Source organism: Nelumbo nucifera, chromosome 2 (assembly GCF_055504915.1).
Source record: "Nelumbo nucifera cultivar China Antique chromosome 2, China Antique-T2T, whole genome shotgun sequence".
In the NCBI taxonomy this organism is placed as follows: domain Eukaryota; kingdom Viridiplantae; phylum Streptophyta; class Magnoliopsida; order Proteales; family Nelumbonaceae; genus Nelumbo; species Nelumbo nucifera.
Genome location: NC_142650.1, coordinates 709,195 through 781,283, shown reverse-complemented (window position 1 = coordinate 781,283; position 72,089 = coordinate 709,195). Strand labels below are relative to the sequence as shown.

The window sequence follows — 72,089 nt, the reverse complement described above, 5'->3', positions numbered from 1 at the left end:
GTAGAACTGAATTCCTGCACCACACCCAACCAAATGAATCATTTCTATGATTCTATTTGTCACGAGAAGTTTGATATGTAAACAAATAATCTAGAAAAGCGAATGTCCATTTCTACTTTACAATTCATGGGCATATTTTCTGAAAACTACCACATTGGAAAAGTAAATAATAAAGACCTTGACTGGACTGTAGACACTGTCCAGAGACTTTTGGATTCATCTTTATTCCTAAGACTAATAACAATATTCACCAAATATGATTTTGTTGCTGCAAAATCATATATCGTGAATACAAGTTCTTGGCTAACAGAAATTCAACAGCGACAATCATACAAACCACTAAAAAATGTTGGGATCTTTTATCTCAGTTTTATATAAATTAATAATCCTTGCTGTGGAGCTTCACTCTATAGTCTGTTCTACCAATTTTCCCAAGAAAAGGATTCCAAAATATTGATTGCTGTAAGGGGTCCACAACCTTGGGTAGTATGCTTTCTGCATCATTACCCTCACTATATAGATCATTAATTTGCTTATGACAAGGATTAGAAAAAGTTCTGTGTGAACTGCAACAGGGATTTTGAGTATCAGAGAATGTATTTTAGCCTAAATATTATCTTAAAATTGGCAGCGTCCCCTCATCCAGTAATATATTTCCCCAACTCCTAAAGATGTAATAACTAGATGCTATACAAATACAAGAATGAAAATTAGTATCCCAAAACTTGGATAAAAAAGGTTATTCTAAATAAACTAATTAGGAAAAACTTAAATCTTGCCCGGAGGCTAGGAATATGACTGGAAAGAATAGGCATTACTTACAGCTAGTTCATCAACATCCACAGATAGGAACATGAGAGAAGGGTATTTCTCAGATAGTTCACAGTAGAACGGTGCAATCGATTTGCATGGACCACACCATGATGCACTAAAATTCACCACAACCTGTTGAACATTAAAGAAAGGACTTTAAGTAATGTTGTCAATCCCCTTAAAAAGAAACTATCAATCATATTTCGAGTTAAAAATAACAGTGAAGAATTTAAGTGACTAGATTGTGGTCTGTATATGAGGAGATTGGTGGTGTAATACAGATTGATGAATCGCATTTGACCTTGGTGCTTTATTACCCATTGAAAATTTGATTAGATCCCCAAATAGATGATAGTCCAGCAGTCTCAATCACAGACTGAAAACTAATCCGGTCATCTTCTCATATGCAATTGCCATACATAATTACAAGCAAACAGATTTTTGTTTCAACCTTCAGGCCCATTCTATGACTTGTTTGAAGAGGAGAGGAAATGAAGGTAACCATCATATTGTCAACTATGTTACAGCCTAGATCATACACACCAACTCCCTCAACTGGACACTTCAATTGGTAGTTGATATAGGACCACCCCTTTAAATCACATTGATTAAATCCATAATCCCATGACATGGACTGTTTCTCAACAGTTTTGTTTATCCATGGTCTTCGTTTGAATTCTTACAGACATTCAAGCCTCATTGACACCTACATTTTGGTTTCTTTGAGATAGTTTTCATTGTAGGTTTGGGTATTCTGATAAGTAGAATTCTCCAACACAATAAGTTGGTAGGAATAACAGAAAAGACAGCTGTTTGTAAATAATTTATGATACAATGCATAGTTAGAGAGCACATCTGCTGCAACTGTGGTTGCAGCACTTCCTTGCAACTCCCCAATTTAACATGGGTATGCCAACCCTTTGTTAAAATTCAGAACATAACATGATTTGCTTTTTATTTCCATTACTAGCATGTCCATGTTAAATTGGGGGATTGCAAGGAAGTGTTGCAGCAGATTTGATCTCATGAAAAACTATAAGAAAATGCAAGGGCTTGTAGTGACTAAAAGTCTAAAACCAGTCAGGCAGTGTGCCGGGCAAGTTATCAAGTTGATGCAGGCACTGAAAGCAGAAATTGAACTATGAAGAGAAGCTGAAATTTGAGAAAAAGTTTGGAATTGGCAATCACAACCTCAGCATATGCCTAAGGAAAACTCAAACTAGCTGAGCAGATGCCCCAGGCCATTTCAGATTGTTCTGGATATGAAGATCTCAATTATGTCATAGTTTCATCAGGTTTTGTTACCAAAGTAATATTCTTGTACATGTCACATATCTTGAAAGTAACAATAAAGGATTCTTTTGCTGAATGAAATCGGTACCCTTTCTCAAAAAAAGTAATATTCTTGTAAATATCACGCTTTTTAACCAGTAACAGTAAAGGATTTTATTGAAATAAATGAACGAATGAATGAATAGTTTTAGTATAATCTTGTGCCAGGCGCCTCTATTTATTGGCCTAGGCCATGCTAATCATTCCTTCATGTATTTTTACATTGACCCTTCTTGAAGGACACCCCCCCCCCCAAATCAAATACAGCTGACTCCATCTTACTCCTTGTCTTACTAAGCCATCCACCAGTCATAAGCTCATAATGGAACCTAGTTCCAGAGCCATCTGCTTCAACTCCCTCATAAAATATCCATATTTCCAAAAAGCAGTGCTGTTTTTCCTTTTTTTTTATTGGTCTGGTGTAGTTTTCCTTTAGCAAGCCCACAACCCTTCAGGAGTCAATGTATCACTTTTTTTAATGATTGGTATCTTTTAGGAAGTTTGCATAACATTCTAAAGATACCTTCTACTTCAGTAGTTGATGAAGGTTTTAGTCAGCTTTACTAGTTTTGCTAAAAAGCAAGTATAATGTGATTTACTGATGTTAGTAAATTCTAATTCTTTTAGTTAATTTTGGGAGCAGTTTGTTAGTAATTTTAGATAGAGTTTTATGTATTTGGAATTTTTCAAGTGGGAAAAGTTTGAGAAATGAGAATTAAGTAATTATGTGGGCCTTGGCGCAACGGCTGGATTGTCCCATTGTGACCTGGACCTGGCTGACCACTTGGAAACAGCCTCACTCTATGTGCAGGGTAAGGCTGTGTACATCTGTTCCTCCCCAAACCCCACATTGGTGGGTGCCTCATACACTGGGCTGCCCTTTAGTAAATTTAACTGTTCTTTATTTATTTTGAAAAATAAGTACAAGGACTGGAAAAACCTGTGATAATCAAAATTTGAGTTTGAATATGGAATAAATTTTGGTTTGAAGTTGTTCTTGTGTGGAACATTGTTGAATATTGCTTTTGAGGAAGTTTGTTTTTCTCTTATTTTCTTTTATTCCAATATGCTTCTATTCTTTTCTTCTAATCTTACTATTGCTAATATCTGTGATCAGACAACTCATATATGTTCTTTTCTACCACATCTTTCTTTCACTCTTATAGTTTCTGCCAATATCTTCTGCCATTAAATATTCAATATTTTTTATCAACAACCAATTGGAACTTTATTGATAAAGAATAACAAATATGGAAGAGTACAAGAGAGAGGAAAAGGGCCACAAAGCTTACTATCTTCCCATTCTTGCTTGCTTCTGTTAGCTTTTCATCCCAACTTTCTTTGGTATTTATTACTGACACATTTCCACTTCCAAATCCTATCTTATGTTTCGAACAATCATCACTATAGCGTTTCTGCATGCAAAATATAAGGTTTGATTTCTTTGTTAAAATATTTTTTTGATAATTATTTCTTTGTTAAAATAATACAACAAGATAAAATTAAGAACCAGAAAACCAGTCTAATTAGACCATAATTTATGATTTGCACTTTGAAGTATAGGCAGATACTAGATAGTCAAAGATTATAACTGATGTCAAATTAACATTGTCTACCACCTAACAGGATTAAGTAGGGAACATGATGTGTAATTTTCTTCCATGTGTGGGTATGACCAATCCCAACTGTCAATCACATATAAACATACAAACACACACACACACACACACAGACTCAGAGGAATTGTATCACCATGTGGTAAACCCAATGCCTCAAACAGGTGGAAATAACAATATAACAAGGAAACTTTGAGTGGATACTGCATAATTAGAAGACTCAAAAGAATATGGTCACCCTATGTTACATACAATTATATAACCATCCAATAAAACTAGACCTGAGAATCTAATCACCAGTATGGCTAATATAGCTACATCTATTGGATTCCAGAGCAAAATGGAAGTTGCCCATAAAATGTAATGTGGAACAGATTAGACTTGTATAAAAAGGATCCTTACATCGAATATCTAGAGGGATATTTAGGGGTGCAACAAGGGCAGATTGGGTCGGGTTGAAGGTCAATGCAGGCCTAACCCTAAAGGTCCAAACCTCAAGCTTAGGCCTGGCCCAACCCAAGGTTAAGTCCGACTTTATCAACTCAGGCCTAACCCGAGCTTAACCCAACACAACTCAGGTTGGACTCAGGCTAGGCCAGGCCAGGTTAGTCGAGCTTGGGTGGGTTGGTTGGGTTTGAAAGAATATAGATAGATAGAATATAGATAGAATTGATTGATTGAATATAGATAGAATTGATTGGTTGGGTTTGAAAGAATATAGATAGAATTGATTGAAAATATGTACAAACTTCATTTACAAAATGTGCATATACATACTTTATACATATACATGTGTATGTATAATTAGAAAAATATATATATTTTATATAAATATAATACACATATGTATGTATTTTTTCAAGCAGGCAGGTTGGGTTGGGTTGGGCTCGGGCTACCTGAAACCTCAACCCAAGTTTTTTGACCCAGGCTCAGCTTTCAGCCCTAAAAATCAGGCCCAACCCATGCAAAAACTCGGATTGGGATGGGACAGGCTCGGGTTGGAGTTGGACCCGCCCAAGTTGCACCCCTAGAGATATTTATACTCATTACAATATTTCAATATTAACTTATATTTTCTATAATTTTGTAAAGCCTACTAACATTCTGATTAAACAAGCACAGAATATCATTTCATTTTATCCCAATTTGTTTTTAAATTGACCCTAATGTGCTGCCCTCCAAAATCAACATTTACTAGGACATTCTTGAACGATTTAGAGTAAGATGTTTTTGAACCAAGTAAAGAGGCAAGAACAAGATTTTACTCAGTCATGTAGAATGTAGCTTCAATCCATAGGATGAAATAGGTCTACTAAGATCTCAAGTTCTCAACATAGCTAGGATCACTTTTGGAGATTGATATTTATGGAAAAAGCTAGTTCACCAACAAAATGCAGAGAAACTGAAACCATCCATATCTTCAATTCCTATAGGATCTAGGGTAACTTAAGGTAGCAGTCCACCTTGTTTGAATTTCCCGCTTATATGGCTGATGTAGTGGGCCCATAAATGACCATGTATCCCTGTTCTCAACTGTTCCTCATAAACTTCAAATTTTCTTTGGACAGAGTTTCAAGCAAGGTCTCACCACCTGCATCACTCCTTCAATTGCCAAATTGGCAATTCACAATCACTTGGCAACTCTGGCTCCAATAAGGAGAGTAACAAACTCTGGCCCACATCTCCAATGTGAGCAATCATAGTTGTTAAAATCTTTTTTTGATAAATCATAGTTGTTAAAATCCTACGATTTACAATACAATTCACAGTTTAAATAATGAATTCCAAAGGTTTATTTTCAAATTTAATGATTGAATACTTTCTGAAAAAAAAATGTTGTATTATTTTTTGAATCTTACCATTCAATTGTGAATCTTGTAATTGTATTCATATGCTTCAAATCAAATTGATTGGCACTTAGTTTTTGTACTTCTGTTTTAAAAAACCCTTGTGACAATATGAATTATTTAAAACCTACATGAAGACTATGTTGAGTTTGTTTTCCATCACATAAAGATTAAAGGAACATTATGTGTGGGTTAATTGATTTCAATATCAAATCTTATCATATCATTTTGCAGATATAACATAAAAGTGGTAGACAAAATGTAGTAAAATCATTTCTCCAACATTCTATCCATCCTTTCTCTCTTCAATTTCTTTTTTCGGATCCAATTGTGCATCTTAAATTAGTCCAAATGGTGACATGTGGCACTATGAGAACCAAAGCAAAAAAACTCAGATATTGATGGATGTGGGTAGTCAGTGGATGGGTTGGTCTTCAACCAGCACCCAACTCAAGCCATCCATTTGCCACCCCTAAATTAATATGATTACAGCTTACATGACATTGAGACCAATAACGTGCTACCTTTCCCATTGATGCAAATCACCCAGCTCATTATATCTAGTATAGGGATGGGCATTTGTCTGTCATGTTGTCAAAATTCAAGCAAGAATATCTGAAAATAATGGTAATAATAAAGAACAGATTTGAACCCATACTGTGGCTTAACAAGATGGCAAGTTTTTATGGTAGTGTGTAGGAGAGATGGAAATTTTAAATTGAAAAAAAAAGCATTTGTGAGGTTTTTGAAGTACTAGCATAAGAAAGCAAATAAAGTGAAGCCACCACATTAAAAAGAAAAGTTACAACCTTTCTTTTGAAAGAGGATGATCTTTTCATTTAGTCAATGCAATTTGTTAGAAGAGACTCACCTTACGCCAACAATTTCCCATGAAGTATTGGCCCCTGGTGAAATGAACACAAGTGTACCCTGAAAATCAAATGAAACAAATCAATGATTAATTACATAAGATGTATCATTATACACTATCTTAGCCACAAGAAACATCAATTTTTTAGTAACTTGTAAAAACATTATTGATGATAGCAAGAATATACAGTATTTGTCTACAAGAAACCAAAGAAAATCCAAATATCCAATTAATCCAATGCTAAATTTAACTTTTTTGGATAAATAATTTTTACCATAATTTCACACATTAGATAATCAGAAAGAAAACCACATATATGTGTGCGTGTTTTTTGTGTATGTATCTTTCTGTAAATGTATGGCTCCCTTTTGTTCATTTCTATGCACATGTGGTATTTCTTTGCATGCTACACAAGTATCTTGTATGCAATGTTCATTTTCCTTCCTTTGATAGTAAAAAAGGAAACTAAACATTTCATACAAGATACTTGTGCAGCATGCACATAAGCAACTGAAAATGCTCAGTTTTACTTCTTATTGTCCAATGGTAGTGGGATCGTAGTACCCCATTGTAAGCATGAAATAGGAGTGATCTTGCTGGAGTTAATGAGTCCCTTGTAGGGACCTCGTGCAGCCACTGAGGATTGTAGTAACCTATTGGCATGACAAGAGAAATGGTATCACGTTAAACCTAGCAAGATGCCATAATAAGCGACCCAACCACTTTCTGAGTAACACGTGATCTTGCGTGAGACCCATAATTAAAAGACAATTATTTAGGGGTGTCCATGGTGAGAAGCATGACAGGGGTCAGGGAAATTGTGCTCAATTATACTTGATATCCTCTTGGACACGAGTCACATCCCGAATGGTCCCCAAGAACGTAGTTTAACCAAATCATGATCTCCAGGACATGCATCCTCGCCTGAGAGAAATGCGGGATTTGCTCCCTACTTGTTTGTTAAAGTGAGGAAGATTCTGGAAGGTTCGAAGCTATGCACATTCCATGGCAACCCTGTCCTATAAATAGGGACTAAACCCTTGAATTAGGACCTTTTTCCTTCTTCTTCAGGCCTAATTCTCATATCCAAAACTTTTCTGCTTTCATCTTGGTGTTCAAGCCCCAACTTCAAAGCTCTTAGACCATCCTTGTCCCGTCAGCTTACAACAGATAAACAAACAAAGCCAAAGATGGCTTATGTTTCCAATTAAAAAAATGGAGATTGAAGATACTGTTCTTTAGAAGATGCCAGCTAGTGGGCAAAATCTGTGGGGTTCAAACAATTGATCTGTGTTCAAATGTAGCTTTTACCTTCTAACAGGAGACAACTGGCCTGCTTACTTGCCAAAAAGGAAAACGAAAATTGTGTAAATGCCCTTCTTGTAATGACTAAAATAAATGTGGATTACCTATTTTCAATTTCCACAATATAAAGAAAAAGAAGATACGAAATCATATCGGAATATTTCCCTCTCACATTTTCTACTCTCATAAAAACAAGATAAAAAAATCAATTTCAACATTCCGGTAGGTAGGTTATTGTCGATATGTCAGTGGGTCAAAATGGATTTCAAGATACAGGGTTTTGGTATCCACGTCAACGTATCCCCCCAATTTAACAACCAACTTACTGACCCTCTTAACGTGTGCCCGGTTCCATCAGGCTCAAAAACCATGACTTCAAATTTAGAGCAACCATCAATGCTGCTAAAAGAATGTATGAAGTTAAAAAAAAAATGAATAGATTATAAAGATCTATTTCTTATTTGCTTAATATACTTAACCGCAGTGTGAACAATAAAATAAAGGAAAAGAAAATTAACATTATATGCTATTGAGAACATAACTTATGCCTTATAATCCTGGTAAATTCAGGCTTCAAGAACTCATAAACCATCATCAACAATTGAGTATTCCAGCAAGGTAATTACCTTCAAATTACAGTGATTAGACGAAATGCTACCTACACCGATATTGAGAGGCACTCCAAATTAATCCTGTACAAAAGAAATCACGCGAAATCAATTCTACCGCCGCAAATTATATAAAATTGTCCTGTAATGGCTCGAATTCCCACGCAAAACGTAGGAATGTATATGATTAAGGCGCGAAAAAGGAAGGAGAAACAACCAAAAAATATAATCGTTATTTAATAAACCCTAGAAAAAAAATAATCACATTTGACATTACATCGCCATTAAATGGCCATACAGTGCAACAGGGATTTACATTGAATTAACATGAAACTATTTTGAAGAGAAAAAAGGAAAACGAAAATTACCCTGATTTGAGCTTTTATTCGTATTGATTCTATCCTTTCAACTGTACAGTATTTCAGAATGGAAATTTCTAATTGAATTTCGTGATGAAGAAAGGGGGAGAGAGGGGGGCCCCAAAAACGAAAAAAAGGCAACGCTCCAAATTTTGAAATGGTTGTTAAATATAAATTCTTTTCTCGGAGTCACCTGTAACGACTAGCGATGTGTATTTCGAGTGGAATTTGAATTTGGCATCAGCGCCCCACAGCACATTCAAACCCTATAGGCCTATATTGGAACACTCCCAATCCGATCATCCGATGTAAAACTCTTTCGACAGTGCGGATCTCCTACAAAAAATGCCTTTATCCTTACAAGTAAAGCCTACGCTAACCAATCAAAATTTATCGAAATTCACGGAGATCAGAATGGCTGTTGGGGGTGAAAATGGATCGGATCATCATCTTATACGATCCGATCCTATATTATCGGATTTGGATATCCTTGATTCGAATTTTCGGATTGGTTCGGATCATTCCTATCCGAATCGTCCGATATATATGATGTATATTGGTAAATTATAAAGACTCCCCTATATTATGGGGTCTGTGACAAAGACCCTATGTACTATGACCGTGAGACAAAGACCCTTCCTAAAAACCGTTACAATATTTTTTAATCTCCATATTACTCTTATAATAAGTAAATGAGAAAAATACTGTTCATCTTTCCCGACCTTCCAATTTCGATTCCTTCATATTTCTCTCTCTTCTCTCTCCCCCAATCTCTCTTCTTGCCCTTCCCCTGTACTTTGTTTCTTCTTCTCTTGTCTGTTATCTTCATCAGCTCAGACTAACAACGTCTAAAGTCGGTTGTTGAAACTGTCGGGCATAATAAGTTGCAGGCAGTAGCATCGGAGAACAAGAAGAGGATGATGCCGTTTGATTCCATGGGTTAGGCCTATATCCCCATGGGACCTCGGGTTGAGGAAAACTCAAACTGGTCCTCGGGTGCGGTAAGAACAAAGGCGTACCGATGATACTGGTACCACCACTACTGTCGCCGCCACTGCCGTTGGGTGGTAATAGATCGAGCTCCACCAATCTAACTGTTGGAGTGGTTGGTTCCATTTGATTATGCTTAAACTCGGTTCTTCCCGTCACGTAATCACCGATTGCAGGACGTTCAGACCGATTGTAGGATGCATAAGGTGGTGGTTAAGGGGAAAAAGGCAGATCCGTTGAAGGTGTTGGACAGAGTTCAGAAAAAAGAGTCATAGGCATGTAGAGCTGCTTACTCCAACCCCGAAACCCCCGACGGAAGAACCTATGAAGGATGAAGAGAACAAAGAAAACGTTAAATCAGAGGAGAAGAAAGAAGGAGGTTAGTTCATCTTAACATAAAATGGTCGTAAAAGAGAAAGATCTTCAGATCTCTCTGATTAGCTTCTAAAGATTCCATTTAACATAAGTTGGTGTTTGTTTTATGCAGCCACAAGTGATTATAGTAGTTTTGAAGGTCCACATGCATTGCAAAGCCTACGCTCAGAAAATCCGAAAACGCATACAGAGAATGAAAGGTATATTGTTTCTCCGATTTTCGCTTCCATATGGCCTCCGCATTCTGGGACCTTGTTTCCATCATTTCACTGTTTTCTTCAATTCTATTTTGAATTGCAATGCGATTCCTTGGAACTGGAGCCATCTTCGTTGAGGCTACAGCCATTTGACCGACCACCAGATCGGATTCCGATCCTAAGCACGCTTGGTTACAAGGGTCATACCCTAATATTCGGCTCGTAAGACCAACACAACTCCCCGTATAACAACTTTCTCTACAACCACTCCCACATCATAACTGTCATAGTGTTGATGATTAAAAAGGTTTTGAGAAGGAATCATGGTCATATTGGAGTACCGAAGAATCAAAATAGCCAGCGTCGATTTCTTGTGTTTTGTCTTCAATCCCATCAATGGGAACTAAGGAGGAATTAATACTACATATTTTTTATCAATAATGTTTCATTGATTAGTAGACAGAATCCATTAAAGAACACTTCCACATTATATTTGGAAATTGAATATACAAGAAAAGTAGATAAAGTAAAAAGTAGGGAAAAATAAGAACACAATTAAGCATTGGGTATCTAGCAGTAGAGATCCTAAGAAATCCAGTTAAATCATGGCACATACGTACATTGGCAGGCCATAGCCATATTTATGGCTAGTTAGTAACTCCTAGACCAACACCAACCTCATAGAGGAGGCGCAGTCATTCACTCTTTCGATGTCTTCCTCTGTTTTTCTGAGGAGAGAAAATAAGAGATAGAGGAGGCATAGTTTTCCGAGTTATGAAGTGTTGAATTGAAGGGTCGTATCCATCCTTTAGTTCTCCTCATGGCCAAAGAGAGGACGGTGAGGGAGAGGAAAAAGAAAGACAAAACAATAGGTTAAATAGGTTTTAAGAGAAAAAGGGCAAAAAAATAAAATAGAAAAAGTTTGGTGGGGTATTTTGGTAATTTAACGCACTCCGTCATCTAACTTAACGGTCAATGGGGGTCTTTGTCTCATGGTCATAGTACAGGGGGCCTTTGTCACAAACCCCATAGTATAGGGGGGTCTTTGTAATTTACCCCATATATTTATGAATAGTATATATATATAGTATTCATAAATATATTATTTATATTTCGTTTGTAATTTTTTTATAAAAACATGTATATATATATATATTGATGATAATAGTTGCTTGTATTTTTTATTTTTTCTTTATTTAAATATTTGTATTTTCTTTTCCTTTTAATAATTTATTAATTTTTAAAAAATTATTTTGGACCGGATTAGGTTCAAATATCTAACATTTTGATTGGATTCGAATTCAAATTGATATTTATGAGATCCAATTGGTCTTTGGATCGATTCAAATATACCTTGATTCAAATCCAGTCCAATATGTTTGCATCCCTAATGGCCTACAACTCTATCTTCATGCTCAAGAGGAGTCCAAATTTGTTCCTAAAACAGCACTCTTTACACCAACCTCACAAGCACATCCGACCATTGGGGGTGAGCAAAAAAAAAATCGACTGAAACTGAAACGAAAAAATTGGCTAACTGAACTGGTCAATTCAGTTTTGATTCGGTGTTTTTAAAAAACCGAAAGTACTCGTTTGATTTTGGTTAACAAATATAAAAAATCGACGGTTAAGTGAACCGACCGGTATACATGTATTTCTATATATTTTGTATATATTTTATATATTATAAATTAATAAATATGCATTATATATATTAATAATATATTATTTATTATTTAAAATATAATATTACATATATTTTATAATATATATTATAAAAACTAAAAAACCAAAAAACCAGTGAATCGAACCAATGGTTAACCAAACTGGTCAACCGGTTAATCAACTATTTCGGTTCGGTTCCGAGGTTCGGTTCCGATTACCAATTTTCCAAAAATCGGTACTATCAGTTCGGTTCAAAAAAAAGCCCACGATTCGGTTACCCGAACTGTGAGCACCCCTACCGAATCAAGAACATCTCTTGTACTTTTGTGTTATTATTATTGGGAGGTGTTCCCAATGCATAGTGGAATGTGCCTATAAGGTTAGTGTGAGGTGCACTCTATGAAGAGCATATCCCAATTGGTTCAACTGTTCAAAATGGTTAAACTGTAAAATTTACACCCCCCTCACAATGGGGTTACTGACAAATACCCCTCAACTTCCACCTTTTAGAGTTTTGTCCGTTAATTTCAAATAGTATTATCATTTAGCTATTTAAATTTTTTTAAATCTACAAACTATTCTTTTCTTAACATAACATTGAAACCCTCTCCATTGCTCCAATATAAATTTGCAGATTTATGGCTAGATTCACTATTCAAATAAAAAGGTAGAGGTTTCTTTTGATGGACATAAATTTATATTTTTGTTTGGTTTTCTTGATTTAACTAGTTTTGTTTGGAGAATATGGGCATATTTTAAGTCAATTAGGTTCAAGAGAAAAGGGTGAGAAAAAAAATAAAAAAAAAAGAATTTAGGTAGACATTTTGATAATTTAATACATTCCTAGAGGTGTAAAGCAGGTTGTGCCGCCCTCCCTAGGGATAATTTGGGGGTCAGCCTGGCATGACCCACGGCCCAAGCCCATGCGGGCCCGTGCCATGGGCCTGGTCCGAACGGGGCCAGACCGTTTTTTTTGACATTTTTTTTCTTTCCTATGTAAAAAATACTTAACCTATGTAAAAAATACTTGACATTTTTTTCTTTCCTATGTAAAAAATAGTTTCCGTTGGGAACTATTTGAAAAAATAAAAAATATAACAAAGAAATGAAAAAAATACTTAACCAAATAAGAAGTCAAAGAGACAAAAACTCAAAGTAAATAACAAATTTAAAGAAAAATAGGAATTTTATTTCATTTAAATTTGAATTATGCAAAGCATACATTGGTTGAATGAATGAAATATGAAAATTGGAAAATATAATAAATTAATAAAATATAAAGAATACAATATAATTAAAAATTAAAAATAAAAAATTAAGATTCTTCTTTTTGGTGTATTTTTTGTTCATTTATAAAAGAAATGTAATATTTAAATAGAGGGAATTGAATGAGGTGAAAAGTAATAGTTCAATTTATAATTTAAACCTCACAATTAAATAGGGACTAAATTTAAAAATGAGTATTTTAGTCAAAAAATTTTCATGATCTTATTCATATTTTTAATAGTAGTGTAAATATAGAATTATAGATGTGTTCAATTTTTCGTGTAAATATAGAATTATAGATGTGTTCAATTTTTCTGTATTTCCGTGTATAAAAATAAGTCTAATATGCCATATTTACTTTTTGTTTAATATGATAATTATATAATATTATACATGTTCCTAAATGCATTTTTTTTTGCAAAATTTATGTATTTTATATTTTATTAATTTTTGTTATTTATTTATGACATTAAATGTTAACACATTTGACCCAAACCTATTGATGTTTGTCAAATAGTAAAATAATTTCATTTGTGGTGATTTCTAAATTATGTATTTTGTTTTCATTATCAATAAAAATAATTATTGTTTATTACACTTATTTTTTGGTTTTATTAAAATAAATATCATAAATATGTTTATTTTTTCTACATTTTTATAATTTTCTATATTTATTTATACTACAAAAATTTTATTACCTAACTATGACTTCATAGGTTGATCAATTTGATTCGGATGGTTAAATTGCTTAGCCACTACTTTGAAAAAATAATGGTCTTGTTTTTTAATCATTTTGAAAATATATGGGTTTATATTGTTAAAAATATTGACATATATCTAATTAGTAATATTTATTGGTGAAAAATAACTTAAATATAGGGTTTAATAAGAGAAAATGGGAGTTAACACCTTTAAGTATATGACATAATGAGAGGGGATTAAATGAGGTGAAAAGTAATAATTAAAGTTACATTTTCAATCGTTACAATTAGAGATGGAATAAATAAACAAATATGGGTACTTTAGTAGCCATTAAAACCAGCATTAAAACTGTAATAAAATGGTTTTTATATCATTTCTCAAACAAAATATATATGGATTATTATGAACACAAAATTGTCATTTGTGTGTGACGTTATTTCTTATTCCCTAACCTCACTTTCCCTCTCTAAAACTAAAAAGGTAAATTATAGATTACTATCCTGTGATTTATGGCTACTGGCCCTTCAATTCTTATTTTTAACAAATACCCCTCCAATTTGAATGATCACAGAAGTTAATTTATCAAAATACCTCCATAAGATATTACTATAAAATGGAAATTGCAACAAAAAATAAATAAAGGTTAAGTTTGAGATTGCCTATTCAAATATGAACTTATTTTGGGTTGGGACCACACTGATAAGCACTTATTTGCACTTGAGAAAACCTAAATAAGTGCTTATTCTTGAAAATAAGCACTTATTTCAAGAAACTCAAATTTTAAGCTTTTCTTAAGTACTTATTTAACAAGTATTTATTTACTTTTTGGCCCATCTTGACCCACCCCATCATTTTGAAAATACCTATTTGAAATAATTATTGTTTCATCAAACACTCATGAATACTTATTTTTAAGCACTTGTAAAATAGGTACTTATTTATTTCAAATAAGCACTCCAAAATACATGGGCTAATATTATTACAAAAAACACAACATGCAATTAATATCAACAAAATCAATAGTAAATTAAAATTATAAAAAGGGGTGACTTGAGGATTTTGAAAAATTTAAACAGCCATGTAAAAATCCTTTTCAAAGTTAGCCAATGGAATGCAAACATGGAGCCTATTTGTCAAAATCTCAAAACTCGTGGGGTAGGATACAAAATAATAGAAAATACAATATTTTGCACTCTACATATTTGTATTTGTACTCCTTTCAAACTGAACCTTGTGTTTTGTTGCAATGCAATTTTATTTGCATAATACAAATAAAAAATGTAAATTCTCATTTATTTATATTTTGGGTTTTACTTTATTCTGCTTCATATTTTAATTTACTTTATTTGTACTGCAATAAAACAAAATAAAATAAAATTTGAAATAAAAATAGATTAAAATTTACAGTCAAATCATTTGCACTGCCATAATTTTATATCAGTACAAATTTATTTGCATGACAACCAAACACATTAGGTGGTAATTCTCGCTACCCCCAAAGTACATTGTAGTAAATTAGTAATATGTGATTAAATCATGATTTTCCGTTATTACACTAGCCCCACTGACACAACGTTATAACATTGAGTGAGTTTATTTTATCCATAGCCTTTTTTTTTGGTAAAAATCCAAGGCATAATTGTTGCAACGTGACAACGTCAGCTGAAATTGGTGGTGACTAGTAAGTAGACCTAGCAAAAAATATGACCCAATCCACCATCCCGACTCACAATAATAGGGTTAGGGTTTCATATTTAGCTATCTAAACTTGAGAATGACCTAACTTAACCTAACCCGAGGAAAATTGGATTGGATTGGGTCATGGGTCAACCTGTTTGATCCGATTGTTAGGTCTAATTGGGACTATTCTTGCATTCTTGGAAGTTTTTTCTCTTTTATCTTTACTACTTAGTCTTTACTCTTTATCCTTTACTCTTTGATTTGTTGAATGCTCAAGTTTTATTTTTTTTAATCTTATGTTTAGAATTTTAAGGTTAATTCCTCTAATTTTGACATTTTCATGTATTTTTTATTTTATAAAATTTTTGTTATTTTTAGAGATGACCCGAATTGACCCATGGGTCAACCATAACCCGATCATTTAAGGTTAGGGTATACCATTTGCTAATCCAACCCAAAATTCAATCCAACCTGAAATCAACCTACTATATCTTAACCCCACTCGAACCTAACCCACCCAACCCAATTGCCAGGTCTACTGGTAAGAGTCATTTTGAAGAAATGATCACTCCTCACTCCTCAATGGGACTCATAGTAAGCCATTGCTAACAAAACACAAATAGATCCAATGTTTTAAAATAAACGACCCAGAACTGGAACTGTTTTGGCCATCGGTTTCTAGATTGATGGTTCGACCATCTGGTCCGAATGGACGACTTGTTATGACAAAATAAATAAATAAATTTTTAAAAACGGCAAAAAACCGTTTACAGGTTGAATGGGTTGACAGTTTGATCGCCTTGGTCAATAGGTCGTTGATCGATTCAACGGTTTTTTGGCCAAGGACTAGGTTTGGGATAGAATGGAACCGGTTGCCTAGACATTCCCAAGCCAAATGGTCTGACTGTTTGGATCAACGACGGTTTGAAAAACATGACCGAATCTGAAACGATCCCGACAGAAGCATAAGACCCTAGGCTAGCTACCACACTCGCTTGACCTGAATAAGTGGTCACTCCTTAGTGGGCCTTGTAGCAATCGACTGTTAACATTTCGGAGAAGTGAATGAGAAGACTGCATTGCAAGTAATATTTTTTTGGGTAAATTATATATAGGTACCCCATACTTTTTGGATAGTGATAGATAGGTACTTGAACTTTCAAAAATAGACACTTGGGTCTATTCATTAGTATTCCATCAATTAAACATTATATAATGTCAAAAATACCTTTCTCGTGTATTTTTAAGATCATTCTCAAGTAATCAAACGTCTCCCCATGATGACATTTTCACATGGACAACAAATAACAAATTTAAATTTTCTGACAATGGCATTCTTTGGTGATGATTTTACTCCGTAGAATGATCTAAAAAATACACCAGAAGGGCATTTTTAAGATTATATAATGTTTAATTGACGGAATACTAAAAGATAGACCAAGTGTCTATTTTTGGGAGTTCGGGGTAGTCAAGCATTAAAATTTAAAGTGCAGGGCAACTATCTATCACTGAACGAAAGTACAGGGTACCTATCTGTAAGTTACCGTATTTTTTGATTGATTGAAGGATGTTCTAAGTATTTGTGGAAAATCTCAGGGAGTTTGGAGTATTTATCCACTCCTTTCCGAGAAAAGTCAGTGAACTGGTTCATTTGCTATCTCAAATTCAATATCAGCCGTGCTCCACGAGACCTTTTCTTCTCTGTATCGCTGCGCTTTAATGGACGGCGCGGCCATGAAACTCCCCTCCTTCAAAATTTTAAATCCAAATCGCCCCACTCGGTATTCTACAACCATCCCACTAGGGTTTCGAAGAATTTCCTCTTCTTCAATTGCTGCTCATGTGTCTGCTTCTTTCGTTAGTGAAGGCGAACCAGCAACCCGATCGGCTTCTCTTGGGCACGTTGTTAGACGAGATTTTCCTATTCTTAACCAGGTAAAATTTTCTGGTTGTTGGATTTTTTTTCATCTCTTCTTTGTAAGGCACTGTTTCTTCATCAATTTAGATTTTACTTATTAGTTTATTTCCCTTTCACTTGTAATTTTCTAAGTACAGAGTGATTGTAGTCTGGAGGGAGATGTTGAACGTAGAATTTTCATTAATCATCGCAGGAACCTAGATTGTAGACTAGAAAAACCATATTATATTTATGAAGCTTAAAAATTTAAACTTTCTCTATTTAACTTCTTCGCCTTATTGGTCAATAGTCGATAACCGCATTACTAATGCAATCATCTTTTGTAGGAAGTGAATGGCTTGAAGCTGGTCTATTTGGATAATGCTGCAACTTCTCAAAAGCCCATTTCTGTATTGAAGGCTTTACAGAACTATTATGAAGCCTACAATGCAAACGTGCACCGCGGGATCCATTTCTTGAGGTATTATTATTTTGGCTTTTGTAAATTTATTAGGATTAAAAGTAGCAGTCTAACAGACTAGGGGATTGAGTTCTCTATGTACAGTGAGATCAATCCGAAGCATTTGTGCCTGTATAATTGACGAGATTTCTTGTTTCTGAAAGATTGAATGAAAACTACATCGCATCTTAGCAGTAAAAAGGTTGATCTTCCACAGTTTTCCATCTTAACCATGAAGTGATGTCAGAAATATCACTTAAAATAGGTTGAACTCACTTGAGTTCTGACACACGTATTGGAAGTGTGACCTTTAAAAGCTATGCCGAGATTAACTCCTTAAAAGTTCTGCTACATCCTTCAGGATCAAGACAGCCAAATATGACTTCCATTTGTTTCTTTTTTCCCCCTGTTTGAGGTTTGCATAAAAAATTCAAATTTCTTCCATCTGCAACAAACCTTTGTTTCAGTTGCATGTATATTTGTACATAAACATATTTACAAACACATTTTTATGGTGCACGTAAATTACTTTACCTATGCATGCATTTATATGCAAAAGAATATCATAGATCATTTTGAGATTTAGGGTGGCACAACTAGGGGTGTGAATTGGACCGGATTTGGTCCAATCCGATTCAGACCAATATGAGTCCATTACAGTTGGACCAGGTCCAATCCAATCCAATCCAATAAATAATCTGGATCATTTTGGACCAGTCCAATTCACTGCCTGCAGTCCAAGTCAATGTCTGGACTGTCAATCTGTTTGGTTTTAATTTAGATTGGTTCCAATCCAAACTTGGTCCATTGACACCTATATTCTTATCTTCTATCAATGGACTGGGTATTGGTTCAATCTGACCCAATCCAATATAAATCCATTATGGATGGACCAGGTCCATCCAATCCAATAAATACTTTGGACCATTAAATCTGGACTGGTCCAATTCAATATGACTTATTGGTCCATCCAATCTGTCCAAATTGATTTTGGTTTAAATGGGAATCCAACCCAAAACCGATCCATTGACACCCCTAGGGCCAACTAACACCTTAATTATGTGCCTTGGCTGCATCTTTGTGAGTTTTTGTATGTTTTTATTTTCTGCAAAATCATCATTTGTCATATCCTTTTTCTGCTTTACTTTTGGTTGATCATGTGTTATTTTTCTGGTCTAAGATGCTTATATAGTACTATCTTTCTTTTTCTCCTGAATTTAGTGCGAAGGCAACAGATGAATATGAGTTGGCAAGGAAGAAGGTGGCAGATTTTGTTAATGCATCAGAGTCTGGGGAGATTGTGTTTACACGGAATGCTACAGAAGCAATAAATCTTGTAGCCTACTCTTGGGGACTCTCAAATTTAAAATCTGGGGATGAGGTATGCTATTTTTTTTAATCACTAACAATCAAGTGGCTTTATCATTATCTTTTTGCTAAGTAATTTCAATTTTATTAGAGAAATCAATATATACAGAAGTACAAGCACCTCATGAGAGGTGTAAGTTTCATCTCTCATAATAGGCACAACACATATAAGGAATTACAATGGAGTCCAATATAACTGATCCCTATGGACCCTTTGCTTAGCTAGAGCATTAACCGGCCCATTAGCTGACCTTCTCTCCAATTGAACATTCAGTGTCAAGTTACTGGTTTACAAATTAAACAGCTTTATTAATTATTTGAAAAGACTGGTATACCGTATACAACATCAGGCTAACTCCCTTCCTATGCTACTTACACATCCCCACCTTGTGGAATTAAACCTCTGGACAATTGTATATTGGTTGCTCCCTGTTTTTCTAAGCCACCAGTCAGATATTTTCTTATCTCGGTGTCCATCTATAGATTACATGTAACCCTCCAGCCAGCTTCTTAGTCTCCCTCATAACATGTCTATATGTCCAAGAGCTTGTCCTATTGCTTTTGTTTGTATGCCATCTCACAGTTACATTTGAGTTCCCTTATTTCTTTCGATTGGTAAAGTTTGCCAACTTTATTGATTTTGAAAATTAAAAGGGAATATCCTTTGAGGACCATTTAAATTGCCTGATTTCATTCAATCTGACTTGAATATGATATAACAATTTGAAAAAAAGGGAAAAACAACTTGCTGATATATTGAGGAACAGTTATCTCTGTCTCAACAACTTCGTTGACTGAGCCACTTAGCCCACTCTGGAGAAGCTACCTGAGATAGATTCACCAGAAAGTTATTTTTGCAGCTCATGGAAGCCTAAATTTGACTCTTTTTTTTTAATCAAACATGACTTCATGGCGTTCCAGGTTTCTCAGCTCATGCAACACCAGAAGCCACTGCGTGAAAGCCCTCCCAAGGGCAGCTCAGTGCACGAGGCTCCCGCCAATGGGGGGTCTAGGGAGGGACAGATGCGCTCCCAAATGGGCACTTAGTTGGTGATTCATACTAAAAAGTATTGTACAGCATTTAAGGTTACTGGATCCAGAAATGGCTCAAGTATGGTTGAAGATTGACACATGGATTATAAATGTTGAATATGTGCTTTCAGCTCTAGGTTGCTTTTTTGTAATTCCATAAGAATCTATATTGTGCTTTAGTGCTTCGTGTTCTGTTTTGTTGTGGTAACTAGACAATTTTCCCCTTCTCCTGCCTTTAAGGAAGAAGTTTCTCCTTTTGGTTTGTTACGGATAAAAAAAGGCAGTGCTCATTAACCAAAAGAAAGAGAATGAAAGGCAAGACCTGTTTGGACAGAGTGAAGGTTGGAGAGGCTCCTTCAAACCAAGATCAAGATTGTTTGGAGATGGGTTTTATTCCTGAAGCTCATAAAGAAGATGTTTTTCTAAGAGAGGAGGCTTGGATGGGGGTGGAGGATGAAATAGAAGAAGAGTTTGAAGAAGGGAAAGAGGAAGGTGAGGAGGTGATTGCTGATCGAGTTAGAAAAGCAGAAAAGAAAGGTGGACTTGGAAAAGATAGTGGAAACTGAAGTCCAAGTAAGCAAATTGTTGGGGTGCCTGTTTTAGGAGGGTAAGATTTCACAAGAAAAATATTTCAGGAATTAGAGAAGAATCTTCTAATAAGTGAGGAAAGTTCTATATGGAGTTTTGATTAGTATATGGTTATTGTTGGGGTTGTGTATGTTTGACATAGGGAGCAAGCTTTGGGTGTTTTTGAGGGTAGTGGGTTTTGACAGCAAGAGTGATATGATATTTAAGGGCTAAGGAAAAGGAAAAAGCTTTTGTATTTCAAGGGGCTTGGAGGGATTTGGTTATTGGTTTTAAGTTCTTATCCTTTGTTGTGGGTGATTTCTTGTCACCTTCTCTTATTTCAATAACTTTTTTCATTTATTACCAAAAAATACAGTTGGCAAAGCAGGGAGGCTGACTTGGTAACTAGATGACTGTCCCATCCATCCAATACTAATAGGAGAAGGTGACTCGGTAAGAGTTGAAATGATGGCAGCAAGTTTAGAGGTACAGAAAGCCAGCAAATTGGGAGCTGCAAGGCTGATTGTTGAAGCTAACTCACAAGTAGTTATTAGTTGTCTGTTGGAGGTGGCAAATGCTGCTTGGTGCTATAGGAGCAAAATCAAGCTGACTCACAAATAATGCTTAGGCCTTGACCTCAATTCATCAGACAAAAGGTTGTGGTTAGCAGATAGCAAAGGCCAGTTTTCTATGAAATCTTTCTATAACAAACTGATCCAAGAAGAAAAGCAGGATCTCCCTATGCATATAATTTGGTGCAATCACATTCCCTGGAAGGTGTCTTTTTTTATTTGGGCTGCCTACCTAAATAAGATCTCTACAAGAGACAACTTGATTAGGAGGGGTGTGTTGATTGATTCTTCAAGGTGTGTATTATGCAACAGTGCAGATGAGTCAGGGGACCACCTATTACTGCACTGTAGCTTCACTAAAAACATTTGGGTGAGGATTTTTAGAATCTTTGCTTTCAGAAATAGCTGTCCAGCATCTGTGGTCACTTTTGTAAACAGCTGGAGAATACAAGGCCTAAGCAAGAAAGGGAAAATTTTATTGCATCTGATTCCAGGTGCAGTGTTCCGGTCGTTATGGCAAGAAAGAAACTTGAGGATTTTCCAAAACAAAAGCTGTCAAGAGGATGAAGTGTGGCAGAAAGTTGTGGGGAATCTGTATTCTTGGTCTTTGGCTCAGTTAAAAGCCGACAGTTCCTTCTATAGTTCTTTTTTTGAGTTTGAATGCCTGTTTGTACTTTGTATCTCCCAATGGGATAGTGGTTTGATTGTTTGTTTGTACTCCTTTTATACAGCTTCTGGTTGTACTTGTTTCTTTAATGAATTGATACTTTACTTCTTCTCAAAAAAAAAAAAAAAGAAAAAATCATACGGTTTAAATGGTTCTCAAAAGATATGCAGACTGAAGTTAAATGGGTATAATTGTACAAAAATCAGCTAATGGTTTGGTTGATAGCTTGGCGAAGCAGGGAGTTATTAGACAGCAACTATTTTGGGCTGTGATGCAAATTGTATGGGTGAGTGGGACAGTAAGGCTGTAATGTTTTCTCCTTGTTTTACTCACAACCTCTTGTTGTACCCTTCCTATTAATGAATGAAATTTTCATTTGTATTGCTGATCAAATATCTATCTATCTATCTACACACACACATAAGAGGGTACCCCCAAATTTATCTTTTGGGTCCAACCTAGCCCCCAATTGGGTGGTCTGAAACCCCTTGACAGCCGAGACCCAAGACAGGGGTTTTCCAAAGACAAAAGCAATAAGATCTTCTGAATCTTTGCATGTGTTACAGAAAATCCTTCTGTTTCTCTCTGTCCATATGGAGGTAATAACAGCAGCCGCAATGGTCTGCCAGGTGCTGCTTTGATAGTCCCTGCAGCTCCCAGCAATTCAGCAGCTCCTTCACAGTGCTTGGCATGACCCAGCTAATACCCAGTGCTGAAAGAAAGTGATTCCAGATTTCTGATGAGACAGAGCAGTGGATGAACAGATGGCTGCTGTCTTCTTGTTTTTGTCCACATAGCACACAAACTAATTCCTCGATCTGCATACCTCTTTTTAACAAATGTTTTTTAGTTAAACATCTGTCTAAAGAAGCAGCCCAAACTAAAGCATTAACCTTTGAGGGGGCTACAGAATTCCAAACTTTTGCAGCTGGAAAATCCACTGGACTGAGGTTAGACAAATGCCTAACAAAAGATCTCAATGGTCATCCGAACTCCAACTCCATACCCAACTGTCCTCCACAAGCTGATCCAGGGGCTGAAGGGAAATCAGCTCCAGAAGCTTGGTGAAGCTTTCAATCTCCCAATCTTGAAAATTCCTTCTGAAGGAAGGGCACCAGATCACAAAGCCTTCATTGATTTCATAACACTCCCAGATAAACACATCTTGGGGTTCTGCAATCTGGAAAAGCTATGGTAAAGCTTGCACCCTTTCCCCACATGGAGTCACCTCAAATCCTTTCCATAGACCCTTCTCTCTCACTGACTTAATGAAAATAGTGAGAATTTCCATTACAAATATGAATATTAGGGAGGAAAGAAGGTGTCCCTACCGAAGTCCCTTTGAGCTTTTGAAGAAACCCATTGATTGTCCATTAACCAGAATAGAAAATTTAGGAGAGGTAATACAGACTTTTATCCAATTCCTCCATTTTTTGGCCAAAATTCATCCTCTCTAGAACAAAGTCCAAACATCTCCAATTAACATTGTCGTAAGCCTTTTCCAAATCCAGCTTACAGATCACACCTGGAGAACCCTCTCTTTGCTTAGAATCAATTATTTCATTTGCCACCAAGACAGTATCCAACCTTTGGCGCTCTGGAACAAATGCAAACTGATTTTGAGAAATCACATCAGCAAGGACCTTTTTCATTCTCTCAGCTAAGACTTCGGCTAGGATTTTGTAGAAACTATTTAGCAAACTTATTGGCCTGAAGTCCTTAATATTAGTTGCTCCTTCAATCTTCAGAATCAAGGAGGTGAATGTGGCATTCAGACTCCTTTCCAGAGATGCATTCCTATGAAAATCTTGGAAAATCTGCATCACATAAGCCTTTATCACACCCCAACAGATTCTATAGAATAGGTTGGTGAGCCTGTCTGGACTTGGGGATTTTTCTATCTCCAAGTTTTTTATTACTTGCCAGATTTCCTCTTCCAAGAAAGGAGCCTCTAACAGACTCTTCTACACTTCAGAGATTTTTTTTTTGAAATTTAATCCCATAGGCAACGGTCTTCTTTTCCACTTTTCTTTAAACAAGCCTGAGAAGAAATCAATTACCAATTTCTTTAGCCCCAACCCAGTTTCTTCACTTACCCCCTCAAACTCTAGCCTTTCAATTGTGTTTACTCTAGATCTTGCCTTTGCCATCTTATGGAAAAAACTGGAATTTTTATCCCCGGCCTTAAGCCATTTCACCTTTGCCCTTTTCCTCCACTTCAACTCATCTCTATAGGCCAGCTTATCCAAAAGTAATTTAGCTTCCTCCCTCTTAATCTTTTCTACCTGAGAGATGGGGCCCTTCTCTTCAGCTGAATCAATTTCTTTAACAACCTCTAGACAACTTTTCTTTTCTATATCTGATTTCTTCCACCTCTCTTCCTTCCAGGTTTTTATTGCCTCCTTTAAAGCTCCCAATTTGTTGGCTAAGACATAAGAACTTGTTCCCTCTACCTGAGTATCTATCCAAGTAGCTTTTAAGAAGGGGAGGAAGTCTTCTTCCTCAAACCAGGCATGTTCCAACTTAAATGGAGATTTTCTATGACCAAATACACCACACCTGAGTTGAATAGGAGAGTGATTTGATAACGGTCTAGGCAAAGGCTCCTGGACTAAATTCTGGAACAAAGATTCCCATTCCGTATTTACCAAAAATCTGTCCAACTTAACCAACGTTGGAGATTCTTGATTGTTATTACAAGTGAACTGAGCCCTAGACTGGTAAATCCAATAGATCGTGCTGGTTGACAAATTCAGCAAACCTCCTCATTTCCCTTACCCCTCTTCTGCCCCCATTTCTCTCCTCTAAAAATCTAGTGACATTAAAGTCACCTTCCAACACCCAGGGTAGGGTGGAAGAATCGCTCGCCTCAACCAGGTCCTCCCAAAGTCTACTTTTCTTTGCTTATTCTGAGGGACCATAAACATTAGTGAATAAGCCCCTTACCCCTCCGTCCATTTCTAACACCACCGATACTGAAAAATCCCCAACATGATAATCAACCAACTTGCATCTTGACCGATCCCACATTGTTATCAGACCCCCTGCTGTTCCTCTTGCCGGTTTGCTTACCCATCTAACTTCACCTTGGCCCCAAACACTTCTAATTACTTCTGCCTCCACCACTTCCAATTTCGGTTCCTGAAGGAACACCACATCTGAATTCCACTTTTTCAACAAATCGCACACTACCATTCTTCTTCTCCTCAACCCCAAGGCCCTCACATTCCAAGGTAAAAGTTTCAGTTCCATAATCCTAATAACACAATGAACTCCCTAAACCCCTTCCTTTCCCCTTGCCCTTACCGCGCCCTCCCCTTTGCCTGCCCTATCATTTAAACCCCAAGACAAACGAAGAATTTCCCTGTTTTTCTTCATTGAACTCCCCCTTTTTTTGCATTCATTCTTCCTCTCTCAAACAGAACTCTCTTCTCTATCTCCTCCAAAAATTTAATGGTTTCTTCTTCAGTTCTTCTATTCTTGCTATCGAAATTCCCAAAATTTTCCCAATCCCAGCAATTTTGAATTTACCCATGAGGAGGTTGGTCCTACCTCCTTTCCACCCTCTACTCCTTCCTCCCCTTTTGAATTCCCTTCATCCACCTCCTTTCCCGCCCTCTTTTGTCCCTTCCTTCCCCTCTGAGCATTACATACATGTTTATTGGAGTTTTTAGCCGGAGGTAGCATCGGTAATGTGATCATCTCCCTTTCTTCGACTATCGCCAACGGGGTAATCTCCTCTAGTTCGGATTCTTCTGATGATAGATCTTTCTCTACTTCTACCGCTCTACCTTGTCCCTCCCCCGAAGGTTGCCTGGGCGTTGAACACTCAACTGTACTGGTTGGATGGACATCTGCGCAAAATTGTTTATTTCCCCCCAAACCCAGCTCTCCCTCTTTCTTGAGCTCCATTCATGGTTTCAAATGTCGCTAAAGTCGCCCGACATATGTCGATGTCGAGGCTCACCAACATGAAAGTGGATGGTAATTTCCTATATTTCGGAAATGTCGACCAAATCGGTTTAAATAACAAAAGAAAATACAGTTTTTCCTATAATGTTGACAAGATGTCGACTAATGTACATTAAAAATATAATATATTAGTATATTATATTAATATAATATAGTATATTAATATAGATTATTCCATTAATAATTTCTATTTAATATTTCAAATAAAGTATTTATAAAAAGAATTAGCAAAATATAAAAACGAAAGAATAAATTAATTACTTTATAATATAAAACATAAAATATTTTTCAAGTAATAAAATATTAACTAGTTAGTATTTTTTAAAATATTTATTAAAATCAGAAAATGTTTATTAAATTTTATAATAAACCATATTCTACATTTAATATAAAAATCAGAAAAAAATTAATAAATTTTATACTAAATCATAATTTATTATAAATTTAGTACTAAAAATTATAATAAATTCATTAAGTTTTATAAGAAATCAGAATTTATCATAATCTTAATACTACAAAAAGGAGAATCAGTTTATTAAATTTATAATAAAACATAATGTATTATAACTTTAATATTTAAAAATCAGAATAAATGTATTTCTATTTACTAGTGTGAAATAAATATATTAGAATTTATAATAAATCAGAATTAAAAATAAGAAAAGAAAATATCAGATAACCTTGTAAAAACATCAAAATGCATAATAAATCAGTAAATCGTCATTTACTAATTTGTTATTGATCTAGAATTATGTATTAATACTTCTTTTATCATTTTACAAAATATCTTTGCATATTTCCACATATTTCATAATATTTCCACAATGTCTCTAATTTTTACAATATTTCCCCTCGACATTTCCGACACATGTCCTATATTTTGGTAAGCGACATTTCCATCGACATCGACATTTTAAACCTTGGCTCCATTTGACCTTTCTCCCTTTTGGGAGTAGCCACCTTCGTCCTCCTTGTCCCTTCTGAGTCCTAGTCCCCTGAACCCCTTCTCATAAAAAGTCCTGTCTGAAATCAGGTAGGTGTAGGCTGTCTGTGATTCCCTCTTGGGTCACCTGAGTCCCACGGACCTGCACCGCTATTCCCATTGCTCCCCATCAGGTTAAATTTCTCCGACCTGCCATCTTGACCCTGCCTGAATCCTCTCCTCCTTTGTCGGGTCTCTTTTTTGATGAATAATGAGTGATTTTAATATGAGGCTGGATCTCATGCCTCATCGAGGGAGAGGGTCCCTCAACCACGAGTTACCTTTTTTTAAATGGATATACCTAGTTAACTTAAGATTTAGGGAATCTTAAAAAGTTGTTTAAGATGTGAGAGTTTGGAAATGCCAATATGGATATAAACCAATCATTAAAAAGTTGTTTTTTTTTAATTCCTTTTTTGTTTTAAATTTCTGAACTAAAAGTAGCAAATGGACAAACAAATTTAAAATTTTTTGTACATCTCAAAAGGGGTTCACTGTTCCTTTTTTATTTCGTTATTTTCCCAATATCTACTTTTCTATTTTCTGTTAGTCTTTTCTGCCCTCATTACATGTGTTCTTTGCAGATCATACTTACAGTTGCTGAACATCATAGTGCTATTGTTCCTTGGCAACTTGTGGCCCAAAAGACTGGTGCTGTTTTGAAGTTTGTTACTTTGACAGCAGAAGATATTCCTGATATTGAGAAGATGAAAGAAATGTTTTCAAAAAGAACAAAGCTTGTGGTCATCCACCATGTCTCGAATGTCCTTGGTAGGTACTTTTCTCTTTTCTACTTACTCTTACACAATTTCCCCCCTCTGTTGTCTTAAGCTTACTTTGTTGTTTTTCTCATCGGTGACTGGTATACTCTAATAGAAAAATCAAGGAAAACATAGAAACAAGAAGGGACAAAAGTGCCCATAAAAGGTTTTGCATGATTCCGAAGTGCATATAGACCATCTATCAAAAAAAAAGTGCATATAGACCAGACTCCAAATAGCAGACAATCACTCTGTACAAAGTAAACCAAGAACTCCACAAGCAGGTGGACAAAGACAAGAGATGGAGCCACTTAACAAACCTAACTCCAGTTAAATAGAACAGCACTTTTAACTTTTAAGGACTTAAAAGAAACTCTCTCCTACAAAAGCCAGCTTAAAAAGTTAATGAAACACCAACAGATTTTACAGAGAAAACTCTGCAGCATTGGCAACATCTGCTCAACCCAGCCAAGAATACAGAGATTCAAGTGCCTCAATAGCATTTGTTCAAATCTAATTATGGTTTTTGTTAGTCGTTATACTGACATTTGCAAGGTACTATTTTATATCCTATTGCTGGCCTACTTTTACGTGAAGGCATGTTCTTGTCCTCAATGTCATACCACATTAATGACCTGCTTTTATGTCAATAAAAAATTACTCAGTTAGTTGGCCACTCATAAACCGGATAGAAAAACTTGATAGGTTGGGTATCTTGATTTCTTTTCAAGAGAAAAGAATAATGGGCAGCTAAGCCAGTTGCTGTTCTGCACTAGAACCATGAGGTTGTGGTTCAATCCTAGAGCATTTCTATTTATGCAATAGGATTACCGTGAGATCCAGTTGTGTGTATATATGTGATATTCCCCTGTTTTCTCTCATTCACTCTCCCATACTTCCCAATGTTTATGAACAGGTTGCTGGTGGCAATGTTGTAATGTAGTGGTGTTAGCTAAACAAGGTCTTCATCTTGCTATTGATGGAAAAACTATCTTTTCTAAATAGTGATCTTGACCTTGGAAATAATAATTTTCATACTAATACTCTTCAATTGCAACAAAACTTATGAAAAAAATTCTTTTGACTTAATAGTTTTACAAATATCCACATGCGAAGGAATAATTCCAATTATTGAGAAATCTAATAATTTGAAATGCTTTTTATCTTCATCTGTAAATGACTCATTATTTTTATAGGCTTTTCTTTCATAACTTCTTCATTGACACTATGTAACACTTTATTGCTAGAATATATTGCCAAATTTCAACCATCCTAATGGAGCCTACAATAATGACTAATTGGATTTTATGTCTCTTGTTTTGTTTGTCCTTTATTTACCCATGATAATTCAACAACTTCATTAATGTGATCTTGTCTTACATTACCTGTCCCAAGGCTGGATAAAGAAGGGTTGAGTCAAGTTGGCAGCTGGCATTAAAACTTATTCTGAACTCTTATGAACATGAATCTTGAATTGTCTTTTTGTGCTTGTGCTAGGGTGTTCCCCGTAATTGACAAACTTCACCTTAACCCGATTTGGATAAGGGTGGGTAAAGACTAAAGAAGTTAATCCAAGAAACAAAAAAATGTTTAGTTATTTGGAATATAGGAAGATTAACAGCAAAGACTAAGGAAGTAGTAAAAACAATGTAGAGGAGGATTTTTTTTGGTAGGCAAGTCGTCTACACAACAGAGGTAGCCTTCTCCCAAACCCCTAGACTCCCCTAACCCTAGTGAAGGCAGGAATTGATCTTAGGTTTTTGCTTCAACCAGCTATAGACCTTACCAACAAGCTAGCACCTTCAATGCAGCGAAGAAGGAAGTATTTAATGCTTACAAGAAACTAAATGCTAAGGGAAAAAACTAAAGAAATTGATGGTTATGAACTATAGCACATGGGAGAAGTAAATACTAGAAATAAAGTGCAATAGTAGTAGATAAAGATCTAAAAAAACTATAATGTTAAAAGAACTGGAGCTAGAGCAGTTTTAGTTAGACTTGTTTTAGGTGAGGAAATCATTGACACAATTAGTGTTTATACACTTCATGCAAGTTTAGAAGGAAAAATTGAAAGATAATTTTGGGAAAACTTAGACTTATTCAAGAAATTATAAATGAAGAGAATATTTTTATAGGGGGAGATCTATATGGGCATGTGGGAAAAAGAGGTACAAGATATGATATGGTGCATAGAAGAATTTGGTTTGGAGAGAGGAATGAAATGGGAGATGCAACTTTAGAATTTGCAGCCGCTTATGATATAACAATAGTAAACACATTCTAATTCAAATCAAATAGATATTTTCCTCATTAGGAGAACGAAGGAATGATGTATAAGGACTATTCCAGAGGAAAACGTTTTTGTTTTCCTAATCACACAGTTAGATTAATGGTGGTAGATTGGGCATTAAAAATGGAAGAAAAGGGAGAAGAAAATAGATGCCCAATAATTAGGTAGGAAAATCTAGAAGAAGAAAGAAGTAACACAATTTGATGGTAGAAAGAAAGTGGAATTTAGATGAAGAGACTAACAATATGTGGCTTGAAATGGTGAATTGCAAAAAGTAGGACATTTTTAGAGAATCTAAAGGAAAATGCCAAAATGCTAAAGAAACTTGGTGGTAGAATAAAGAGGTTTAAAATATAATCAAAGCAAAATGGGCATGTTATTTTTACTTATAAAAAAAAGGGCATGTTTTGAATATAGGAAAAAGACTTAAAGTGTAGAAAATTTGAAAAAAAGAAAAATATAAAAAACCACAAGAAAGGATGTTAGAAAGAAAGTGCATGAAGCTAAATTTGAGGCATATGACTAACTCTACAATAAATTAGGTATCAAAGAGGGAAAAATGGAATTTACAAACTAATACAAATGAGAAAAAGAAAAATAATCACATTAGATGCATCAAAGAAGAAGATCAAAGATAAGGTACTGTAACCCTGTGAACTAATGTACAAAATCTCATTGTACAAGGATTTACAGTGCTACTTAATACAATATTTTACCTTATCTGTTTTCAGAAAAAGAAAGATAAAAGATAAGGAAATCAAGGAAGGATGGATTGATGGAAAAGCTATTTTGAAAAATTATTAAGTGAAGAACCTACAAATAGTGCTAGTCGAGGGATTAGTAACTCCAGTATTACTAAAAGTAACATGTATCCTTGTAAAATTATATTGTCCAAAGTGAAGGTGTCAAATAAAATGAAGAAGAAAAAGGTGTTAGAACCTTAAGGTATCCTAATAGAAGTTTGGAAAGGAATGAGAGAGGTAGTCCTATCATGGCTAACTAAATTATTTAATAAGGGTCGACTATAATGCCAGAAAGACTTATAACCAATCAACTGGTATCATAAAAGTGGTAACCAATTAACTCAGTTTTAATAAGAATTCATGGGGTTTTGATTAATCAAAGCCTTTCTGGTATCATGTCTTTCCAACATCGTATGTTTTCCCATTTAATAATATAATAAAAACATAAAAGATGTAGAATGAATGGAGAAAGAGCACTATGGTACTTATATTTAAAAACAAAGGCAGTATACAAATTTGTAATAATTATCATGTCAATAAATTCGTGAGCCACACTAAAACTTTGTGGGAGAGTAATTGAACAAATGTTATGAGTCTTATGGCATGAAGTGATGAAACAAGTATTTCACAATACCAAGGAAATCAACTAATATATGCTATCTTTCTACTAAGACGATTTATTTATGTGATAAGGCCCCTAGAGAGATAATATGGTTGGTTTTGAAAAAGAAACAAATAGGGTTGTGGATCTGATTAGGGATATGTATGAGAATGCAACAACCAATATTAGAACACTTACAGGTGAGGCATCAGAATTTCAATTATAATGGGACTTCATCAAGGCTCAGCAGTCAAAACTTGATCCTTGTTTATTTGCATTAGTCATGGATCATGGATGAATTGACCAAACATAATATTAATTGATGAAACCAAGGAAGGATTAAATGTAAAGTTAGATTTGTTTATAGATACTTTAGAAACAAGAGATTTTAAAATAAGACTATATATATATATATAAACTAGAAGACTAGGAGAAGCTCTAGCGTGGTGGGCTTGAGGAACAAGGGGGTTGAAAATGGAGGAAGGGAGGTTTCAGCAGACTGAGGTTTGAAGAAGATCTCTAAGGAAGCAAAGCAGTTCCTATTTGAAAGTTACAGGGTGAAAGGGAAGATAGCTTTAAAAATCAGAGAAACTAATATGGCCATGGTGTTGCTGGTAGGGGAAGAAGCATTGGTGTGGTTTCAGACTTTCATGGAAGATGCTGTTCAGGTGAATAGGAAGTCTGAATACAAGGATTCTATTGAGATTAATGGCAGGAGGTATATAGCAGAAAGAAGGGAGAATCCTAAAGGAAGGTATGTGGTGCTTATGGAATTCTTTGGGGAAGGAAAAAAGCAGATGGTCTGCTTCCCTGAAGGTAAGAAGTGGAATGGCTGGGAAGACGTTTCAGGGATTTTGAAGCACTTCATCACATGGAAGGAAGCTAGAGAAGAAAGTAGAAGGGAGCTAGTAGAAGAAACACAGGGGGTTTATGGAGACTCTACAGTGAGGGAGCAGAAGGAACTGCCAGAAGAGGTAACAGAAATGCAGCTCATGGCTCAAGCAGCAAAGGACTGTAGAATGATTTGCAACATGCACAAGAATGACTGGGATAAGAAATTTATTGTTACCTTAACAGCCCCACTGAAGGACTGGAAGAGAATTGCTGAAGAGTTACTCAAGAAGCTGGAGTTAAACAGTACTATTATTTTAACCCCCTTTGAAAAGTGTAAGGCCCTTCTAGAGTTAGTAGAAGAGAAAATAGAACTCCAGGCTATGTGTTGTCAATTGGAGTCAGCCTCTGTGAAATGGACTCCTCATTCTAACTCTAAGGATCTGCACACGAGGGACAGAGTAATTGTTCGAATCTTGAGGCTGCCGTTTCACCTATGGATTTCAGATGTTTTTGTCTCAATAGCAACTCTGTGCAAAGCAAGGTTAGAGGCTTTTTTGTTAAAGACCTCCATTCAGCTGCGGTATGTTTGAGTAATGTAAACTTGGAAGATATCCCACGTTCAGTAAAGGTACTGGTTGATGGAACCTTTTATTCAGCCTGGCTAGTTACAGCCATTGAAGCTGAGCTATGGAGGGAAGAAGGGAAGAAGATGAGAAGGTAGAAGAAGAATGGTTACGTGGAAGAAGTCAAGTAGATGTAGGAAAGGAGAAAGGAAATTACACTGAAATGGGAAAGCAAAATCTGGGGAGAGGAAAAGATGAACTAAAAGAGGAAGAAGTTTATAAGGCAAGGAAAGAAAGGGATGATACACACAGCTGGTCTTATGCTGAGGCTCTGACCAATGGACCTCGATGTGTGAAACAATCCCAAATTCAAATTTCAAAAGAAGGGGTGTGTCAGCCAGCTGGTGTATCATACTTGAACAGAACTGAGCTATTAGGGTCAAAGGTTAATAACCCATCACGCGGTGCTTTAAGTAATCACATGATGGGTAATAAGAAAAATGGGCCTGGGCTTTTGACACAGGGGCTGGGTACCTTGAAACATACTTTGGGCCCAGCTGTTGGGCCTCAAAGGGCAGCGACACATGACATACTTAAAGGGCATGTGAGTCCTAAGGACAGCCCATTGATGGACGATAATTTTGGTCCATCTTCTTCCTCTTCGATCAAGTTAGTGACAAAAGGAAACCAAAAATATCAGAGGCAGTGTTCGTTGATGATCTGGGTACAGAGTAAAGGGAAAAATCTTCTGTTTTCTCCTGAAAAGAGAAACCCAAAATTTAATAGATGCAATGGTGAAGGTAAGGAGAAGGTGCAGGACCCAGATTCAGAGTTTGAAGAGAGTTCCAATGAGGGCGATTCAGACTCGAGTGAATACTCAAGCTTGGGCAGCATGGATCAAACAGTTGCGGATTGATATGAACGAAGCAGAGAGTTTCAACACTGAAGAATTGTTCTTGGGAGAAGAAAAGGAAAAGTCGATCAATACAAAATAAACAAAGGAATCTGTGTGGGCAGTAGTACATGTAGTTGAAGTTGAGCAGACGACACCCTCCCCTGACTTAGAGAGATTACCTCCAGTGTTCCAGCAAGAACAGGATGCACAGGAAGTGAGTCAAGGGGAGACTTTGAAGATGAGTATGGAGGCAATAGAGAAGGGTGTACTTGAAAAAGTTATTGGCGCAACCAGAATTGTTAATAATCCAACTCCCACCCAACACGGGCAAATTTCATGGGCTGATTCTGATATGCTGGGCTCCAAACAGGACTTCCCAACCACACTTGTCTTCGATCCTCATCCAACGTCTCCAAGTAAGTGTGTCCTTTCAGTTTTGGCTACCGGTATGTGTGCTCTGCCTGAAACAGGTACACCAGCTATCCAGTCTGATTGGTTAAGGAGGGGGGTGGAGATGGGACTGTGAGATTAGAAGAGGGAGAGGTAGAGGATAGGAGGGGGAGGGAAGAGGAAGTGGAAAGGATTTGGGACCTAATCAGTGAGTTTCTTGATGATTGTAAAAAAAAAGGAAGAGATAAGTCAGAAGGGTGTGCAAGAAAAGGATGACCCAAATTCATCAAAAAAGAAAAAAAGAAAAGGATGACCCAATCATAAGGGAGAATACACAAGATCAAGGAATTCAAAGACAAAGATGTATTCTAGAAAGAGTGAAGAAAAAAAAGCGGAAGAAGAAAAAGACAGAAGTAGAAAGGCTGATCTGTGATGTAGAGGGTGATATCGAATTTAGTGGGAGAGGAGATAGACGGAAGCAACCAAAGTAGGGAGGGAAGAATAAAAAGAGGGTTTAAATTAAAAGGTGAAAACATGAAATCAATTAGTTGGAATGTAAGAGGTTTGGGGAGTGCAAGGAAAAGGAGTGTGATAAAAGACCTAATAAAAAGAAAGGATCCTGATGTGGTAATTCTGCAAGAGACCGAATTAACAGAGCTGGATCGAAGGTTGATCAGTAGCTTGTGGAGATCGAGAGGAATAAGATGGGTTGAGGCTCCATCTTGGGGGCCTTCAGGGGGTATAGTGATATTGTGGAAGGATGAAGTGCTTGAAGCAATGGAAGAATTGATAGGTAGTGTTTGCTGGAACACAGTAGCCGAAGAAGAAGAAGAGGAGAAAGTTTGAGAATGGTGGCTCTAAAACCTTTCAGCCGACCCTACTATCTTATATATATGTTTATCACATAGTGTTACATGAATGGACTAGAATGCCCCTGATTAGTGATGGGACACCTAGACAAATAAAACATTAAACAAGTTTAGGCCCAATAACTAATGACTTAAGACCCAGCAATGACTAACATATACATTAAATCAGCCGAACCAACAGGTAGGTATTCCATATCATTAAAAATCAAGAGTGTGGAGGATGGATTCACTTGGGTGTTAACTAATATCTATAGACCAAATAGTTATAGAGAGAGAAGTGATATGTGGGAGGAACTGTATGCAATTTGGGGTTTGTGGGAAGGTGCTTGGTGTTTGGGAGGGGACTTCAATGTGATAAGATTTTCCAATGAAACTTCTAATCCCAATCAGTTTATCACCACTAGCATGAGGAAATTTAATGAATTCATAGACATGTGTGAATTGAAAGAGATCCCCCTGTTGCAAACTAATTTTACTTGGTCCAATTTTTAGGAAAATCCACTATGCTCAAAATTGGATAGATTTCTGTTCAATATAGGGTGGGAAAATCATTGGGAAGGTTTGGTTTTCAGAGCATTGCCTAGAGTCACTTCAGATCACCACTCCATTAGATTAGGAACATAAATCTTTTTTTTTTGATAATTAAAAAGGATCAATTTCATTAATAAAAACTAGTGCAGTTACAAGTTTCCTTTGGAGAGGCACGAGCTGCGTCCTCTCCTACCAGTAGGAATAAGACAAAAGATAGAAGACAGATTCAGTCTACAATTGAGCCCAATACATACTTTCCCTATGTACCCCTTGCATTGCAAGACCATCAGCCATAGAGTTTGCTGACCTCCCCACCCATTGTATTCTTACAGTCAAGCTTCTTATTAGGCAGTTGAACTTTTTAATTTCATTCTTAAAACACCACACAACAGATTCCGAATTTTGTAGCCAGCCCACTACTACCTTGGAGTCCCCTTCTATTATCATTTGTTCCACACCTATCTGCATTGAGGAACATAAATCTTTTTACATGGCCCTACTCCTTTCAAATTTGAAAACATGTGGTTGACGCATCCGGATTTTATTCAGAAAATGGAGGAATGGTGGAAGGAGGAATTAAGGGGAATAAGGTGGGAAGAAATCAGATTCCATAAGAAATTGCAAAGATTAAGATCTAAAATAAAAGAGTGGAACATGGATCATTTTGGAAGGTTAGAAGAAAGGAAACTGACTCTAATTTCCCAGATTGAAGAGTTGGACAATGTGGAAAGTGAGAGAAACCTCCATGCGGAAGAGAGGGACTTAAGATGGAAATCAAGGAAAGAATTGGAAGAAGTCCTTAAGAGAGAGGAAATATCTTGGAGACAAAAGTCAAGACAAAAATGGATAAAGGAAGGGGATGGGAATACAAAATTCTTTCATGCGATCACTAATGGAAGAAGGCACAAAAATTTTGTGGCTAGGTTGGAAATCAATGGGGAGCTGATCTCAAAGAAGGATGAAATTGCCAGAATCTTTGTGGACCACTTTAAATACCTTTACAGGAGACTTCTGGAGGATAGGTTGAGTTTAGAAGGATTGGAGTGTCCTTTACTAGATGAGGAGGCAACAAATTGGCTGGAAAGAGATTTTAAGGAAGAAGAAATAAGAAAGGCAGTGTTCTCCATGAATAGGTCTAAAGCTTTGGGCCTAAATGGATTCACAATGGCTTTCTATCAGGATTGTTGGGAAGTGTTGAAAGATGATTTACTTGAAGTCTTTAAGGAATTCTCAAATACACATATTGTTAGCCCTGGAGTTAATGCAACTTTCTTGGCCTTGATTCCAAAAAAAGGTGATGCTAGCCATCCAAAGGATTTCTGACCCATTAGTCTAGTGATCAGTGTCTACAAGATAATTGCTAAACTAAAGTCCTATCATTGAGGATCAAAGTAATTCTCCCCTCCTTCATCAGTCAGTATCAAGGAGCTTTTGTTCAAGGGAGACAAATAGTTGATCAAATTCTAATAGCCAATGAATGTATATAGGAGATGAAGAGATCTAGGAAGGAAGGTTTTGTGTGCAAATTGGACTTGGAAAAGGCCTATGACATGGTGGATTGGGGTTTTTTGAAAGAAGTTTTGCATCAATAGGGGTTCGGGGGAGATGGTGCAATTGGATGCTTGGGTGTGTACGATCTTGTCATTTTTCTATCCTTGTTAATGGAGTGGTAAAAGACTTCTTTCCATCGTGCAGAGGGTTAAGGCAAGGTGATCCCCTCTCACCCTTCCTTTTTACTTTAGTGGCAGATGTCTTTAATAGACTCCTCTCTAAGGTAGACAGAAAATATGACTTTAGGGGTTGGAGAGTGGGTAGAGACAATGTTCCAATTACTCATCTCCAATTTGTAGATGATATCATTATTTTTTGTGAAGGGGGAGGCATCAGTAAAGTCGGGAGATTGAAAAATCTAATCAAGAAGTTTGAAAAAGTGTCAAATTTGAAATTCAATTTGGACAAGAGTTGCATAGCAGGGATTAATATGGAGGGGATGGTCCTACATAGGATAATAGAATGCTTAGAATGTCATATCACCTCTTGGCCTTTGACCTACCAAGGGCTTTCTCTAGGTGCAAACTCGAAGGAAAGCAGTTTTTGGAACCCGGTTATAGAAAGATGTAAAAAGAGATTTGCTGCTTGGAAGAGAAGTTATCTCTTTGGGAGGTAGGATAACTCTGCTAAAATCAACTTTGGCTAACCTACCCATCTATTTCCTCTTTGTTTTTAGGATTCCACCAATAGAAGAAATTAAATTAGAAAAAATAATGAGGGGTTTTCTTTGGGAGCTGGGAGAGACTAGAAAGGACCACTTAATAAACTGGGAGATTGTGTGTAAAAGAAAGGAAGAAGGTGGTTTAGGTCTAGGGAATGTAAGGAAGAAGAATACAACTCTGTTAGGGAAATGGTTATGGAGATGGCCTCTTGAGAGACAAAATTTGTGTGTTGAGGTAGTGTCAAGTATACATGGTAGATTGGAGAATGGCTGAGACCATAGTTCAAAGTATTGATATGCCTCTGCGTTTCGGTAGAGGCGTATCAGTACTTTGAACCACACGGAAATATATATTTTTTTCAAAATTTGGTTTTTGGGTAGTTTAATATCCATATTTATCATTAAAAAATAGTGGGGTTCCGAAACACCTGTAAACAAGCATATCGGGACCCAAAAGATACGATTTTTTGAACCTTGGCTGGGACACTAGTGTATCGCATAGAGCTACCTTGGCAGCACCTTGGAAAGCAATTCATAGCCTCCTCCTTCAGTTTCTCAGGTACATCAGGTATGCTGTTGGCTCAAGGATTTTAATTCGGTTTTGGAAAGACACTTGGTTTGGTGACCGGTTTTTAAAGGAGGTGTTTCCTTCTTTGTATTCTATTTCTTTGTATAATGTAAAATAAGAGTAAACAGAGGAAGAAGAAGAATTTGTTATATTATTCATCAATCTCGTATGTATATATACAAGTTACAAATTCTATGTTAGGAAAGAAGACTAATCAAATTCCTACAAATCTGTCCTACAATCAAGATAAATCATATCTCCCTAGTATTTACTTCCTATTTTAGTTACACAGTCTGTAACATCATATCTCCCTAGTATTTACTTCCTATTTTAATTATACAGTCTGTAACATCTTCCTATTTTAATTATACAGTCTGTAACACTCCCCCTCAAGCTGGAGCATAGATATTAATCATGCCCAGCTTGTTACAAAGATAATCAACCCTAACCCCATTAAGAGCCTTCGTGAAGATATCTCCCAGTTCTCCTGTTTTCACATAACCTGTGGAAATCAAACCTTGCTGAATCTTTTCACGAACGAAATGGCAATCAATCTCGATATGCTTAGTTCGTTCATGAAAAACAGGATTAGATGCAATGTGAAGAGCAACTTGGTTATCACACCACAACTTGGCTGGTACTGAAGTTTTAAGACCTACTTCAGTCAGAAGCTGATATATCCACATTATTTCACACACAGACTTGGCCATAGCTCTATATTCCAATTCTACACTCGAACGTGAGACAACATTCTGCTTCTTGCTTTTCCATGAAACTAGATTCCCTCCAACAAATACACAATAGCCTGAAGTAGACCTTCGATCTTCCTTGGATCCTGCCCAGTCAGCATCTGAAAAACATTCAATTCTAGTATGACCATGATTGCCATACAAAATTCCTTGCCCAGGTGCTCCTTTTAAGTAGCACAAAATTTGTTCTACAGCTGTCCAGTGATTAACTGTTGGAGAGGACATGTACTGACTCACCACACTAACTGAATACGCAATATCTGGACGAGTTACAGTAAGATAATTCAATTTTCCAACCAATCTTCTATATCTCTCAGGATCTTCAAATAATTCACCATTTTTTGTGAGCTGCAAGTTAGGAATCATTGGAGTGCTACATGGCTTAGCTCCCAACTTTCCCGTCTCAGACAACAAGTCAAGTACATATTTTTTGAGATAAGAATATTCCCTTCTTGCTTCTTGTTACCTCAACACCCAAGAAGTATTTCATCATTCCCAAATCTTTGGTATGAAACTGAGTGTGGAGAAAGGATTTAAGGGATGAAATCCCTGTAGTATCACTCCCTGTAATGACAATATCATCCACATACACAACTAACAAAATGATGCCAGCAGCAGAGTGCTTGAAGAAAAAAGAATGATCAGACTTACTTTTCTTCATACCAAAATTCTCGACTGCCTGACTAAACTTTCCAAACCAGGCGCGAGGACTCTGCTTCAACCCGTATAGAGACTTATGAAGATAGCAAACTTTCCCATACTCCCCCTGAGCAACAAAGCCAGGCGGTTGCTCCATATAAACTTCTTCTTGAAGATCCCCATGAAGAAAAGCATTCTTGATGTCTAACTGATGAAGGGGCCAATTATAAGTAGCTGCCATAGAAATAAACAACCTGACAGAAGTAAGTTTAGCAACAGGAGAAAATGTATCAGAATAATCCACTCCATAAGTCTGAGCATATCCTTTAGCAACAAGACGGGCTTTCAATCGGGCAATGGACCCATCAGGATTGATTTTAACTGTAAACACCCATTTACACCCAATAACCTTCTTATTTGCAGGTAAATTTACCAAGGTCCAAGTACCATTGTCCTCTAAAGCATTCATCTCCTCAATCATAGCATTACGCGATCCAGGGTGAGAAAGGGCTTCTTTAACAGTCTTAGGAACAGAGATAGAATCAAGAGATGCAATAAAAGAACAAGAAGAGGACGACAAATGATTATAAGACACAAATGAAGATACTGGATAAGTACACTTACGCTTACCTTTTTGAAGAGCAATAGGAAGGTCATCATTAGAGACTGGTTCTGATGACGAAGGAACATGATCAGTTGAGACTGGATTTGCTGACGAAGGAGCTGGTGCAGGACATGGATCCGGAGGGGTTGGTCGCCGAGAATAAACCTGTATTGTAGGTGGCTTAGGCTTGGCAGGAGCATATTCAATAGGATGTGAACCAGATGATGTGACAATATAGATTAACAAATCATCATCCTCCCCTTGACTTGAATGAGGAGTAGATGGAAAGAAAGGTGTATCTTCTAGGAAATAAACATCACCTGACACAAGATATCTGTGAAGAGTAGGACAATAACATCTATACCCTTTTTGAACACGAGAATACCCAAGAAAAACACACTTCAAAGATTTTGGATCTAGTTTGGTAACCTGAGGACGAACATCCCGAACAAAGCATGTACACCCAAATACCCTAGGCTCAATAGGAAACAGTGTTTTATTTGGAAACAGAACATGATAAGGAGTCTTACCCTGAAGGACAGATGAAGACATATGGTTAATAAAAAAACATGCTGTGGAAACTGCATCAGCCCAGAAAGGTTTAGGAACCTTCATTTGAAATAACAAAGCTCTTGCAGTTTCAAGAAGGTGTCTATTTTTCCGTTCAGCAACCCCATTTTGAGATGGTGTATCTACATAAGAAGTTTGATGAAGAATGCCATGCTGAAGCATGTAAGTTTGAAAGGATTCTGACAAGTACTCCTTAGCATTATCACTTCTCAATATTTGTACAGAAACATTAAATTGAGTTTTAACTTCAGCATAGAAAGCAGAAAAATGAGAAAACACCTCAGAACGATTTTTCATTAAATATAACCATGTCATACGAGAGTAATCATCAACAAAAGTAACAAAATACTTAAACCCAGTTTTGGACTCAATTGGACACGGACCCCAAACATCTGAATGGACTAATTCAAAAGGAGCATTAGCTCGTTTATTGACTCTAGGATTCGAACTAAGACGATGGTGTTTAGCAAACTGACAAGATTCACAATTTAATGATGACAAATTCTGAAATTGAGGACAAATTTGCTTTAACACATGGAGAGAGGGGTGGCCCAACCGACAATGTGCTTCAAAAGGGGTTACAACTCCAGACCAGGCTATGGATCTTGGAACTTGTGTATCAAGGATGTAGAGACCTCCATACTCATGTCCCTTACCAATAATCTTCTTCGTCGTAAGATCCTGAAATAAACAGTAATCAAGAAAAAATGAGACACAACAATTAAGGGTACGAGTGAGTTTGCTAACAGAATTTAAATTAAATGATAACTAAGGTAAACTAAGAACATATGACAAAGGAAGTGATGGTGTTGGACTAATTGTGCCAGACCCAATAACACAAGATGTTGACCCATCTACTAAAGTAACAGGAGAGGTAGACTTATGTGACTGAAAGGTAGAAAACAAACTTGAATTACCTGTCATATGATCTGTAGCTCCAGAATCAATGACCCATTTTGAAGAGGAGGAAACAAGACATGTATTGGGTTTACCTAACTCGACGATGGCAGTAACAGGAGTAGATTGAGGTTTCAATGATTCTTGGTACTGAGCAAATTTGGCATATTCATCTACAGATATCATAACAGACTTCTCAGAAGTATCCATGGTGGATGCAATATGGGCTGACTGAGTTTTCTTATTCTGCAACTTCCTGCAATCCCGCTTCATATGTCCTGGCTTATGACAGTAATGACACTATCTCTCCTAACTCCTGTCCACGAGTATTAGTATTCTTGTCATAGTTACTTGACCTACCACTACCACTCCTGTATTGTTGTCTCCCTGATTCATATGTATTATTGCGGCTGACAAGGGCACTACTAGTCTGAACAGGTGGAGAACATTCTGTACGGACCCTACTGAAAGCATCTTGTAGAGAAGAGATCTCTGAACTGGAAAGAATATGAGATTTAGTAGTCTCAAATTCAGAAGGTAGGCCAACTAAAAAACTCATAACAGCCATCTTTTCTCGCTGAGCTTGTTGAACAGTCACATCAGTACTAAACGGAAGCAACATATTAAGTTCTTCATATGTTTTCTTGAAATCCATGAAATAGCTTGTAAGAGATCTATCGCCTTTGTCTGCCCTGTAAAAGGCTTTGCACACATCATAAATGCGGGAAATATTCCCCTTTCCGGAGTACAAGAACTCTAGATAGTTCATTAATTCCTTAACAAATCCACAGTGAGTGACTAAACCAACCACCTCACTTTCAATGGAGTTGCGTATCTGCAAGAACAAACAGGCATCCTCCCTCAACCAAGACTTTCTCGAGTCATCATTAGGAGGGTCATCAGTCAAATGGTTATCCATAGCAATACTCAGCAAATATAGTTGAACAGTTTTACTCCAATCCAGATAATTAGAGCCATTAAGCTTATGCTCAGTTATTTTTGACATCACTGGAATAACATCCGACTTAACTACTGATTTCTTGTCTGCCATAATCTCAAAATTCAATTAAACAGAATATTTTGAACACCGAAAATCAATCAGAGCACACCTGTTGAAAACACCGGAATGGATATGCACGTAACAAAGCACAAATATGTGCTATACAGGACGAGGCGAGCCAAAAGACAACGACCGAAAAAAAATTTTCCGGCGACAGATGTGCCTCCACGTGCCGGCACGCGTGACTGTGGCAGAATCTTCAGGCGGTGCGTGAGACACATGCGTAGGGCTGCTGACTGCCGGACTTTGCAGAGACTAGATGCTCTGACTGCTCCAAGGAGGTGACCCGAAACACCCAAAAATTTTCCTCTACCTATTGTTTACTTAAAACAAAAGGGCAAGCAGAGACTAGATGCTCTGATACCATGTAAAATAAGAGTAAACAAAGGAAGAAGAATTTGTTATATTATTCATCAATCTCGTATGTATATATACAAGTTACAAATTCTATGTTAGGAAAGAATATATTAGGAAAGAAGACTAATCAAATTCCTACAAATCTGTCCTACAATCAAGGTAAATCATATCTCCCTAGTATTTACTTCCTATTTTAGTAATACAGTCTGTAACATATAAAAAATAAGGTCATTTCAAATTTTCTTGTTCTTCCTTCTTTGTCTTTGAGTCTTAATTGGGATCTCGGATTTCAAAGGGGTTTTGAGGGATTTGGAAGCAACTTGTATGTCAGAGCTTCTCCTTCTTCTTGATAGTGTCTGCTTAGAGCTTCCTTGTCCAGATAGAAGAGTTTGGTTCCCAAGTTCTAAAGGTTCCTTTTCTTGTGCCTCCTTTTTTAAAGCTCTTTATCAGTCCCCTTCCTCTCTGTCCTTTCCTTGGAAAGAAGTGTAGTTTTAGCTGATTCCCCCTAAAATTCAGGCCTTCTATTGGGAAATGGCTCTTGGGAAAATTAACACTCTGGATTATTTGCAAAAGAAGAGGCCTTTTCTGTGTATTTCCCCGAATTGGTGCACTCTATGCAAATCTGATGGTGAACCTTGTTACCGTTTACTAATTTTCTGTTCATTTTCTACAGATATATGGGATTGGTTTTTCTCTTTGTTTGGGTGTAGGTGGAATATGCCAACAGAGATAAAAATGCTGTTTGACCCATCTACATTTGCTTTACCGAAGAAGAGGGGAAGAGTAATGTGGAGGTACACTAGAGCAGCAGCGGTGTGGACCTTGTAGGAAGAGAGAAATGCCAGAATCTTCCAAGAGAAAGAAAGGAGCAAACGACAAATTATGGAGTGTGTAATGGCTAGGGTTATATACTGGCTACAAACGTTGGAACTATTCAAAAATTTCACATTTGATGATATTTGGAGGAATTGGCCTTTAATGGCTTCTAGCTTAGTGCAGAAGGTTAAGGCAAGGTTGTCTTGGACATTGAAGGATTTCTGAAACTAAACTTCGATGGGAGTAGTCAAAGCAACCTAGGCCCAGCTGGAATAGAGGGGTCTTTAGAGACAAGGAAGGAAATTTAAGAGCACTCATCTCAGGATCGGTGGGGAATGGAGACTCCTTAAAGGCAGAATTGTACGCAGCCCTACAAAGCGTACAGATTGCAAGAGAGTTAGGATTGGAAAATTTGGTGATAGAAGGGGACTCCAAGGTGGTGGTGGGTTGGCTAAAAAACCCAGATTCAATGATTTGGGCTTACAGAAATGAAATGAAGAAATTCAAATGGATAACTCAGCAGATGGATGTAACTATACAATGGGTGGGGAGGGAGGCAAATGCTTTTGCTGATTCTCTAGCTAAACAAGGAGTAACTAGGGATCAGTTGTACTGGGCCCACTTATAACTTTATGATGTTTCTGTATTAATGAGTGAAGCTGCACCTCGCACCTCAATTTGGGATGCTTGTAACAGACTCTTTATCATTTTCTTCTGATGAAATCAATTGAATTTTTATCTATCATATATATATAATGCATATTTAATAATATAAGAGTGCAAATCAGGGAACACTTACAGTTGGAGACTAAGAGATAACTCAATGTTACCTCTTCTGTCACCTTGATAATCCATAACGAAGAAGAGATTGAGGATGGTGTTGGCCATTGAATTAGAGCAAGATGAGCAAAATGGAGGGGTGCACCTGAAGTTTTATGTGATAGGAAAATGTTTGTAAGGTACTTATGTTGTATGGAGTAGTGTTGGGCAACCAAAAAACATCTCCAAAAAATGAATGGGGCAGAAATGAGAATGCTGAGTTGGATGAAAGGAAAAACTAGAAAGGACAGGGTAGAAATGAACTTTATAGAAAGGAGCCTAGGAGTAGGTCCAATAGGTGATAAAATGAGGGAAGTAGACTAAAAATGGTTTGGTCAAGTGTAGAGAAGACCATCTACAACACCTATAAGAAATTATTTGTTGCAAGTTGAAGGGGCTACAAGAGCTAGGAGTAGACTAAAAGGGAAATGGGTCAAAGTTGTAAGAAATGACTTAAGGGCTTGTATAGTTTCACTATGGATATGGCACTGAAGAAACAAAACTGGATTCATGTAGCCGACTCTGTATGGTTGGGAGTTGGGACAAGGCTTTGGTTATGTTAGAGCTAGCCGAATAAGGGTAGATTAGTCATTTTATTTCTGTTAAGTTATGTGCTTATGTGGCAGTTTTAATAGAGACTTCCTGTCCCATACTTAAGTGGGGGCAGTTTAGTCTTTGTACTACTAATTAGAGGCTAATCCATATTAAGGGTCGACTGATAGGGTTTAGTCTATCAAGTTCGACTGTTCTCTTCATCTTCATCTTCTTCTTCTTCTTTTTCTTCTTCTTCTTCTTCTTCTTCTTCTTTTTCTTCTTCTTCTTCTTCTTCTCTTCCCCTGGTTCGAACTACTGTAGCTACAGAACAAACAGGTTATGATGAATTTGAAAATGCTCTATTATACTTATAATACATGGGAAAACACAAAATAAAATTTACCAATGGAGTAAGACAAAAATCTATATTCTCTTGGATTTTGTTACTTTCTAATGATTCATCCAAAATCACATTCTTCTTGACTAATTTCTTATAGTCATAATTATCACCGCTCTTCCTATCAATGGAAATAGGAGCAACTCATTCCATAGACCTGATTGTACATGCACTTCTGAATTCAAGATTTATTTGTTGGTCTCCTAAAACACCATCTATAGAATTATTGCTCGAGTTTATGGGTATATTATCATGAAACTTATTAGCTCATTAAGCATCACTTTCCTTTGCATGGGAACCCCTACAGGGCCGGGGTTTGCTCGCTCACCGAAGCTTCGAGAACCCCCTATTTGGTAATGTTGTTCATTCATTCATCCTAATAAAATATCTTCTTAAAAAGCAATTAAAACTATAAAATCATTATTTTTTTTTGTGTGAGAACTAAGAATTTAAGACCTAACGTGGACTTGTTTGGGCTTGCTTCGAGGGGCGTGGCACAAAGGTGTCTCGTAGAATCAGGAATGTAATATGTTTTACATCACATTAGCTACTTGAAGTAATGCCGTTGAGAAAAAAAGAGATTGTGGGTTTTATATGTTTGATTTTATTTTTAAATTCTCATTTGAATATGCTTTACATGTTATATTTATGTATTTTAATTTTAGATAATAGGTTTTTTTTAAATCATTTATTTTAAAATTTAAGTTTATATTTTTATTAATATTATGTTCAATGTTTTTTGATTTTTTTGGCACTTTTTTTGATTTTTTTTTTAATTTTTTGTGCCTTGCTTAAAAAGACGCACACCTCGCCTTGTGCCTCAGACGCAAATTGACTTGTTAAAAGGCTGTTATTTGTCTAAGTATAGTACCGCAGGGGTACTCTTGTAATTTTCTTCTTTTATTTTTTATGTTCTGTCGCCCTAGTATATATATCAAAGCTGGCGCCGCCAATAGTACCTTTTTGGCTCTCAGTTCTCTCTTCTTCTTCTCTCTCTCTCTCTCTCTCTCTCTCTCTCTCTTTTCTCTTCTTCCATTCTTCTGTCCTGCATAACATGGTATCAGAGCGGGACTGTCAGATCTGAAAGGAGAAGTCAAGTGAACAGTTTTTCTTTGCACCAGATTTCCAGATCTGCCGCCCTCATCTGCTATTTGGCTGATTGAAGATCTCACGCACTGAAATAACTTTTCTCTCTCTCCTTTTTTTTTGTCGTGTGCCAGGGCAGAACCTGTACTAGGTCTGCTGATTGGATTTGAGGTGATCAGCACCTCTTTCTTTACTTTTTTGTGGGGTCGGCTGATCCCTGTAAAACTGTAGGTCGCGAGGACCTTTTGTGTGCTGCAACAGCAGCTTTTATGGTGAACTAAAGGTCAGAAAGTGACCTGTACTTGCTGTAACAGATTTTGTGCGATGCAACAGCAGCTTCTATGGTGAACTGAAGGTCAGAAAGTGACCTGTACTTGCTGTAACAGCTGTCCTGTTGATGCGTAGGTCAAGAGATGACCTGTATGCACTGTGGCAACACTTGTGTTGATTCTGTAGGTCAAGGGGTGACCTGTTAGTGCTGTAAAAGCACCTGTGTTTTTACAAAAAGAGGTGTGTTTCCGAAGAAAAAAGGGGTTTTTCCTTTCTCCCTCAGTGTTAACATTTTTTATAAGGTTGTGTACCCCATTTAAGAGTGTTTTTCTGAATCTGAAATTATGAGTGGTGAAGATTCTGCTACATCCAGTGTTTCCTCAATGCCGAATGAAATGAGTGGGGGTGTGGACCTATCCTTTCCCATGGATGTTATTCCTCTCGATGGGTTAAATTATTTAGAGTGGTCAAGAGGGATCAAGCTGTGCATCACTGCAAGGGGAAAGATAGGTTATATAAATGGGAGAATCAAAGAACCCAATTTTGGGAGTGCTGAATATGACAGATGGAACTAGGAAAACAACATGGTCATGTCTTGGCTTTTAGTGTCTATGCAACCTCAAATAAGAAGGAATTTTATGTGGGCTGAAACGGCAAATCAGATCTGGGAACAAGCAAAATCAACCTATTTTGAACTGTGTCAATATGCAAAAATCTACCAGTTACAGGTATAATCGTCCACTTGTAAACAGGGGGAGAGGTGTCTATCTGTGTACTACTCAGACTTGACCCCTATCTGGAAGGAGTTAGACCATTATCAGAGTGTGGACTGGAAGTGTGATGAAGATGCAAAACTGTATAAAAAACTTGTTTCCCAATAGAGAGTGTTTGCTTTCCTACATGGTTTCAACCCTACATATGAATCTATCAGAGTTCAGATCCTTGGTAACAAGGATCTTCCATCAGTCTAGGAAGTTTATACTCGTACAATTAGAAGAAAGCAAAAGGAATTTGATGAACAATTCTGGAGGAGATGCAGTTGTGTTGGCAGCGAAAGGGAGTGTTACTACCGGTGGGGGAAATACCTTTAAGAAGGGGGATTTTCAAAAAAAGGTGGATGACAAAGGACAAATTGTGGTGTACTCATTGCCAGAAACCCCAACACACTTGAGACACATGCTGGGATCTTCATGGGAAGCTGAAATGGGCTCAAGATCTGAATAAGAAGCAAGGTTCAGATATGAATAAAAAGTTAGGACAGCAAGGTACCAGAAAACACACTATGGCTAATATGGCTACTCAAGAGAATCAGCCCCCCATTACTACTGTGACTCAGACACATACCTCTGGATCTGACCCAAGGGAGGATATTATAAATTCCTTCAGTGACCATTTAGAGCTTAATGGTAGAGCAATTCGTTAGATGGATACTCCTCCCTCAACCTCATTTGTATCTACATCAGGTAACTCTGCCATAGCTTTCCACGTAGCATCTCATTACCCCTGACACTCCTTGGATCATTGATTCTGGAGCGTCTAAACACATGACTGGTAAGTCCTCTTACTTTCAAACCTATCACCTCCTTTCTGGAAGAGACAAGATGGGACTAGCCGATGGATGTTACTCTACCATAGCTGGTCAAGGAACCATTTCTCTTCCTTTTGGCCTTACCTTGTCTAATGTTTTACATGTCCCAAAATTTCCCATTAATTTGTTCTCTATTAGTAGTATTACTAATTCCTTAAACTGCTCAGTAACCTTTTTCCCTTCTCACTGTGTGATCCAAGATCTGGCCTCGGGGAAGATGATTGGTAGAGGATGTATGGTGGATGGGTTTTACATGCTGGAGAATAAGGCTGGCCTTCAAGTCACAGAGTCTAAGAGTCAGGTCTATTTATGGCACAATCGTCTTGGTCATTTATCTTTTGAGTCTTTAAGAGTTGTGTTTTTAGAATTGTTTAAGTCAGTGTCAATGTCGGAATTTACTTGTTAAACTTGTCAATTGAGTAAACAATGTAGAACTCATTTCTCTTCAAAGAATAATAAATCTGAATTTCCTTTCCACATTATTCATTCTGATGTTTGGGGCCCTATTACTTTATCATCTGAGAGTGGCTACAAGTATTTTGTTACCCTTATTGATGATTACTCTAGATATACATGGGTATATCCCATGCGAATCAGGGATGAAGTACCTAAAATTCTCCAAGATTTCCAGTGGATGATCTTCAAGCAATTTCAAACTGAAATCCAAATCTTTCAATCGGACAACGCCAAAGAATATTTTCATAGTGATCTAATGGAATTTTTTGCTTCGCGTGGCTCACTTCATCGTAGCTCTTGTTCCTGAACACCACAACAAAACAATGTTGCTGAAAGAAAGAATCAACACCTTCTTGAAGTGGTCCGGGGGTTGCTATTTCATATGAATGTCCCGAAACGTTTTTGGCTTGAGGTTGTCCTTTGTGCTACCTACCTCATCAACCTCATGCCCTCTCGGTGGTTAGATTACAAAGCCCCACATCAGCTTCTTTTCCCTAAGGCTCATCTTCTTCCTATTCCTCCTCGTGTGTTTGGGTGTCGTTGTTTTGTTCAAAATCTGTCACCCACTTGTGGCAAGTTAGATCCTCATGCCATTCCTTGCATTTTCTTGGGGTACTCCTTCACCCATAAGGGATACCGGTGCTTTGATCCTGTCTCTCGGAAATTGTCTCTATGGATGTCTCTTTTTTTGAGAGTGAGCCTTTCTTCCCTGTTTCTCCTTAGGGGGAGTGTAGGAATGAGGAAAAACTAGTACAGCTCCCTCCTCTTCCTGATCCTCCTCCCTTTCGTGGTCACAAAGGTCAACCGTGTTCAAGAACTGTGGGTCACCTAGAAGCTGTACCACCAATGCCATCAGACTCTCCGGGAGCGGATCATACCCATTTAGGTACATTGGTCCCTGTTGATGTTCCTGACCCTATTGCCATTGACACTTCCGTTGCTAATGACCTTGACCTTCCTATTGCTCATTGGAAAGGTATTAGATTTTGCACCACTAAACACCCAATTTCTCACTTTGTTTCCTATGAAAACATTTCACCCTCCTTTCGAGCCTTTCTTTCTTCCATTGACAGTGTCCCTATCCCTAAGAATGTGGCAGAAGCTTTTTCGGTACGTGAATGGACAGATGCTATGAAGGAAGAAATTAATGCGTTACATAAAAATGGCACATGGGAGCTTGTAGATCTTCCTGAAGGGAAAGATCCAGTTGGATGTAAATGGGTTTTCACGGTTAAACACAGGGTTGATGGCACCGTGGAACGGTATAAAGCTCGTTTAGTGGCAAACGGATTTATACAAGTGTATGGAGTAGATTATGCAGAAACTTTTGCACCTGTTGCTAAGATGAACTCCATTAGAGTTCTTTTCTCCCTTGCTGCTAACCTTGACTGGGATCTACATCAGCTTGACATCAAGAATGCCTTCCTGAATGGTGACCTTGAAGAGGAAGTATACATGGTTCAACCATTGGTTTTCGGGCTCAAGGTAATGAACAGAAAGTGTACAGGCTAAAGAAATCATTATATGGGCTGAAACAATCACCAAGAGCCTAGTTCAACAGGTTCCATGTAGCTGTACAACAAAGAGGATACAAGCAGTGTCAGTCTAATCACACATTGTTTGTGAAGAGAGGGGTGAAGGGATGAGAGATCCATCCTATGGACGCCCAAAGATTGCGGAATAAGGGGCGAATTTCTAAAAAAAATTATCTCTCCCTTCAACTGGGAATCGTATTCCCTATTTAGAAAATCATATTTTCAAGGATCAATCTTGAACCATAAACTGAACCAGATCTGAACCAAAAGGAGTGGGAGAGGATTATACCTGATACGGAGAAATACTATCTCCCAATGGAGGTGTTCACGCCCAAGGAAGGATCCAAAATCTGCTCCCACTGAAGATGGCGCAGTGAAGGATGGAGCAGAATCAACAATGTTCTTCAAAAGAACTTGACCCTTCGCAAGAATCAACTGGACGGCTTGTGAGTACAGCTCCAACCAATCTTTTCCCAAAAGATTGAGATCAAGATCAAATCTTGATTGCTCCCAAGAACTGGAGATCGAACTGAAGGGATGGCGATGGCAGGAAGGTGGTGGCAGGAGAGAATTCGCAGTATGCAGGAAATCTCTCAATCTCTCTTTCTTTAAGAGAAGAATGTTGTTGATCATGTAAAAGGCTGCCACCCCCTTCCCCTTTTATAATCTCAAAGGGATCAGCTCCTAATCAGATTAGGAGTTGCTAATCCAAATCATATTTGGGTTAGAAGTCCCTTAGTGATAAGGGATAATCCTTATCTTATCTGCAGATCAGATCAGCTATCTCCTAATCTAATTAGGAGGTTTCCAGATCTAAATCTCATTTAGATCTTGGACTCTCTGAGTGGATAGGTCTAAGCCCAATCCTTTTAGCTGACCCACTTCAGAATTCGCCCCCTTTAAATGACTGATCAAATCAGCCCAGTTCGAAATGGGCTTAAGGCCCATTTAAGGTTATGTACTCAAAAACCTTCCAAATTGCTGCCCAGTTGGGCTTCCTTGTATGGCGTGGGACCCAAGCATTGATCTACACATCAGCCACATGGGTTCAGCTCAGCCTTTGTTACAAGGCCTGGCCGAATGCACTGCTGAAGACAGTGTACCCCCTGAAAACCCATCAAATGGGCTCTATGGGCCCAACACTTACACTAAGTGGTCCCTGGGCCAAGCCACCTTGTAACACCCAGGGACTGTGGGCAGATGCAAGATTAGCCCATCAGGTGTTATCCTCAATGGTCTTACACTTAACCTCTCAGCCCATAATGATCATACACTGCCCGACAAGAGAGGACCTCTCCCTCGGCTGCAAGGAACAGTGTTGCACTCTCCACTTATATGGATCCCAGGAATTAAAACCTTCTTGCAAACATTTTAGAAACCATAATATATATACTTTTATATCTTATATAAAATATATTTTGCAAAACAAATCTCAACAGTTGAAATCGGCTGCCGGCAGTCTTGGTTTCCGTCAGTGAGAGTGCATCCCCGATCATTACCTTTGTCCGACAAAGGGGCTGATCCTGTCACTATGATCACCCATTCAGATGAATTCTCGGACTGTCCCAACATACCCAGGTTTTGACCCCCGCTAAGGATCTCACTGATTGGTACATCAAAGATAGCCCAATCCGACACCTAGTGCAGTATCATAATCGAGTCTAGGGGTCAGGTGTAACTTTCCAGTTTTGCCCATCAATCTCCAAGGTCCAGGGCAATACTAGAAATCTGGTCCAGTTCAAAGATTCAATTAATCCTACACTGTATGTGCCTAGGGTTTCACCCTGGCAGCTGAGACAGGCCACCCCAACCGACTTGGTGGCACCACAGTGTCAGCCTTGTCAGGATAGGTCTCCCCAGACCGACCCACTGGCTGTGAACATTCTAAACTAACACGAGTCTCATTAAGTGTCCAGTTTAAGGGTATTACACAGAAACATACCAAGGGAACATGAATCAAATATGTATCTTTATTCATTTACAATAAACTCATAAAGTACATCATTCTGATTGAAGCTAAGGGCATACAAAACTGTCTAACAAGGGGAAGGGAAAATTGCAGCACTGATAGTATATGTTGATGATGTAGTTATCATTGGTGATTGGAATGATGAAATTCAACCTGCAGACATCTTTACAAAAGGGTTACACCACTCACGGCATCATGATTTATGTGACAAGTTGGGCATGGTTGACATCAATGTCCCAACTTGAGGGGGAGTGTTAAAAGGCTGTTATTTGTCTAAGTATAGTACCGCAGGGGTACTCTTGTAATTTTCTTCTTTTATTTTTTATGTTCTGTCGCCCTAGTATATATATCAAAGCTGGCGCCGCCAGCAATACCTTTTTGGCTCTCAGTTCTCTCTTCTCTCTTCTTCCCTCTCTCTCTTCTCTCTTCTTCCATTCTTCTCTCCTGCATAACATAACCCTTGTGCCTTGTGCTTTTAAAACACTGGAATTATGTGGAGGACAACAAGGACAGTATTGATTTGGACTATATGGGAAGAAAGAAATCAGAGAATCTTTAATGAGAAGGGCAAATCAAAGGAGGAACTGGTTGAATCTGTAAGATCCTGAACTGATGTGGCACAAACGGTTAGACCTGCAGAAAGTGTAAGAATGATTTGGAAACCTTCATCTTTTAATAAACTGAAGCTGAATTTTGATGGTAGCTCACTGGGTAATCCAGGAAGGGCAGGAATAGGAGGTGTTTTTAGAAACCATGAAGGAGTGGTGGTGGCATTATTTTCAGGACCAATTGGTTTTGGCTCTTACATGGGTTAAGACTTGCAGTCCAAGTTGGAGTACGGTAATTGGAAGTTGAAGGAGATTCTCAGTTAGTCATCTCTTGGTCCAAGAACCTCAGATCAGCTCCATGGAAATACACACATTCTTTCAGGGAGATTGATACCCTGGCAAAGAAATTCAACTCTTCTTTTGGGTGGATCAGAAGGGCTGCAAACAAAATGGCAGATACATTGGCAAAGCAAGGAGTTGATAGACCTGGCTTGTTTTGGGCAAAATTGTAAACTGATGCACTTTGGGCTGCTGGGGACCTATTAGCTTTTTTGGGAATCCTATGTAACCGTAGCTTGAAAAATCTTGGGGATGACATCCTAGTCATCATATTGTAATGTTACAGCTTTAATTAATTTTAATAAAATAATTATCTTCTGCTGATAAAAAAAAAACAAAATGATAGGAGCCATGTAAAGCTGTGTGGAGCTATGGTTTTGTCCTTTACTCATCATAAAAACAGCAAACGACATCAAGATGGTTCTAGGACTATGGTACCCAGATATGACAAGGACATGGCTGGATATGGTATTAGATATGAAATTTACACTAGAAGTTGAAGTATCCGAAATGATAAATCACTCTTGTACAGGTATCCGGGCATCATAGTCCTAAAATCAACCTCGGAGTATTTTGGAAGCTTTTTTTTTTTTCTCCTGATTTGAGTAATTTTCTGGTTTAGGGTCATCATCATCATCATCATCCATGCCTTATCCCAACCATATGGGGTTGGCTAAATCATTTGTTCTTATTTAAAGCCATATCCACTATTAAATAGTGCTTAAATCGTTTGTTACTACTTCTACCCATGTCCATTTTGGTCTACCCCTAGCCCTTCTATCCCCTTCAACTTGTAACAAATCACTTCTTTTAACTGGTGTTGTTGATTGCCTTCTATGCATGTGTTCAAAAAGGACATGGGTAGAAGTAGTAGGAAATGATTTAAACACTAATTTTCTGGTTTAGGGGTATTTTTGGTAATTTTACATAATATAAGCATGTCCTAGTCTAATAGTTGTCATTTGAGTCTTATATAATTTGTCTAAAGTTTCAGTCATAGGATAAGTAGAATAGGAGTTATGATGTTTTCTTTGGGTTGAAGTTTGCTAACGACAATTCTCTAATTTTGGTGAAAAGCAGAGGTGTATATCGGGTTGTGTCGTCCGCGACCTGGCATTTGCTTGGCTTGACACGATGGTCCGGGCTGTGCTAGGCTTGGGGTTCCAGGTCCACGGGCCGACACAACACGCGGGCCTATAGCAGGCCGTGCTCTCCAAAGGCATGTTTCAGCTTTTTGGGGTTTTTTTTGTAGAAATACCCCCCAACAGCTATAAACAGCTATATAAGGGGGGTATTTATGTATTTTGGTTTTGGGAGGGGGAGAAAGAATGACACAAATGCCCCCAATAGCTATATAACAGCTAGTTTGGGGGGGGCATTTTGGGTAAAGTGATAAATAACTTTACAATGACCAAAATACCCCTCCTAACAACTAAAAAATGGCTAGTTTTTAGGGTATTTTGGTCAATTGAATTATTTTCAATTCCTATAAATAGCCCTATCCTCCACCATTCTCATCACACCAATTCAACAATTCTCTTAATCTCTTCTCTAGTTCTCATACTCTCTCAAGTCTCAATCTCTCATACATTCTCTGATTCTCCAATTCTGAACTTTATTGAAGTTTCAACAAGAAGAAGGCTTGCTCAACAGCTCATGTATTTCAAGTTAGCAATTTGGGAGGCTTGGACTCTTGGAGTTGAAAGGCTTCAACTGTTGAAATCAAGTTGGAATTCCGAATCGGCAATCCAGGTAAGTGCAATTAAATTAATTTTTTTTTTAGAATTAAAAAAATGGCCGGCTCCTCCCGAAACCAATTCCCTAACATATTCAATGTTGACGATATTCAGTTGCAGCATGGTACTATTAGCACTTATATGGATGCTATTGATATTGACGGAACTTCCACCCCTAGTATTGATACTGGGGGAATGAAAAAGAAGGCCACTAAGTTGATTAGCTAGGTTTGGAAAATATTTAAAGTAGAAGAGGTTCAGGGGAAGGGAAAAAGAGTTGTTTGCCAAAAATGTAGGAAACACTTTAGCTATTGTACCATGGGTGGTACTGGCCATTTGGGTAGACATTTGCTCACCCATGAGAAAGAAGAAGAAGAAGGGAGAGAAACAACACAAACACAAATTGGGCGGGGGGAGGTAGGGGCGGAGTTAGGAATTTTTAATGGGGGGGGGCCAAAACTTATGGGTGGGCTATAGGGGGGCCAACCATTGGGTGAAAAGTGAGGGGAGGGAATAAACTTACATAGAAAAAATGTATGGAGTGTGCAAATTTCTAGACCATAGGCAGGGGGCATGGCTCCCCTAGGTTCCCCCTAGCTCCGCCCCTGGGGGGAGGGTTGGTACTTTTAAATATTCTGAAGAAAAAAGGAGGAAAGAATTAGCAAAATACATTGGACATGCTAAACAACCATTTTTGTTAGCTGAAGATATTAAACTTGAAAAATGGTTATTGAATTCTGTAAATCCACAATTTAAAAAAGTTTCTAGGAATACTATTACATTAGATGCTTTAAAAATTTTTTATTCATATAAACAAAATTTAATTTATATGTTATCAAATCTTAATTCTAAAGTTGCAATTACTTTTGATATTTGGACTTCCAATTTTAACATAAGTTATATTTGTGTTATCGGTCATTTTATTGATGAAAATTGGCTTTTAAGTAAAAGAATTTTTAAGTTTTACTAGGCTTGATTGGTCACATACTGGCCCAGCTATTGCTGCAAGTATTTTAAATACTTTACATGCTTATGGAATTGACAATTAATTATTTTCTATTAGTTTTGATAATGCTAGTAATTATGATTTAACAATAAATATTTTAAAAGCTCAATTAAAACCATGTTTAAATGGTAGATTATTTCATATCAGATGTGCATGTCACATCTTAAATTTATGTATTCAGGATGCTTTAAATATTATGTCTACTCATATTTCTAAAATTAAAAATTCTATTATATATATTATAAGTTCTAGAGCAAGAAAACAAGAATTTAAATATTTATGTCAAAATTATGGTTTAAAATATAAACATTTTATATTAGATGTTAAGCATAGATGGAATTCTACCTATGCTATGTTAGAAAGTTGTATTTCTCACAAACAATTTCTTAGTGATTTTTATAATGCAAAAATGCCTATCGATATTATATTTGAGGAAGATTGGGAAATGGAAATTTGCATAAGAGATTTTTAAAAACATTTTTATGGTCCAACTAATGATTTATCGGGTATTTATTATCCAACTAGTTGTAATTTAGTTTATCAATTAATGATGATTAGTGATTGTTTTGAAAAATATAGAAAGAACCCATAATTTAAAAGTATTGTTAAAATAATGGAAAATAAATTTAAAAAAACATGGGGAGAACATTTCTCCTCTATATTGCTTAGCTACTATATTAGATCCTAGGATTAGGAAAGATGGTTTAGATTTTTTACTTGAAACATATTGTGAAAATATGAATATTGAAATTGGAAATTAAAAAGAAGAAATTAATATTTTATTATTTGAAATGTATAGTTTATATGAATCTGAAGTAACAGGGAATAATAAAATTTATACAACTTGTACAACTGCATCTTCCACTTCTGAACTTGAGTCCAGTAGTGGAAGAGAAAAACTTTTTTATTTAATAAGAGGTTGAAATCCATTACCTTGACAACAAGTTTATTTTCTGAATTTAATTTTTATTTACAAGCAATTTTTTCTACTTTAGGTGATTCTTCCTTCACCTTGGAGGGAACAAATAGTTTTGATATTTTAGCTTGGTGGAGTGAACATGCAAAAGATTATCTAGTTCTCGCCACCATGGCACGAGATCTACCAACCCCTCCGGTGTCTACAGTTCCATCGAGTCTTGTTTTAGTGTAGGTACTAGGGTGTTGGACGACAAGAAAAGTTGTATGAATGATGAAAATTTAGAGATGTGCATCTGCTTTAAAGATTGGCTGGATGCTGAAGATAGATTACAAGACAAAGGAGGGCATGACACTACACCTGATGTTTCTCCTAAAGCAGATGATCAAAGTCAAGAACAATAGGAGAAAATGATGAAGTCAATATTTTTTGTATACTCAATAGTTGTATAGTTTTTTTTCAAATTATTGTAAATTTTGTTTTATTTTTTTAAATTTATTTGATATTTTTAATAACGTGATTTTTTATTTTCAATTTGTAGTTATATTGTATTTTTTATATTTTATTAATTTATTCCATTTTCCAATATTTATTTTTCATTCATCCAACCATTGTATGCTTTGTATCATTCAAATTTAAATGAAATAAAATTCCTATTTTTCTTCCTATTTGTTATTCACTTCGAGTCTTTGTCCCTTTGACTTCTTATTTGGTTAAGTTTTTTTTTATTTTTTATTTTTTATTTTTTTATTTCTTTGTTAGATTTCTTATTTTTTCAAATAGTTCTCACTTCCCAAAGGAAAGCTAAATATTTTAATTTTACTTAGCAAATAAGAAGTCTTGGTTTGGCCCACGCCCAAGGCCCGGCCTGCAGCCTGCCCGGCCCAGGTCCGTGTTGGGCTGACCCCCCAAATTATCCCTAGGGAGGGCAGCACGGCCCAGGACAGCCTGCACTTTGCGCGGGCCATAGGCAGGCCGCCGGCCCGTTTTACACCTCTAGTGAAAAGTAACTGCAGCCCTATTATGTCTATATAAATATATACCATAAGCCATGTTTTAAGGAGATAATCAATTCAAAGAGCGTTTTTTATTTTGAAGTGGTGCAAGTCTTCCTTGTTTGTTTCTTCTTAATGTAAACCTTTGCCTTTTCTTTTTCTAATTCTCTATTACTAATTTTATCAAGATATTTTGGTTAGCATCTCTTCTAGCTCTCAACAAGGCTACAAATCACTCTTTGGGACCCTCCATACAACCTAAGTAAGTTTCTTTCTTCTCTTTTTCAATTTCCTGAGTTTCAGCTTTCTCAAGCCTTTTCTCCTTGGATTTTCTTTTTTTTGTGCAAGAGTAGTTCAGCTCCCTCTCAGATTTACTCATTCCTCTTTATTCTCCACTTTTATTCACCTTACCGAGTTCCAACCCAAAATTTCAATCAAAGCCCAATTTTTGAGAAAATTTGGGTTCTATCTCTCTTTTTTTTTGTAGCATCTATTCAAATTAAATCACCTCATACATCTTAATGTTCTAAGTCTGTGCACAAGATATCATAGAAGCTCCAGAAAATTTTATTAGTCTAGGGAGAAATTGATGAATTGTTGAATCTGACCTCGAAACCTTTATAGGTCAAATTTCAGCTTTTAGATATATCCTATGAAACTCCTAAAGCTGCAATTTACCTTGAGTTATTCCTTTAAAATTGCAGCATTGAGGAGGTCTTCACTGCTGCGGTGCAACCAGGAAATAAGTCTTCCAGTTAAGACTCCAATATTGATCCTGAGGGGGAGAAGAATCACACTGGATTTTGAAGTGATTCGGAAATCTCTAGTAGTTGTATTGGGATCTTTAAACTCTTAACCCCCTGCAACTCTTTGGGATCTTTAAACTCTCATCAAAGACTGAATTGATGAGAACTTGTAAACTCTTTACTAAGTTTTTCATCATACTGCTCTGCCCTGATATCACCTCGCTTTTGGAGTTACTCCTGTTTTCCTATTTATGCATTCATTTCTAAATTCTTCTTTCATAGTCTTGTTATGTTCTGCAACAATGTTGTCTCAGTTAATCTAATTTTTTAGGGTGCGTGGTATCTTGATTGCCTTATTTTCTGTTCCGTAAATCTTGACTAATTGGTAATGATTTAATAGTCTGAAAGCACATCTCAACTTTATCCACCAACTTCCAAATGTGATGGTCTTCTCTTTTAAAGGTTCTGTTTTTCCTGTTGCGGAGATTGCACATTTGTCTCATACTATCGGGGCAAAGGTTCTTGTAGATGCTTGTCAAAGTGTTCCACACATGGTGGTAGATGTACAGAGCTTGGATGCTGACTTCTTGGTTGCATCTTCACACAAGGTTTGCCTTCTCCATATTGTTTCTTTTGGTTCTTATTGTATCTCTAATGTCAATTTTGATTATGTACTTTACCAGTTTGGGTTAATATCACAATGTTAAGGAACAAACCTGTCTCAGATGTGTGGGCCTACTGGCGTTGGATTCTTATATGGTAAAAGTGAGCTCTTGTCTGCTATGCCTCCTTTCCTGGGTAAGATTATCTGGTTATTTACTATTTTGTTTTACACCAGAGAATGGGATATGCTTGTCTTTTCAATGTTGTGTTCTTATTGCAAAAAATTCTTATATTTGTTTCATGAGAGTGGAGTAATTGGCAGCTACCAGGTGCCTGAAGTGGTTGTTGCGCATCCCTTGCAGGTGGTGGTGAAATGATTGCTGATGTATTTCTAGATCATTCTACATATGCTGAACCTCCTTCCAGGTTGGTGAACTTGTTCTATTGTTTTATGACCTAGATTCAACCTGTTGGATGCAGCCTAGGTCTGAAAACTGGAGTAGACACAGGGGTGCAACCCTTTCCATGCAGCTCAAGTGGGGATTTGGGCTTGATTCACTGAAAAATTCCCAACTGAAATTTCCAAACAAAATCCTAGAACAAAAATGGAGGTCAGACCATCCAAGTATGGTTGAAGGATCCTAATTTTACAGTTTGCATATGATTGTATCCTACTCACCATGTCTTCCTTAGAGGCTTATAAGCAAATTAAAAACTGCCTGATATGACAAGGCATTTATGTAAATAATAGATTATAACAAGTTGACCCTAATTTGTTCCAAGAACCTTCACAAGTTACACAAATCATTAGCAACGAATCTTATATTAAGATCTTAATTCATGCTAAGAAACACAGGAAGGCCATGAGGAAAACCTTGAACCAATATATGGAGAGAATAAAAGGAAAACTTGTTTAATGTAAATCTGAACTTCGAGAGTAACTTTTCAAATAGGTAACAAGTGCAATGCCTTACTTTTTGATGAATTCCTTTCCCTTTGCCAAATGAAATTTGGAGGAAATTAATAAATTACAAAGAAAACTCTTTTTCGGGTATTGCTGAGAAAAAAAACCCTTTGTGTTTGTTGGATAGAGTAAGATTTGTAATTCTAAAGGCAAAGGAGGACTTGGGATTAGTAGGGCAAAAATATTAACAATACCTGCCTAGCCAAGATGTGATAGAAAATTCTTCATGACCCACAAAATCTATGTCTGAAGCAGCTAATCAAGAAAAAAATACTTACTTGACATAAAATTCTTTGAGGCTATACCTAGACATGACATATCTTAGAATTGGAGAGGTATCCCTGAAGGCAGAGAACTTGTTCAAAAGGGAATTTAGTGGTCAATAGGGTACAGAAAACAAAGTCCTCTTTTGTGTGGACAATTGGGCCTTAAACCAACCACTATACAAGAAAAGTTGCCAAGGATTGAGAAGCAATTTTGTCCACCCTTCTTTTATCAGCAATATCCACCATCCCATTTTGCTCCTTGGAAACAATTTTGTTAAACCACTATACATCAATTTTTTCAAGAACAGGAAACCTCCTGCCCATCCCTTCAATAAAATTTGTCACTTGAAGAAAGTGATCTGTGTTCTCAAACAGTTCCTTGTAGCATTGTTTGGGCGGTTTAGTGGTGCAGTTACATAGATGATAGAAGTCATGATAGCATGACTTCTATCTGTGTTCTCAAAAACAAGATTTGTTTTTGAGAAAAAGGTAAATTAAATTCATTAATTCTCAAAAAAAATCCCTGTACAACAAGAGCCTGTAGAAAGGGAAATTACAAAAACTGCCCTTGCAGTATCAGGGTGATATAACATTGCAACCAACAAAAAGGTTTTCATAGACAAAATATGAATTATGAATCCTTTCTCTGGAAGACTTGTGAATGAACAAGCATGAGTGTCATCTGCCCAAAATCCTATGGAAAACATTTTCTACTGAAGCTTACTTATCCTTGAATATCAAGGCATTCCTTTCCTGCCACAGGCCCTAAAAGACAGCTGCTGGGACCATGTTCCAGACAATTTTTCCCCTCTTGCTCAAACCGCTCAGCCTCCATACTTCTTTTACAAGAGTTTTGAAGGTGGTATACTACAGTTTCTGTAATTTATGTGGATAAAAATTGTTGTTACCAATGATAGTCCCATAAAAACTTGGTACAATAAAGATTTATTTCTTGATAGTCCCCTTAAGTATTTTCTTGGGCTAGGGATTGGTATTTATTTCTTGACAGAAACATGTGCCAAATCTAGTGATGTAGAACTGATAGCTCTAATAACAACTGATGTGGGACTGATAGGTTTTATACTAATTGATGTAGGACAGAGATCTGATACTAATTGATGTAGGATTTAAATGACTGTGCACTTGTAATTTAACGATGGATATGGCACTAAATAGAATGGAATGGTGAACTTGGATTCATGTAGCTGACCCCATATAGTTGGGATAAGGCTTAGATGGTGATAATGATGATAAATCTGACATAATCACTCAATCTGTAGAGGACTTGGAAGGATAAGGAGTTAATTTAGGAGTGGAACAAGATCTGATTGGAGGGGTCATAAAAGATAGGGAAGGGAATCTGGTAGCACTTTTTTCAGGATTGGTGGGGAACGGAGACTCTGTAAGGGCTGAACTGTTTGCAGTCCTACAAGGTGTTCAGATTGCAAAAGAGACAAATTTGTAAAACCTGGTAATTGAAGGGGACTCCAAGGTTGTGGTGGGCTGGCTAAAAGACCCGGATTCAGTGTATGGTGCTATCGAGATGAAATGAAGAAGTTCGGATGGTTAACACAGCATAGTTTGATTATATCATTATACAATGGGTAGGGAGTGAGGCTAATGCTCTGGCTGATCCATTAGCTAAGCAAGGGGTAACTAGGGATCAGTTGTATTGGGCTCAGTTGTAATTCTTGTGCTGTTTTTTCTTTATGAGTGAGGCTGCACCTTGTGCCTCCATTGGGGAAGCTTGTAACGGTTGCTTATCTTTACTGATTTAATGAAATTTTAAAGAATTTTTTACTTATTAAAAAAACAAGATCTAATACTTGCTGATTGATGCAATAGTGTGGAGTCTTACTTTGAAGTTGAGATAGGCAAGTGTACAGTTTTAAATTTGCTTGATTAGAAATTTAGAATGCAAACAGAAGGCTGATACAGATGGAGGAAATTTGCTGGGGAGAGAAAAGGAAGGATTTGGAGGATGTTAGAGAATAAAAACCTATTCATGGACCTCACCTAACAGCTTAAGCTTTTAGGTTGAATGGTTCCTTTAAGATGGGATCAGAGCCACTTTGACCAAGTGGTCTAGTGTTTGATCCTTGTTTAAGATGAGCACAAGGTATGGGTGGGCCTGTGCTTGTCCACGCTTCAAGCCCGACGGGCTTTTGTGTGAGGGGGCATGTTATTATAGAATAAAAACCTATTCATAGACCTCACCTAACAGCTCAAGCTTTTAGGTTGAATGGTTCCTTTAACAGAAAGGAGACAATGCTTTCAACTGTGTTCCAAGTCAATTAGAACAAAACAAACAAGTGGATTTCCCTGTTGAAATTGCAGAGAGATTTGAAGAAGGTAAGAAGAATCAAGACGCAATTATTGAGACTATTGGAGAAGAAGGGAGGATACCTAGGGTTCACAATGATTTTATTTTGGTGGGTGAGGGGAGTAGAGAAGCAAGTAAAGTAGGAAGAAATGTAAAGAATTTGCAAGAAGCAACCTGCTTCAAAGTCTATGAAACGAAAAGAAGTTATTGTTCCAGGTCATTAACAGAAAAAGGGGGCAAGAGGATGGTGAACTTGTCATCTGAGGATGTTTTAACAACTATCAAAGGGGAAGAAGAGAGGGAGATAGCTCAAGTGAAGATGAGGCCATAATAGACTAGACTCATGAAGTTGATGGAACAATATATTTGGAAAAGGTGGTGGAAACAGAAGTGGAAATGGGTAAAGCATTGGGGTTAGTTGTTTTTGGAGGAGAGGATTTTGCTAGGAAAATGTTTAAAGCTTTAGAGGAGAGACATCCGATGCTTCTGCAGGATAAAGAAGATTCAAGATCAGAGAATGATCAAATAAAGCTAAGTCAGCTTAAAGAAGTTAGGGTTTGGCACTGGATCAGTTTTTTGAGAGAAATGTGGTAATGGAGCTGAAATGAATTATTGATGGCCAACAGACTTTGAGGGTTATGAAGAACCCAAATCCGGTTAGATGATTCAATAGCCAAAACTCCTCAAACAATTCAAGTATCAAAAGTATCGAAAGGGGGATTGTTTGGAATTGGACCTACTAAGATGGTGAAAAAGTCAAATGAAGTTAGCAGAAGAAGCAAAGAGATACCCAATTAAGTTCATGAAGAGTTGAGTCTTTTTGCTTTGTGGTTGTAGAGAGGTGTTTGTGTCTTGTTTGTTTGTGGGGGTGAATGTTTTTTCATTGTTGGTCATGTTGTGTAATAATGTTGATTGCATTGGTTTTTTAGAGATTGGGTTTGGCTTTTTGGAGGCATAGGCTTTTGTTCTTTGCTTGGGTGACTGCTGGTCACCTTCCTCAGTATTTTCTTTTAATAAAAATCTCGTTTATTAGCAAAAAGATGATGATTTGAATGATCACTTGGCTCCCACATTTTCTAGTCAAGAAATTGGTAAATTGCTAAGAATATGGATACTCCTATGGAGCAAAATTTAGATGGGATGGTCATGGTGCAAACTTATTGAAGATACTGGTATGTATTCAAGGTGGTTGCTAGGCCTATATTATTTATCTCTTACTTACCCAGATATAGAATGTGCTGTCGGGATAGTGAGCCTACTTTTGCGTTCTCCATGCTCTCTACATTTGGAAGCTGAACATTTAATCTTTAGATACCTAAAATCAGCCATAAGCAGAGGATTTCTATTTACTAACAATGTTTATTTGGAAATAGAGGCATATACTCATGGAGATTGTGCATGATCCATTACTGACAGGAGATGCATGTGTGATTGTTGCAGTTTAATTGGGGGAGGGGTGTTTCTTGTGACGTGAAGAATCATGAAATGGTTGTTGTTAGGTCTGGTTTTATGACAGGGTATTGGACTATGGCATGCATGCCTTGTAGACTTTATGGTTTATGACTCTTCTTTGAGTTTGGATTTCTAATGTAAGGCCCTATGATTGTATTGTTACAATACTGTTGTTATTGATATTGCTCATAATCTCAATTGGATTCAACTAAGCCTTACCCCAATTATATGGGGTTGGATATACTGAATACTGTTCCACCATTCCACTCTAGTTTAGCATAATAGGACTAAGCATATTTAGGTGGATTGTCATTTTACTTTTGATAAAGTAAAACATAAGGAGATTTATATGCCTCTTGTCAAGTCTGAAGATCAGGTGGCAGACATTAAAATTGTGAGAGAAGTGTAACTATATGGTCTATTGTTAGCATGATGGGGTTGACCTATCCGGGCCAGCCTGTATTTCTTACAATGACGTATCTAAGTGTTCATCTTGATTTTTGTTCAATATAGAAGGATTTGGGGCTAAAAGTTACTATTGTTATCTAGCATCATCTCAGGGTTCTGCAAGCAATATTCTCACTGTTCCCCCTGTATACATCAAATTTTAAGAAGCATAAAGGGTGGTAATGCAAAACAGTCTGCATTATCATTTCTATCTGTGTAGAGACAAACAACTCCTTATAGGGGGTGGATCAGCATGTAAACGTGCATCTCAAATCCTTGACACTTGGAAAGACTAATTTGCTTTTAAGGTCGCTACTCTCAACATCTTGCTAATCTCATGCACAAAGTAGTAGGAAAATACTGCTTCTACTTCTGGTGCTTTAATGTCATCTCTTGAAATGAAATTCTTTGACTTGATTTTCTTACTCCATAAATCCGTCCATGTTAAACTTGCATTATTTTGAGAATTACCAATATATTTTTTTTGTTTAGCTATTATGGTTTATGTTTGTATTTTCATAGTACTGGATTTCAGGTTTTATGCAAATTCTATTCTGTTTTTTGGTGCTTTGGTGATTTTATATTCTGCAGTTGCATTTGGTCAGTTATGTTTTTCTTGATCTGCCTGCTAGATTTCAATTTATTTGTGTAGATACCTGTCACTTTTTTTATCTTGACAGATTTGAAGCTGGAACACCTGCAATTGGGGAAGTCATAGGACTAGGCGCAGCAATTGATTATTTGTCAGAGATTGGCATGCAAAAAATCCATGATTATGAGGTCAGTGACCTGCCATTTTCATCTTCCCCTTCTCATTATACATATACATATACATATACATATACATATACATATACATATACATATACATATACATCAAGGTTTAAAATGCCGATGTTGATGGAAACGTCGCTTACCAAAATATAGGACATATGTCGGAAATGTCAAGGGGAAATATTGTAAAAATTAGAGACGTTGTGGAAATATGCAATGAAATTTTGTAAAATGATAAAAGAAGCATTAATACATATTTCTAGACTATTATCTTATTCCCAACCATTATATAAAGCTAAGAAACTAAGATCAATAACAAATTAGTAAATGACGATTTACTGGTTTATTATGTATTTTGATGTTTTTACAAGGTTATCCGATATTTTCTTTTCTTATTTTTATTTTTGATTTATTATAAATTCTAATATATTTATTTCACACTAGTAAATAGAAATACATTTATTCCGATTTTTTAAATATTAATGTTATAATACATTATGTTTTATTATAAATTTAACAAACTGATTCTTCTTTTTTGTAGTATTATGATAAATTCTGATTTCTTATAAAACTTAATGCATTTATTATGATTTTTAATACTAAATTTATAAAATTATGATTTAATAGAAAATTTAATAAATTTATTCTGATTTTTATATTAAATTTAGAATATGATTTATTATAAAATTTAATAAACATTTTCTGATTTTAATAAATATTTAAAAAATACTAACTAGTTATTATTTTATTACATGAAAAATATTTTATGTTTTATATTATAAAGTAATTAATTTATTCTTTTGTTTTTATTTTTGTTAATTCTTTTTTATAAATATTTTATCTGAAATATTAAATAGAAATTATTAATGGAATAATTTATATTAATATACTGTATTATATTAATATAATATACTAATATATTATATTATTAATGTACATTAGTCGACATCCTGTTGGCATCCTGTCGACATGATAGGAAAAATTCTTTTTTTTGGTTATTTGGACCGATTTGGTTGACATTTCCGAAGTATAGGAAATGTCGACCGAAATAATGTAATTTTTATATTACTATCCATTTCCATGTCGGTGAGCCTCGACATCAACATATGTTTGACGACATTAGCGAAATGTCACGACATTTGAAACCATGATATACATATACATATACATATACATGCATGAATAGATTAGCACCATTGCAGAGGCAAACCTGTTCTTGGTTTTTGTTCTGGTAACTTTGTGCTGCATCATGTCACTTCCAACTATTCGATGACACAAGGAGGATTGTGCAAACATTGGCATTATCCGGATTAGCCCATCTACCCATTTGTCACCTCCATGGTTTTTGATCCAAACCACTATTTAATTATGGCTTTCTTGGCTCTTTTCTTCTTAAAAATCCTTGCATTTCTTTCTTCCAACATCGTTGAAATGACCACTGCTTTTCTTCTCACCATGCCTTTCAAATAATGGCTGTTATCATTCCCTAATCATCTATGAGTATTTGGTTTTCTTTTTTTTTTTCGTTTTGAGCATGTAAATAATGACCTTAAATATAGTGAGTTTTGGACTGTTTTAAGCATTGTTTATATAGAACCATAGTAAAATGTTAGCCTAGTGGTAATCACCATTACAACTACCATGAAAGTTGATAGTGGTGGTGGAGACATTTAATCTATATTATTAAAGCTATAAGTAAGATTTATAATGTTACATGGACTCTTTGAAACATTGAATATGCCACAAATAAACATGTTTTGACAAATAAAAAATAAAAAATAAACATGTTTTGCAAAATTTCTGTTATATGTGACCAAAATTTCTCACTCTTGAGCTGATGATTAGTCAATTTTAGATTTTTAATACTCAAAATATCTAGTACAGTCAAGTATAAATTGTTTTCACTGAAATATGTTTTTATGGTTGCTTTGTTTTCTTAGAAGTTAGAATAAAAATATGCATATCCACCAATTCCCTAATCCTACTTATTGCACTAACCAGGTTCAACACTACGCATCTTGCCAGGTTCCAATTACTATACCTGCATCAATCTAACATTGGTTGCCATGTAGTAGAGTATTAAATTATAGATATCTTGGGTGCAAAATTTTTATGGGAAAAACATTAATGGCATAATATACATAGCTGTTAATTTAGATATCACCCCAAAGATCGGACCTCATCTTTTTCATTGATTAAACCGGGGTACTATATTTTGTGATTAATAGAGCTTCCAGTTGTATCTGATTATCTGAATTGAAATCAGAACTAACTATCAGATATGGATCTTAAATATCAAATCCACTACCGGGGTACTATATTTTGTGATTAATAGAGCTTCCAGTTGTATCTGATTATCTGAATTGAAATCAGAACTAACTATCAGATATGGATCTTAAATATCAAATCCACTTATGAGTGGATTTAATATGCACTTACCCCAAATTTGATCTGGTTAAGATGTTATCCAATAATATTACCATACATTTAAATTATCAACAAAGTTGGTTAAGTATCGTACTTTTTTAGTCATCAATTAATTGAAGTTACTTTTAATTCATCCCATTAATAATATATAATATCAAAGTCATTTTTAGTTCATTTTATTAATAATATATCCTATCCAACTCTGACTCCTTGACAGCCTGAGTGGTTAATTTTAATGAGGTCAACTATAGTATACTCTGGCAAAGTTTTCAAGGCACCAAGGCGAGGCTAGGCGACAGGGGGGCGCCTTGTCGCCCTGTCGCCTAGCCGCCTTGGCGATGGATTTGTTTAAGTAAAAGTGACATATCCTAGGGTAGTTCCCTAGGTTCCATACCAACTTTCTTTAATAACTATCCAAAATTTTCATAAGAAAATTATAAACTTCATGTTTAAGTCTAGAAAATCAACATATTTATGAGAAAAATTAGAAAGGAATGAAAATTCAAAAAATATAGGGGCTGAACCCCTATTTTTGTTATAGGAAAAGAAGAAAAGAAAAGGTGGAAGAATGTGTTGATTAGACAAAATTTTAAGTTCTTCCCTTACTTATTGGTTCAGATTTTGAAGTCATTGAGGGTTCAATACAGCAGTTATCAATGTTTGTGTTGATTAAGAAAATAATAAAAAGAAATTAGTTTATAAACACAAAATGAATATTTTTCTTTAATAATGTCCATTTTATAATTATAATATCAAAAAATAACAATATAAAAGTATTTTGTTACACAGTATGCAAAAATGCTTGGTGACTGGGTGAGGCGAGCTTCCAAGGGCACCTTGCTGCCTAGGCGTCGCCTTGACAACTATGTACTCTGGCAGTGCATAAGATGTTCTAAGGTGTCATTATTGGTTCTATAAGCTGTTGTAAAAGGTAGAGCTTGAACTTTATGCCATGAACTACATCAGATTTGTTATCAATTTTTGTTGGCAACCATTCTTGTTCAGCAAGATCTAAGAGCTAGGGGAGTCTGGGTGCATATTGTTATTGTTAGAAACAAGATTTGACCTGAAAAAAGCAATGCCTATATCTTTGAAATGTCAACCCATGTAAGGAACACATTTCAAGAGCTTTATGGTTAAACAGTTCCTTTTCCTAAAATCTTTTTTTTGCTGTTTCCAGACTGAGCTGGCTGATTATCTCTATGAAAGGCTCCATTCCATCCCCAATATCCGCATCTACGGTCCCATGCCTTCGGAAACTGTCCGCCGTGCTCCTCTTTGCTCATTTAATGTTGTCAATATTCACCCAACAGATATTGCTACTTATCTTGATCAACAGGTAAAAGTACTAAAAGACGCTTTTTTTTTTGTTCTTCCTGAATATAAAGTCAGGTGAGAGTAAAAAGAGACCAGAAAAAGGAAATGAACAATCCTAGTTATTTTGTAGAAAGTAGGGTTCCTCGAAATTTGATTTAGAAATATTTTTTGTGAAATTACTGGGCCCTTTGGAGACAATATGGTTGTATGTCCATGTGTGCTTATTTCTCTTTTGGACTCCTTGTCGAAGTGCGTTGACACATTTAGAGTTTAATGCATTTTAGCTACTTGTAAATTTTCAAGATGTGTCGTGCATATATTTCTTTTCAGCATGGAGTAGCCATTCGATCGGGTCATCATTGTGCTCAGCCTCTCCACCGGTTTCTGGGAGTCGGTTCAAGTGCACGGGCCAGCCTACATTTCTACAATACTAAAGAAGAAATTGACACATTCATTCTAGCACTAAAGGAAACTATTAGCTTCTTCACTTCTTTCCAATAGAAGGTATTTCCTCTACCTGGGTGTTTGTATCCCTGTTCAATATATACGATCTAACTGTTGGTTTAGAAGAAATTAGTGTCCTTGCATCTTTACAAATTAGTGTTACGTGAAACTTTTTTGGATTCGGTGCTACAGGACCCACAGTTGTCAATCCCAAATGAACGTAGGAGACTCAGGGTGCTCGTGTGTGGTCAGTGGCCCTATAGAAGAGAGAGTAGTTGCCAGAGAGAGAGAGAGAGAGAGCATTTTGTATTTACTATTTAAAAGTATGATCCTTGAGTGCGAGAGAGAGCATTTTGATTGGCGCAATCTGATTTGAATTCGGACAAAAGAGATACTGTTTGCAGCTCCGTTTGTATTAATAATATTACTTAGATTATAAAAAAAGTCTCCTTTTGGTCAAACAAAGGTAACCTTGTTTGATGGGACTATGGGTGTTACGGTGCATTAAATTAGACAATAAGTGCCATCGTAAGGAGGAGCTAGGGCTGAGACTTTGATGGTGTATATGCTATTGACTATAGATTTGTCTTTTGAGAGCACAAAGCAGAGCGGCAATGTTGGCACTTGGAAGAGACGTGGATGGACCAAACTTTGGCTCTCCACGTTCCACAGCCTTAACCATACCATTGTGCTTCATTGATTCCCATCGTACAACATAATTTGTCAACACATCCTAGCTATGTACTTGAATTGGTTGGGGCTGACTGATGATAAATTTTTGTAATATTTGAAGATTTTATTTTATGAATTTATAAATAAAGTTTTAGATTGTTCAGATAAGAAATCTAAATCTATTATATATATATATATATATTAAATGAAGGTTTTCAAACAACAGTCCTCATCCTCTAGACACGTGACATTGTAAAATTTCAATAAATAGAATCTTAGAAGAGGTTAAGCTCTCACTCTTAAAAAATACTATCCACTCACAAAAAAGTGATAATTCCACGTTCTTAAAATTTTCAAACATAACATCCTATTGAAAAAATGTTTGTGCATCAGATGCATGAATTGGGATGATGATGATGTCTATATACATCGAGTGGTTCTGTTATACTATTAAATTACGATATCGGAAGAGAAGATGTAACTGATACATGGGAGGGAGGTTAGATTTGAAACCAGGTGATTTCTTTTTAAATGGTGGATATCAATCATATAACATTGCAATTTGGCCATGGGTGCGGGTCTGCTAGTCCGTTTGTTTGGTCAAAACGGCTCTGACCTGGTCTTGGGCCTGAAACTGAAAGTGAAAGGTACGGATCATGGATCATGGAGTGTAATGTATGTGAATCCAAAAGGGACATTATCAACTTCACCCAAAAAAAAAAAAAAAAGCAGTAGTGGGATGAGGTATGACGATCGAGTTGACCCTCAGCCATTCAGGACGCAGGGGATTACATCATTAACAAAACAAAATATCAGCATATATAGTCCGTCCATACTCCATAGGACTGACTTGAGTATTGAGTAAATAAACACCGATGAATGGATGATAATTGAATCCATAAAAGCTTCTCTTCTCTGCTCTTCTTCTTCTTCTGTCAGTGTTCTGTTTGTCAGTCTGTCTTGTCTTGTCCTCTCCCGGTCCCGCCCTGGGGGCCGGGGTTTGGTGACCAACCGTGGGACTCAGAGGACCGCGCCTTTCAAGTTTCAAGCTTCAAAAGAGTTCCAATAATATCTCGTCCAGATGAGATGACTGGATCTCTTGACGTGCACGGTGCATCATCCACTATCTATCTACCTACCTTTTTTTCCTTTTGGTCGTAGCCGACGCCTGACTGTTACGGTTCAAAGCAGGCTTAGCTTTGCCTACGCTTGGCAGGCTTACGTTAGGGACATGCCCGTCATTTTCACCTGTAAGATTTTTGGGAGAACTGATGTCATCTTCAGGCAGATCACCAATAACTTAACGTACTCCTTGAGGAGGGGTGGTCGACCTCCTTGGGTGCCTAACCTTGGCACTCCCAGACCTTC

The 72,089-nt window shown here is 36.7% G+C and overlaps 2 protein-coding genes across 3 annotated transcripts in view; one reads left to right on the top strand and one right to left on the bottom strand.

The window, feature by feature from the left end:
- LOC104588362 (thioredoxin H9-like) overlaps positions 1 to 9,109 on the bottom strand; it is a 9,555-nt gene extending 446 nt beyond the window's left edge. The window contains exons 1-6 of one of the 2 annotated variants that reach the window (XM_010246247.3): positions 8,761 to 9,109; positions 8,411 to 8,476; positions 6,480 to 6,538; positions 3,438 to 3,560; positions 823 to 945; positions 1 to 14 (exon numbers count right to left, since the gene is read on the bottom strand). The exon at positions 1 to 14 is cut by the window's left edge and continues 446 nt beyond it. In XM_010246247.3, coding sequence (XP_010244549.1) covers positions 1 to 14; positions 823 to 945; positions 3,438 to 3,560; positions 6,480 to 6,500 — 281 coding nt within the window. In that variant the 5' untranslated portion in view covers positions 6,501 to 6,538; positions 8,411 to 8,476; positions 8,761 to 9,109. The remainder of the gene's footprint in view (positions 15 to 822; positions 946 to 3,437; positions 3,561 to 6,479; positions 6,539 to 8,410; positions 8,477 to 8,760) is intronic. The other variant, XM_010246246.3, reaches the window with a different exon arrangement.
- Positions 9,110 to 17,270: 8,161 nt separating this feature from the next.
- On the top strand, positions 17,271 to 70,514 carry CPNIFS (chloroplastic NIFS-like cysteine desulfurase). The gene is made up of 11 exons (XM_010246248.2): positions 17,271 to 17,561; positions 17,871 to 18,004; positions 19,205 to 19,364; positions 27,728 to 27,914; positions 59,495 to 59,640; positions 59,758 to 59,830; positions 59,998 to 60,061; positions 65,768 to 65,867; positions 69,469 to 69,627; positions 69,936 to 70,109; positions 70,242 to 70,514. Exons 1-10 carry the CDS (start codon positions 17,346 to 17,348, stop codon positions 70,104 to 70,106), a joined length of 1,410 nt encoding a protein of 469 aa, XP_010244550.1. The 5' UTR covers positions 17,271 to 17,345; the 3' UTR covers positions 70,107 to 70,109; positions 70,242 to 70,514.
- The last annotated feature ends 1,575 nt before the right edge of the window (positions 70,515 to 72,089 follow it).

Bases quoted from the DNA above. Each gene is read 5' to 3' on its own strand.
- CPNIFS (XM_010246248.2), top strand. From the start codon at position 17,346: ATGGACGGCGCGGCCATGAAACTCCCCTCCTTCAAAATTTTAAATCCA. The intron at 27,915-59,494 runs GTAGGTACTTTT...TCTCTTTTAAAG, and splicing joins CCATGTCTCGAATGTCCTTG to GTTCTGTTTTTCCTGTTGCG. The intron at 65,868-69,468 runs GTCAGTGACCTG...TGCTGTTTCCAG, and splicing joins AAAAAATCCATGATTATGAG to ACTGAGCTGGCTGATTATCT.